This window comes from Impatiens glandulifera, chromosome 2 (assembly GCF_907164915.1).
Source record: "Impatiens glandulifera chromosome 2, dImpGla2.1, whole genome shotgun sequence".
In the NCBI taxonomy this organism is placed as follows: domain Eukaryota; kingdom Viridiplantae; phylum Streptophyta; class Magnoliopsida; order Ericales; family Balsaminaceae; genus Impatiens; species Impatiens glandulifera.
The window spans coordinates 8,943,363-9,006,832 of record NC_061863.1 but is presented as its reverse complement, the minus strand read 5'-3'; the positions used below and the strand labels follow the sequence as shown (position 1 = coordinate 9,006,832).

Below are 63,470 nucleotides of genomic sequence, written 5' to 3'. Positions count from 1 at the left end.
TAGATCTATAAATGAATTTGGTACTAAATATCCAAATTCAATACCATGTCTTATCATAACAGCTAGATGCATTTCCAATTACACCCCTTGAAGCGTGAATTTGGAAAAGTAAGAAAGAAAAAAAAAATTCAAACTTAAAATGATACTGAACATTCTTTGAAGTGTGAAAAAATAGCTTACATCAATTGGCTAATGGGTTGTTGAATTATATTAGTTATTTTTCTTCGCCTTACATTCTCAAGGTGTGTCAGTTGCACATTAACACCTCGCAAGGCCTTCTTAACCTGGAAATAAACATCAAGTTAGATCATCAAATGTAAGTTTCGGTTCAGGTTAGTTTGACACCTAATCATACATTTCTTATCAAATGTAGAAGAAAGTTGTAAATTACCTTGATGCGGTCTTGGTCAGATAAAGGCCTAAGTAGATCTCTAATATGGAAATTTTTTTAAATAAAATCTATCATTGGAATGGGATCAAAAAATGCTCTTAAAGACATATCTACAAAATCAAAATTATATGTTGAATTAACTTAGAATTGCTCCACAGCTTATAGATGTAGAAAGAATTGAAGACATGTAGATAGACTACAAACCGATATTAAGCGATAGCTCCATCTAAGTAGGACGAAGGCTTTGGTAGAACCCTAGCTAATATTCTAGACCATCTTGGAGTGTCCCCTGGGGACCAAGGCTGGGGGAAAAGAAAGACGTTCCAACGACCATATAACTGCAACAAAAATGGTAAAATAATAAAAACACAAATTTCATATACACAAATAGATGACCGACGAAGAAGCCACATCGATGAGACGTTCCTTTCCCTTTCATCGATGACCGATGATGAAGAGTCGCAATCGTCAGGTAAAACAGGCGGTGTTCGGGGATATCATTTAACAATCGATCAGATCGAAAGGAAAATCAGTGACCGACGAAGAAGCAGAACTCACCTAGTTGTAATAGAACAGAGATTATTTCATTGCATGATGAAGAGTCGCAATCGTCAAGTAAAACAGGCGGTGTTCGGGGATATTGTTTAACAATCGATCAGATCGAAAGGAAAATCAGTGACCGACGAAGAAGCAGAACTCACCTCATTGTAATAGAACATAGATTACTTCATTGCATGATGAAGAGTCGCAATCATCAGGTAAAACAGGCGGTGTTCGGGGATATCGTTTAACAATCGATCCGATCGAAAGGAAAATCAGTGACCGACGAAGAAGCAGAACTCACCTGGTTGTAATAGAACAGAGATTACTTCATTGCGAGCATCTGCCATGGTCGAGCTTGCTCGATCTCTTTTTGTAAACTGAAAGGTCGCGGAGAGAGAATATGTTAATGGCTAGGTTAAAAGGTGGGAGCAAGATCCTATATTTCTACCCGTTTCTTTCTCTTACAGCCCGAAATCTTATATTTCTACCCATTCATTTAGGTGAACGCGTGAAGTTCACCCTGAAACAAAATAATTAAGCATCATTATATATATAAGGAAAATCAGTGACCGACGAAGAAGCATAACTCACCTGGTTGTAATAGAACAGAGATTACTTCATTGCATGATGAAGAGTCGCAATCGTCAAGTAAAACAGGCGGTGTTCGGGGATATCATTTAACAATCGATCAGATCGAAAGGAAAATCAGTGACCGACGAAGAAGCAGAACTCACCTCATTGTAATAGAACAGAGATTACTTCATTGCATGATGAAGAGTCGCAATCGTCAGGTAAAACAGGCGGTGTTCGGGGATATCGTTTAACAATCGATCCGATCGAAAGGAAAATCAGTGACCGACGAAGAAGCAGAACTCACCTGGTTGTAATAGAACAGAGATTACTTCATTGCGAGCATCTGCCATGGTCGAGCTTGCTCGATCTCTTTTTGTAAACTGAAAGGTCGCGGAGAGAGAATATGTTAATGGCTAGGTTAAAAGGTGGGAGCAAGATCCTATATTTCTACCCGTTTCTTTCTTTTAGAGCCCGAAATCTTATATTTCTACCCATTCATTTAGGTGAGCGCGTGATGTTCACCGTGAAACAAAATAATTAAGCATCATTATATATATAAGGAAATTAGTGACCAACGAAGAAGCAAAACTCACATGGTTGTAATAGAACAAAGATTACTTCATTGCATGATGAAGAGTCGCAATCGTCAGGTAAAACAAGCGGTGTTCGGGGATATCGTTTAACAATCGATCAGATCGAAAGGAAATCAGTGACCGACGAAGAAGCAGAACTCACCTGGTTGTAATAGAATAGAGATTACTTCATTGCATGATGAAGAGTCGCAATCGTCAGGTAAAACAGGCGGTGTTCGGGGATATCGTTTAAAAATCGATCCGATCGAAAGGAAAATCAGTGACCAACAAAGAAGCAGAACTCACCTGGTTGTAATAGAACAGAGATTACTTCATTGCGAGCATCTGCCATGGCCGAGTTTGCTCGATCTCTTTTTGTAAACTGAAAGGTCGCGGAGAGAGAATATATTAATGAATAGGTTAAAAGTTGGGAGCAAGATCCTATATTTCTAACCGATTCTTTCTTTTAGAACCCGAAATCTTATATTTCTACCCATTCATTTAGGTGACGCGTGATGTTCACCCTGAAACAAAAATAATTAAGCATCATTATATATATAAGGAAAATCAGTGACCGACGAAGAAGCGGAACTCAACTGGTTGTAATAGAACAGAGATTACTTCATTATCAGTGACCGACGAAGAACCAGAACTCACTTGGTTGTAATAGAACATAGATTACTTCATTGCGAGCATCTGCCATGGCCGAGCTTGCTCGATCTCTTTTTGTAAACTGAAAGGTCGCGGAGAGAGAATATGTTAATGGCTAGGTTAAAAGGTGGGAGCAAGATCCTATATTTCTACCCGTTTCTTTCTCTAAGAGCCCGAAATCTTATATTTCTACTCATTCATATAGGTGAGCGCGTGATGTTCACTGTGAAACAAAATAATTAAGCATCATTATATATATAAGGAAAATCAGTAACCGACAAAGAATCAGAACTCACCTGGTTGTTATAGAACAGAGATTACTTCATTGTATGATGAAGAGTCACATTCGTCAAGTAAAACAGACGGTGTTCGGAGATATCGTTTAACAATCGATCAGATCGAAAGGAAATTCAGTGACCGACGAAGAAGCAGAACTCACCTGGTTGTAATAGAACAGAGATTACTTCATTGCATGATGAAGAGTCGCAATCGTCAGGTAAAACAGGCGGTGTTCGGGGATATCGTTTAACAATCGATCCGATCGAAAGGAAAATTAGTGACCGACGAAGAAGCAGAACTCACCTGGTTGTAATAGAACAGAGATTACTTCATTGCGAGCATCTGCCATGGCCGAGTTTGCTCGATCTCTTTTTGTAAACTAAAAGGTCGCGGAGAGAGAATATGATAATGGCTAAGTTAAAAGTTGGGAGCAAGATCCTATATTTCTACCCGTTTCTTTCTCTTAGAGCCCAAAATCTTATATTTCTACCCATTCATTTAGGTGAGCGCGTGATGTTCACCCTAAAACAAAATAATTAAGCATCATTATATATATAAGGAAAATCAGTGACCGACGAAGAAGCAGAACTCAACTGGTTGTAATAGAACAGAGATTACTTCATTATCAGTGACCGACGAAGAAACAGAACTCACCTGGTTGTAATAGAACAAAGATTACTTCATTGCGAGCATCTGCCATGGCCGAGTTTTCTCGATCTCTTTTTGTAAACTGAAAGGTCCTAGAGAGAATATGTTAATGGCTAGGTTAAAAGTTGGGAGCAAGATCCTATATTACTACCCGTTTCTTTCTCTTAGAGCCCGAAATCTTATATTTCCAACCATTCATTTAGGTGAGCGCGTGATGTTCACCCTGAAACAAAATAATTAAGCATCATTATATATATAAGGAAAATCAGTGACCGACGAAAAAGCAGAACTCACCTGGTTGTAATAGAACAGAGATTACTTCATTGCATGATGAAGAGTCGCAATCGTCAGGTAAAACAGGCGGTGTTCGGGGATATCGTTTAACAATCGATCCGATCGAAAGAAAAATCAGTGACCGACGAAGAAGCAGAACTCACCAGGTTGTAATAGAACAGAGATTACTTCATTGCGAGCATCTGCCATGGCCGAGTTTGCTCGATCTCTTTTTGTAAACTGAAAGGTCGCGGAGAGAGAATATGTTAATGGCTAGGTTAAAAGTTGGGAGCAAGATCCGATATTTCTACCCGTTTCTTTCTCTTAGAGCCCGAAATCTTATATTTCTACCCATTCATTTAGGTGAGCGCGTGATGTTCACCCTGAAACAAAATAATTAAGCATCATTATATATATAAGGAAAATCAGTGACCGACGAAGAAGCAGAACTCAACTGGTTGTAATAGAACAGAGATTACTTCATTATCAGTGACCGACGAAGAAGTAGAACTCACCTGGTTGTAATAGAACAGAGATTACTTCATTGCGAGCATCTGCCATGGCCGAGCTTGCTCGATCTCTTTTTGTAAACTGAAAGGTCGCGGAGAGAGAATATGTTAATGGCTAGGTTAAAAGGTGGGAGCAAGATCCTATATTTCTACCCGTTTCTTTCTCTTAGAGCCCAAAATCTTATATTTCTACCCATTCATTTAGGTGAGCGCGTGAAGTTCACCGTGAAACAAAATAATTAAGCATCATTATATATATAAGGAAAATCAGTGACCGACGAAGAAGCAGAACTCACCTGGTTGTAATAGAACATATATTACTTCATTACATGATGAAGAGTCGCAATCGTCAGGTAAAACAGGCGGTGTTCGGGGATATCGTTTAACAATCGATCCGATCGAAAGGAAAATCAGTGACCGACGAAGAAGCAGAACTCACCTGGTTGTAATAGAACATAGATTACTTCTTTGCGAGCATCTGCCATGGCCGAGTTTGCTCGATCTTTTTTTGTAAACTGAAAGGTCGCGGAGAGAGAATATGTTAATGTCTAGGTTAAAAGTTGGGAGCAAGATCCTATATTTCTACCCGTTTCTTTCTCTTAGAGCCCGAAATCTTATATTTCTACCCATTCATATAGGTGAGCGCGTGATGTTCACCCTGAAACAAAATAATTAAGCATCATTATATATATAAGGAAAATCAGTGACCGACGAAGAAGCAGAACTCAACTGGTTTTAATAGAACAGAGATTACTTCATTATCAGTGACCGACGAAGAAGCAGAACTCACCTGGTTGTAATAGAATAGAGATTACTTCATTGCGAGCATCTGCCATGGCCGAGCTTGCTCGATCTCATTTTGTAAACTGAAAGGTCGCGGAGAGAGAATATGTTAATGGCTAGGTTAAAAGGTGGGAGGAAGATCCTATATTTCTACCCGTTTCTTTCTCTTAGAGCCCGAAATCTTATATTTCTACCCATTCATTTAGGTGAGCGCGTGATGTTCACCCTGAAACAAAATAATTAAGCATCATTATATATATAAGGAAAATAAGTGACCGACGAAGAAGCAGAACTCACTTGGTTGTAATAGAACAGAGATTACTTCATTGCATGATGTAGAGTCGCAATCGTCAGTTAAAACAGGCGGTGTTCGGGGATATCGTTTAACAATCGATCCGATCGAAAGGAAAATCAGTAACCGACGAAGAAGCAGAACTCACCAGGTTGTAATAGAACAGAGATTACTTCATTGCGAGCATCTGCCATGGCCGAGTTTGCTCGATCTCTTTTTGTAAACTGAAAGGTCGCGGAGAGAAAATATGTTAATGGCTAGGTTAAAAGTTGGGAGCAAGATCCTATATTTCTACCCGTTTCTTTCTCTTAGAGCCCGAAATCTTATATTTCTACCCATTCATTTAGGTGAGCGCGTGATGTTCACCCTGAAACAAAATAATTAAGCATCATTATATATATAAGGAAAATCAGTGACCGACGAAGAAGCAGAACTCAACTGGTTGTAATAGAACAGAGATTACTTCATTATCAGTGACCGACGAAGAAGCAGAACTCACCTGGTTGTAATAGAATAGAGATTACTTCATTGCGAGCATCTGCCATGGCCGAGCTTGCTCGATCTCTTTTTGTAAACTGAAAGGTCGCGGAGAGAGAATATGTTAATGGCTAGGTTAAAAGGTGGGAGCAAGATCCTATATTTTACCCGTTTATTTCTCTAAGTGCCCGAAATCTTATATTTCTATTCATTCATTTAGGTGAGCGCGTGATGTTCACCGTGAAACAAAATAATTAAGCATCATTATATATATAAGGAAAATCAGTGACCGACGAAGAATCAGAACTCACCTGGTTGTAATAGAACAAAGATTACTTCATTGTATGATGAAGAGTCGCAATCGTCAGGTAAAACAGGCGGTGTTCGGGGATATCGTTTAATAATCGATCAGATCTAAAGGAAAATCAGTGACCGACGAAGAAGCAAAACTCACCTGGTTGTAATAGAACAGAGATTACTTATTGCATGATGAATAGTCGCAATCGTCGGGTAAAACAAGCGGTGTTCGTGGATATCGTTTAACAATCGATCCGATCGAAAGGAAAATCAGTGACCGACGAAGAAACAGAACTCACCTGGTTGTAATAGAACATAGATTACTTCTTTGCGAGCATCTGCCATGGCCGAGTTTGCTCGATCTCTTTTTGTAAACTGAAAGGTCCTAGAGAGAATATGTTAATGGCTAGGTTAAAAGTTGGGAGCAAGATCCTATATTACTACCCGTTTCTTTCTCTTAGAGCCCGAAATCTTATATTTCTACCCATTCATTTAGGTGAGCGCGTGATGTTCACCCTGAAACAAAATAATTAAGCATCATTATATATATAAGGAAAATCAGTGACCGACGAAAAAGCAGAACTCACCTGGTTGTAATAGAACAGAGATTACTTCATTGCATGATGAAGAGTCGCAATCGTCAGGTAAAACAGGCGGTGTTCGGGGATATCGTTTAACAATCGATCCGATCGAAAGGAAAATCAGTGACCGACGAAGAAGCAGAACTCACCAGGTTGTAATAGAACAGAGATTACTTCATTGCGAGCATCTGCCATGGCCGAGTTTGCTCGATCTCTTTTTGTAAACTGAAAGGTCGCGGAGAGAGAATATGTTAATGGCTAGGTTAAAAGTTGGGAGCAAGATCCGATATTTCTACCCGTTTCTTTCTCTTAGAGCCTGAAATCTTATATTTCTACCCATTCATTTAGGTGAGCGCGTGATGTTCACCCTGAAACAAAATAATTAAGCATCATTATATATATAAGGAAAATCAGTGACCGACGAAGAAGCAGAACTCAACTGGTTGTAATAGAACAGAGATTACTTCATTATCAGTGACCGACGAAGAAGCAGAACTCACCTGGTTGTAATAGAACAGAGATTACTTCATTGCGAGCATCTGCCATGGCCGAGCTTGCTCGATCTCTTTTTGTAAACTGAAAGGTCGCGGAGAGAGAATATGTTAATGGCTAGGTTAAAAGGTGGGAGCAAGATCCTATATTTTACCCGTTTCTTTCTCTAAGTGCCCGAAATCTTAAATTTCTATTCATTCATTTAGGTGAGCGCGTGATGTTCACCGTGAAACAAAATAATTAAGCATCATTATATATATAAGGAAAATCAGTGACCGACGAAGAATCAGAACTCACCTGGTTGTAATAGAACAGAGCTTACTTCATTGTATGATGAAGAGTCGCAATCGTCAGGTAAAACAGGCGGTGTTTGGGGATATCGTTTAATAATTGATCAGATCGAAAGAAAAATCAGTGACCGACGAAGAAGCAAAACTCACCTGGTGTAATAGAACAGAGATTACTTATTGCATGATGAAGAGTCGCAATCGTCGAGTAAAACAGGCGGTGTTCGGGGATATCGTTTAACAATCGATCCGATCGAAAGAAAAATCAGTGACCGACGAAGAAACAGAACTCACCTGGTTGTAATAGAACAGAGATTACTTCTTTGCGAGCATCTGCCATGGCCGAGTTTGCTCGATCTCTTTTTGTAAACTGAAAGGTCCTAGAGAGAATATGTTAATGGCTAGATTAAAAGTTGGGAGCAAGATCCTATATTACTACCCGTTTCTTTCTCTTTGAGCCCGAAATCTTATATTTCTACCCATTCATTTAGGTGAGCGCGTGATGTTCACCCTGAAACAAAATAATTAAGCATCATTATATATATAAGAAAAATCAGTGACCGACGAAGAAGCAGAACTCAACTGGTTGTAATAGAACAGAGATTATTTCATTATCAGTGACCGACGAAGAAGCAGAACTCACCTGGTTGTAATAGAACAAAGATTACTTCATTGTGAGCATCTGCCATGGCCGAGCTTGCTCGATCTCTTTTTGTAAACTGAAAGGTCGTGGAGAGAGAATATGTTAATGGCTAGGTTAAAAGGTGGGAGGAAGATCCTATATTTCTACCCATTTCTTTCTCTTAGAGCCCGAAATCTTATATTTCTACCCATTCATTTAGGTGAGCGCGTGAAGTTCACCCTGAAACAAAATAATTAAGCATCATTATATATATAAGGAAAATCAGTGACCGACGAAGAAGCAGAACTCACCTGGTTGTAATAGAACATATATTACTTCATTGCATGATGAAGAGTCGCAATCGTCAGGTAAAACAGGCGGTGTTCGGGGATATCGTTTAACAATCGATCCGATCGAAAGGAAAATCAGTGACCGACGAAGAAGCAGAACTCACCTGGTTGTAATAGAACAGAGATTACTTCTTTGCGAGCATCTGCCATGGTCGAGTTTGCTCGATCTTTTTTTGTAAACTGAAAGGTCGCGGAGAGAGAATATGTTAATGGCTAGGTTAAAAGTTGGGAGCAAGATCCTATATTTCTACCCGTTTCTTTCTCTTAGAGCCCGAAATCTTATATTTCTACCCATTCATTTAGGTGAGCGCGTGATGTTCACCCTGAAACAAAATAATTAAGCATCATTATATATATAAGAAAAATCAGTGACCGACGAAGAAGCAGAACTCAACTGGTTGTAATAGAACATAGATTACTTCATTATCAGTGACCGACGAAGAAGCAGAACTCACCTGGTTGTAATAGAATAGAGATTACTTCATTGCGAGCATCTGTCATGGCCGAGCTTGCTCGATCTCATTTTGTAAACTGAAAGGTCGCGGAGAGAGAATATGTTAATGGCTAGGTTAAAAGGTGGGAGGAAGATCCTATATTTCTACCCGTTTCTTTCTCTTAGAGCCCGAAATCTTATATTTCTACCCATTCATTTAGGTGAGCGCGTGATGTTCACCCTGAAACAAAATAATTAAGCATCATTATATATATAAGGAAAATCAGTGACCGACGAAGAAGCAGAACTCACTTGGTTGTAATAGAACAGAGATTACTTCATTGCATGATGTAGAGTCGCAATCGTCAGTTAAAACAGGCGGTGTTCGGGGATATCGTTTAACAATCGATCCGATCGAAAGGAAAATCAGTAACTGACGAAGAAGCAGAAATCACCAGGTTGTAATAGAACAGAGATTACTTCATTGCGAGCATCTGCCATGGCCGAGTGTGCTCGATCTCTTTTTGTAAACTGAAAGGTCGCGGAGAGAAAATATGTTAATGGCTAGGTTAAAAGTTGGGAGCAAGATCCTATATTTCTACCCGTTTCTTTCTCTTAGAGCCCGAAATCTTATATTTCTACCCATTCATTTAGGTGAGCGCGTGATGTTCACCCTGAAACAAAATAATTAAGCATCATTATATATATAAGGAAAATCAGTGACCGACGAAGAAGCAGAACTCAACTGGTTGTAATAGAACAGAGATTACTTCATTATCAGTGACCGACGAAGAAGCAGAACTCACCTGGTTGTAATAGAATAGAGATTACTTCATTGCGAGCATCTGCCATGGCCGAGCTTGCTCGATCTCTTTTTGTAAACTGAAAGGTCGCGGAGAGAGAATATGTTAATGGCTAGGTTAAAAGGTGGGAGCAAGATCCTATATTTTACCCGTTTATTTCTCTAAGTGCCCGAAATCTTATATTTCTATTCATTCATTTAGGTGAGCGCGTGATGTTCACCGTGAAACAAAATAATTAAGCATCATTATATATATAAGGAAAATCAGTGACCGACGAAGAATCAGAACTCACCTGGTTGTAATAGAACAAAGATTACTTCATTGTATGATGAAGAGTCGCAATCGTCAGGTAAAAGAGGCGGTGTTCGGGGATATCGTTTAATAATCGATCATATCTAAAGGAAAATCAGTGACCGACGAAGAAGCAAAACTCACCTGGTTGTAATAGAACAGAGATTACTTATTGCATGATGAATAGTCGCAATCGTCGGGTAAAACAAGCGGTGTTCGTGGATATCGTTTAACAATCGATCCGATCGAAAGGAAAATCAGTGACCGACGAAGAAACATAACTCACTTGGTTGTAATAGAACAGAGATTACTTCATTGCGAGCATCTGCCATGGCCGAGTTTGCTCGATCTCTTTTTGTAAACTGAAAGGTCGCGGAGAGAGAATATGTTAATGGCTAGGTTAAAAGTTGGGAGCAAGATCCGATATTTCTACCCGTTTCTTTCTCTTAGAGCCCGAAATCTTATATTTCTACCCATTCATTTAGGTGAGCGCGTGATGTTCACCCTGAAACAAAATAATTAAGCATCATTATATATAAGGAAAATCAGTGACCGACGAAGAAGCAGAACTCAACTGGTTGTAATAGAACAGAGATTACTTCATTATCAGTGACCGACGAAGAAGCAGAACTCACCTGGTTGTAATAGAACAGAGATTACTTCATTGCGAGCATCTGCCATGGCCGAGTTTGCTCGATCTCTTTTTGTAAACTGAAAGGTCCTAGAGAGAATATGTTAATGGCTAGGTTAAAAGTTGGGAGCAAGATCCTATATTACTACCCGTTTCTTTCTCTTAGAGCCCCAAATCTTATATTTCTACCCATTCATTTAGGTGAGCGCGTGATGTTCACCCTGAAACAAAATAATTAAGCATCATTATATATATATAAGGAAAATCAGTGACCGACGAAAAAGCAGAACTCACCTATTTGTAATAGAACAGAGATTACTTCATTGCATGATGAAGAGTCGCAATCGTCAAGTAAAACTGGCGGTGTTCGGGGATATCCTTTAACAATCGATACGATCGAAAAGAAAATTAGTGACCGACGAAGAAGCAGAACTCACATGGTTGTAATAGAATAGAGATTACTTCATTGCGAGAATCTGCCATGACGAGCTTGCTCGATCTCTTTTTGTAAACTGAAAGGTCGCGGAGAGAATATGTTAATGGCTAAGTTAAAAGGTGGGAGCAAGATCCTATATTTCTACCCGTTTCTTTCTCTTAGAGCCCAAAATCTTATATTTCTACCCATTCATTTAGGTGAGCGCGTGATGTTCACCCTAAAACAAAATAATTAAGCATCATTAGAGCAAATGCATTAGTTACTCTAAACACAACCATCTATGCTATATTAGATTTTTTAACAATTTTTTTTTCAAAAAAGACCATACATCAGTTAATTTAAACATTAATTCTAAAATAGAAAATTCTAAAATTTTGACTCTCCTAGTTTAAATTTAGCATACTAGATACAAATTCTATAATTTTTTAATAATTCTTTCTCTCTCCTCTCTCTTCTATAATTTTTTAATAATTCTTTCTCTTTCCTCTCTCTTCTCTACCATTCTTTATCTCTCATCTTTTTCTCTTATTATAATTTGGAGGGAATGAATATTTTATAATTTTGTATGATAGAATTGTAAAATTTAAAGTAACTGATATATTGACCAGTTAAAATTTGAGATGTTAAAGTAGGTTTATGTTGTTTTAATGTATTTTAGATACTCAAATTTAGAGTAGTTGATGATGCGCAGTTACTCTTATATATATATAGATATGTATATAAAGGTTGGGATTGTTTAATTTTGTAATATTTTATTCCTATTTATGATCTAAATTTTAATTTAGTTATTTTAATTTTGTAAACTTTATATTACAAATTAATTATTATTAAAAAATATGGAATTGTTTTCTTCCAACTTACCGCAAAAGACTTTGATTGAGCCAAATGTTTTTTTTTCTTTATCAAGACTACTAAAATATCAAGTTAACTCTTAAAATCTTACGATTTAATATGGTCAACGAGTCTAATTTTAAGTAAACTCTTATGATTTAAAATTTACGATTTTATAAGTTTATAAATAATTTCGATTTTACGATCTTATACGATTTGACGTTTAAAAAATAAATTTATCTTTAAAAATAAGAAAATAATGTTATTATTTATTTAAATAAATTAATATAATTAATTTTGTTAGTAGTATAATTTTTATAGTGTTATTTATTTATTATTATTTTTTAATTGATTTTATATTTAAATATATAAATTTTTTAAATTGGTCAAGTATAAAATATTTAATTATATATATAAATAATAATAATATATAACTATTAATTTTTTAAATTAAACTCTTATGATCTCAACTAAACTCTAGATTTTACGTATTTACAATTAGTCGACAATTTTACGTAAACTCTCAATTTTGACCGATGAACTTTTTAACATTGTAAGACTATATATATCAATTTAGAAATTATTTACTACTTCTGTCAACTCTCAAATAAAAAATAAAAAATATAATTAATTTGATATTTAGTGAATTGTAATACAACCGTACGTGCGTCATCTATCCAAGTTATTCCTCACAAATTTAAAAAATAATTTCAGCCAATATTGGTAACATTTTTACAATACAAAAATAAAAATTTGAGAATGAACAATTATTGTGAAAGCAATTACCATAATCTCCTTTAAAAATAATTTCATTATTAATGTTTTAGATAGGTATAAGACCAAGACATTGTTTGAGACATCCCAATGTAAGACCCACGCAAAAGAGCAAATTGTTTATAAATTGGTAAGTTACATACTCATTAATGGATCGAGTCGGTTAATTAAGGACGACATAACTTGTCATTGTTATTGATTTCCCTATATAAAGATGATGATAGTGTGATTAACAAAAACATACAAAGTTATTGATATTTAAGACATTAGCGAATACTCTCGAGAATAATCAAATCAAAACATGATAGGAGACGTGAAATCTTCATGGCGCGTGAATTGCTAGTTATATTTTCAAACACCTTCCTCAACTTGAGCTTGTAGAATTTTTGAAACACATTAGTTTTGAGGTAAAATCTATCTTAAAGAATGTTCTTAGGACACCCACGTAAACTTTGAGGATTAAGTTATCCTAACACGTGCCTTTTTTAAAATAAAATACAAAATTCTCATATGATTTATATGACACACTCAAGTCTAACTAACTTAACCTTATAATACAAGTTACTTATGAATATTTCCCAAAGGAATGTTTAGCTACAAAATTATTTTAAGACATTTGAAAAACTTGTTTTAGAATGTTTTAATCAATTTGAAGATTATATGGCCTAATCAATTATTACATAACTTCCGTATAACTTCCATGAAACATGTTAATAGTTAACATGTTAATAGTTTCTATGTTTTCAATTTACATTTTTGTTAGTGTAGACAAATCAAAATAAATTCGTTAAGCAACTTAAATAGAAAATAAATCTTGATATGTTTGGTAATAGTATTCGAATTATAATTGAATATAATTAAGGAGTTTAATTTTAATTTTTAAATTTGTTACCTCATTTTAAATTATAATTTTAAGTTCAATTAAATTCAAATTAATGTAATTTTCAATTACATCATAACTAAGTTGGAATTGCAATTTAAATTTTTATTCTTTTTTTTTAAATATCTAATTAATTTTTTATTTACAATACTGTTAACCAATATATATATATATAATTTATTTTAATTTATAATGTTCATGTGTATAATCAAATTCTAAAAAAAAAAACTCTATTAAAAATTGAACTTAAAATTTAAATAATTAAATAATTTCTTATCATATAAAATTGTAATTAAAAAGGAACAAAAATAAAACCTTTAAAATCAGTAATGATTGAAAGAAAAAAAATGTCAAGAAAGGATGTCTATTTTTGTGTAATAGTTTATATTTTGTTTTTCTTATTAAAATATTTGTTTAATAATTGAACTGTACTACCTCGTACTTTTTTAAAATTTTAATTCGTACTACACTTCTCAAAATAATTCCACAATCATGTACGACTTATTTCACTCTTCCTTCATAAATAAAATAATAAATAGAAACAACTAATTTAACAAATATATATATATATATATATATATATATATATATATATATATATATATATAATTTAAATAAATTGAATAAATTACTGTCAATAAAAAAAATATAAATATCTAATTTTTTTAAATTTTGTAAGTGAAAATTTCTCTATTAAAATGTTTTTTTTTTCTAGTTAGACTAAGTTTAATTTTGTGATTCAATTTATACTGTTTATTTACCAATTAAAGAAGGTAAAAAAAATTATGTTTAAAAGCAAAATAGATTTAATTATTATAATCTTTTGAGTTAACTTATAATATAAAATTACTATATATATTATTACATATTATGTAATTTTTTTTTATTTTTTTTTGACAAGTAATGATATAAAAATTAAGAAAAAAAATACGGTCATATTTTTAATTTACTCTCATATATATCTAAATTAATCACAGCTTTCGATCAAATAATCTAAATACTTAAAAAAATGAAGGATCATTCTATATATATATTAATTAGTTACTTATAGATATAACATATTAAGTGTTGAATTTAAAATATAAAATTTTATTAGTTTAATTGATTATCATTCTATATATATATTAATTAGTTACTTATAGATATAACATATTAAGTGTTGAATTTAAAATATAAAATTTTATTAGTTTAATTGATTAAAGAGTTATATTTGTTTTTGTTATGTTGCAAGTTCGAAATATACTTATAATATTTTTAATTTTATTTTTAACTGTTTTAAATTTATGGACGGATCAACACACAATTCGATTTAAATATCCATTTACTCTTACATATTTATCCAAATTAACAACGGGTCTCGACTCGGACACTATTTTAAAAATTAAGTATTATATAAGAGATATTATGCAAACAAACGTTAAACATATCCATAAAGGCCGAATCAAGTAAAATATAATTTAAAACAAAAAGACAATTAAAATAAAATAAATCCTATATAAACATATTTTAACATTTAACATTTCATATTTTATTTACAGTATATTAATAATAATACAAGTTTTACATTTTAAAACAGCTACTAACGGAGGCGTCGGCATCTTTAAGTGAAGAGCGGTGGACATAACCGACGGCCTCCCATCTCCGGCGAGTAAACGGCCTAGGGAGATTTTCCGGTACTATAATCTCAAGTGAATTACTCTTCCATGAAGGACACATCCTTTTTTCGCTCCATCTCCTACCAATCGCCGGCGCCGGCGCCGTCGTTTCCGTCTCTTCCTTAGCCATTGCTACGGCTGTAATTCTAGATCCATCTTCAACATTACCCATTATTTCAAGACTTATTATTACGGATGCAACTCCGATCGCCCATCGTTTGCTCCAATCTTTGTTTGGCCTGAAGGAAAGATGAGATTTTTTTATTTTTTTTTTCAAAATTAAGATGATCATCGGAGAAAGATGGGAATGATTACCATGAAACTTGGGTTATAATAATCTTGTTTGAAAGTGGTTTAGTTGGGGGCGTGAGATTCAGGTAGCAACTTGTAGTCATGGCGCCCATTCTCTCTCTGTTTCTTTCTTTTCTATATCAACGGCGGATGGATGAACAGAGGATTGGAAATTTGGAAGAGATAGAGAGAGAATAGAGAACTGTAGCTTCAGCAAATCCACATTTATAAAAAATAAATATAAAAAGGAAGATTAAATTACTAATAGGGGCTTGTTTGAGGATTTTTTTTTTTATTTATTATTATTTGGGTTTTAAAAAAAAAAAAAAACTCATTTGATGAAAAAAAAATAGTTTTTAAATTATTATAAACAAAAATACCTCATCTTTTATTAATTTAAATAATATATATTTAAGTAGATGTTAATTTTGTCTCCTACTCTTTTAAAGTTTATTAATTCTTACTATAAAAAAAGCACCTAACCAATTTAATTAAATTTGTCCCTCAACAAAACCTAAGTGATATATTTTCAAAAGTCTAGAAGTGGGGATTGTTTGATCCAAATAAATGACAGAGCTGGTTATTTTTATTTTAATTTTTATAATATATTTTCTTAACAAAAATTAGAATCTATTTCATGAATAAAAAAAAAAAAAAAATAGTATTTTAGAGATAATATGCTAAAAACATAAACAGGTTATTTATTTTAATAACTCAAACAAAATTAAACTTTATTTCACTTTTTTCTCGTCTATTACCTTACTTAATTTATTAATTAATATATTAAAATATTCTTTATTTTAAATTATTATTTTTTATTTACATATATTAATACCCTTTAAGTCTTTTTTTCTTTTTCTTTTTTTTTTTTATAAAAAATGATCTAACACCTTTTCAAAATTATGGACCATCATTTTTTTTATCCTTCTAAGTTTTTCAATTAACCTCAATCCTAACAAGCTATATATAATATTTTTTTTCACTTTATTTAATTTTAGTATTTTAATAAATAAAAAGAGTGATTATATAAATGAGGTGATTGTTACAGGTTTAGAATTGTTTTAATAAAAAAACTTATAACAAATTCTAAGTTTGGCTTTTTTGGGTTTATATAAATTAAGACAATTTAAATATTAATGAATGGTATTAATTTTAAAAAATATATATATTTTTTTTAATATTTATTTGATGAATTTAGTGTGATTTAATCCATCGTATATTTGAATAATTTGAATGTAATAACGTTTGATTGTTGTTAAATTTAAAAAACTATAATATCAAATTTAATTATTACTTCCTTTTTATCATAATATATTTAAATAAATAAATAAACTATTAAAATATTTTTATTTATTTTTCTTAAAAAATTATAAATCGAGAATTTATAATTTATTCTTTTAAAGAAAACCATATCAAAGGAGCTCTAGATATTGTTTATTTGTATATTATCGTTTAAAATTAATTAACAAAAGCTAAAAATCAAATAATTAATAGTATTATTTGTTTATTAAATTTTTTTAAGTCGAATTGGGTGGTTTTTATAATTTTTGAGAACACAAATTAAAATTAATTTGTTTAGGGATTATTCAAATTTAAAAATAATATAGGACTTGTTGATATATTTTTTTTTCTATAATTTTCTATATTAAATAATAGTATTAATTTTTATTTTAAAAAAATAAAAAATAGAAGAATTTGATTAGTTAATGACAAGGAAGGGAGACAAATTACTTTCAATAGTTAGCTTGCCGTAGACGCGTGTACTTGTCAAAAAATAGACTTAATATTTGAATTTAATATCTTGCTAAAATATTTAATTATATCATAACATTTTAAAATATATAACTATTGAGCCCCTGTTGCTACTTTTGATAATTATTTTATAACATAACAACACTATAACATAAAATAATAAAAAATAAAAATCTTAATTATCAAAATAATTAATCTAATTAATTTTTTAATTCAATTTTTAGTTAATTATTTTGATTTTATTTATTAAATAAATCAAAATAATTATTTAATTTTATAAATTAGGTATATAGATTTTTAGTGCTTACAATCACACCGTTAATAAAATATGACAACGCATAATACAAAATTTTATAACACAAAATAAATATGAATTAAATTAAAATTCTGAATATAAAACATTAACTAATATACAACGTGACAACATATAATTAATATAAGTTAAGTTAAAATATAGAATATAAAGAATAATAATGCAGCTAATATACAACATTACAAAGCAGCTTATTTTTTAAAAATTAAAAAAATAACTATCATGACACCTTATAGTCATTGTCCCGTAACCTTTTGATCTCTTAAGTCGACTCTTACCATTAGAGTAACTTGGTAGGGTTATGACAACGCAGTTTATAAAATATGACAACACAGCCTACAAAACTTTATAATACATAATGAACATAAGTTAAAATAAAAAATAAAAATACAATTTATATTCAAATGAAAATGCAGTTTATATACTTATATACAAATAAAAATTCAATAAATACAAATGAAAATGCAATTTATATATACAAACGAAAATATATTAAATACAAATAAAATACAGTTTATATACAAATGAAAATGTAGTTTAGGTATAAAAATGAAAATACAGTTTACAATGCTGCAGAATGACATACATTTTAATATATTCTTTGGAACATTTCGAGACCACTACTTTTAAATGTAGAAAACTTGTCGAAGGTTAAAGGAAAAATCTTTCTTTGATTCAACATTTTTTTAGTTTCAGCCCCTATTGCTACTTGATGGGTCGAGATCGTTCTCCTTTTGATATTATTCATCCCTTCTCCTTTTTCGATTTAGCATTTTCCTAATTTTTACAAGATTTAGAGATCATCTTTTGTTTGTCTTCTTTGAAGATCGTCTTCAAACGCGCAATTTTGATAGAGAGAAGCAATTATTCTATTTTTTTAATTCCATCGTAGCATGCCATTTAGGAAGATGTATCGATCGCTCCCTCTATCATTTCTCTATTGTTAAATAGTCTTAAAAAAAGTTGTTAAGAATTCATTGCTGTTTTTTTAAGTATGTATGGCTAATTAAATGGATGAGTATTAGAACTTGTTTGATGTGAATAGGTATTTTTTTTATAAATTTTTTAAAAATTTCCTTCTCTTCTCTGTGACTTCGTTACTATTATTATTCTAACTTTCAAATCAATTATTTTATTAACTAAAATACTAAATCAAATTTTAATTTTATTAAAATAAAAAAATAATAAATAAACCAATAAAAATCACAAATGTCAATTTTTTTTTATAAACGAATTTTTTTATTAATAAAACAAGCTCATAGATGTATGTGAAGGTTGTACAAAAAATAAAAAATTATAATTAACTCTTTAATGTTTTAAGAACTCATTGATTTGTTTGTATTTGGGTTTATTTGAAAATATTTTATTTTCTGCTTTTTTATTATTAATGTAAGGAACTATCATGACGTAACCAACATGAACTTCATTTTAATTTAAATTATTTTAAAAGAGAATTGAAATTCTGAATTTTAATCTCTTAATCAAAATTGGATATCTTGTAATAATATGAAATATAATTACAAGCGGGAATATTAATTACATGTGATTTTAAATTTGTAGTAATAAAAATCAAAGGTCAATATTACTAATAGTGAGCAAATTTGCTAATTGTTTGGAAACTTGCACGTTTCAATTTAGGGTAATGAGACAATTTTGAATTGGTCCATTGATTGAGACAACCTATCAAATTGTCAAACTCATTCATTTCTTTTTAAATATTGTCAACTTTTCATTATAAAGAAATCATTTTATTTTTATTTTCAAAACTTTCTTTCAAATAATCTCTGATTTATTAAAATACGTTGAGTTTAACATTTAAATCGATTTGAACCAGCCAACTATTATATTAATTCAATCCAAAATTTAAAAATATATAATTTGTAAGATATAAGATTTTGAAATAAAAAACTTATATTATGGTTAAATATAAGTTTTGTACAAATTTTTTTTTATATAAATTCCGACTTGATTTTTAATGTATTTTTTTATCATTAATTGTTTCAAAAGTAGTTTATAAACATATTAAGAGACTAAAAAGACACGAGTTCAATTCCTGAATAAATAAAATAAATAATTTACAAAAACATGTTGAAAATATTCAAAATATTATCAAAAACTCAATAACTTTTCAAGATTAAGAAATTAATATTTACTAAATTAGTTAAAATGGAGAGTAATTATTAAATAATTAAAATATTATTATTAAAAGGAGTTAAAAATTACATGGATTTTACTATTTGAAAGAAATACAAAGAATTAACATCATAATAATCATAATTTAAATAAGAACACAACTAATAAAGTTTATAACAAGATCATACAACAAGATCCATACACATCAATCTTATTATTGATCTAATAGTCAATGATTAATATATTTATTCTCTTCCTCAAATCAACACTAAGAAAGTTGCTCCCAAGACTTAACTAAAGTATCATCTCTTTTGAAAGTTAAACGCTTGGATTGAGTACGCAAATATCACAGCAAACAACACGACAAACCCAGCAATAATCATAGCAACATAACCGATAAACTCGTGTTCGTAATCGAAGTAACCCCTTATAAACTGTTTCACCGATTGACCTGTAACTAGCTCATCTTTAACATCTCCATATTGTGAACCCAATAATCCATACAATGTCCAAGAGACAGGATTAATGTAAACATACCATTTCCACCACACTGGGATCCTCTGCATGAAGTAAAAACGGTTATGGTTAGCCAATTTCGTAATGTAATTGAAAGACAATGGGACTTACGGTTTTTGGTACGACAAATCCAGAGAAAAGATTCCATAGGAGGAAAAACGCTGATGCGATTATGTTGGCGATGGTTTGGTTTGGGGTGACTGCAACTGCCATCATTCCGAAGAATGTGTAGTATAGTAAGGTGAAGTACATGAAGAACATGTACCAAAAGAACTTTGCAGCTGTCCACTCAAATCCTATCATGGAGTATACAATAACAGAATATAGGGTTGATTGAAGTAGAACATGTGGAATCTCAATTAGGACCTGCAAAAGCAGAAAGACTAAAAAATTATAACTTGAAAGATGACAATACCCGATCCAATGCGATATGAATGTGGAGTCTCATACTAGATACTTGAAAGTTGATTGAGAGAATGTAGTGCACAATTAATGTGGAATATGCTTGAAATATGATGTTTTTTTGTTCAATTAAGATTAGTTATGCATGATCCAAAAGTTTAGGTTTGTTATGTTGGTTAAAAATCACAATTATCTAGAAACTAACATGGGTCATGATTAGGAAGAAAAAAAGTTATCAAGTGAAACAAAAATCACACTATAATCTAGATGAAGATCCAGAAAATGATCGTTATGCTAAATGAACCAAACAATCACTCTATAATCTGGATTATGATCCATTGTCTTTTAGTACCAAGCTAAAAAAACACTTTTGTGATTCAGATTGTGACAAAAGTATTTTAAAATTTTGTTTCAGTGTCTATTTGGATAATCTTACAGGAATGACAGAAAAATCAAGTTCAATCACCAAATATTCCAAAGAATCAACAATTATCATCCTCCAGATAATAGGGATCGTATAGATTATTCGTTTCAATTCTTTGCTATTTATTCCAGAAACTGTAATCACAAATCACTCTCAATACAATTGATATTACACACCAAATTATTTTCTTCCTATGACCTAATTAGGATTATTCGCTACAATTACACTCTATTTGATAAGATGTTATATTCATACTTGGAAGTTATCTTTTAAGTTGTTCATGTTTTTCTCTTTTACTTTATTTTGTTGTTTGAATGATAGAAAGCTGTTTTTATGACATGTCAAATACAGCAATAACTTCAGTAAAACACATGGAATTACTATGATGTTGTTACCTGCGCAAAGGCGTATGGCAATGCAGAATACATTCCAGCTGATTTTTCCCTATAAAATACAGCCCTCTCTATGTAGACAATAGGTAGAACTCCATAAGAATTTGTTACACCAATAAATATAACCGCGCAATACATGGAACCCATCGCATTGAGTATACCCTGTTCTGTATCCCTGCATGTCAGTACCAATTAACACTAAGAGATTGTAACTTAAACCAACTTTTTAGAAGAAATGAAGAAACTTTGAAATCACAAACCTTTTTGATCCCATATCCCAAAAGATAGTGCCAAACAAAAGAGCTATGATGGTTGTGAACATTATTCTCACCGCAGTGTAAAGAGGATTTCGCCAGTAGGATAAGTTTTGTTTCCATAAGCAAGCAATGGATTGCGTGATGAAAGATTGCGAGTATTTTGTCGGAAAGTGCAGATCTTTCGATCCCAGTTTTGTCGTGCTGATTTCCTTGATGGTTACTTTGTTATTCCTAATTTATGAGAAGAAAAAATATATGATTATGCCATACAATAAAATCCAAAAGATAGATTCTTATTATTCAGATTCTAAGTGTTTTTCTTTTTCCTTGAATTAATAATGAAAAGATTTACAGAATTTTTAACAAGAAGTTGGAACATGCTCAACTCTCATTTCAATTTCAATTTCAAAAGAAAAAGTATACTTCATAAATTTCATGAGTTATCATGATTGTTTACCTGTATAGATCTGATTGTTTATAGATATCAACAAAGTTCACGCCAAGAGACGTTTCTTGTACAGTCGAAGTCACCTCCAACATCCATGTCGCTGGATTGTAACCGTCTTTAATTTTGTTTACTCCACTTATTGCCTAGTTTGACATTAATTTTGTTAGTTTTAAGATGAAAATAAGATTATTCTATTATTTCAATTGATTATCTACAATACATACCTCAAAGTACTCTATAAGATTGACGGCATGACGACCAAGTGGACCGAAATAGATTTCTTGACCTCCTCGTTTCATAAGTAGCAACTACAATTGAGAGTTGAGAGACGACAAACTTCTTGTTAAGAAATTTTATTTCATTTTTTGAAAACCAGGATTTATTCCACCCCACTTCCAAGAAAGCATTCTTAGTGGAAAGTATACAAGTGTAATTAGCTCAAATAAAGGTTTATCAATACAATTATAAACCTCGTCAAAAGCATCAAATATGTCAATGCTAGGTTGATGGATAGTGCATACAACTGTCCGTCCTGTGTCTACAGTGTTCCTCACGGCTCTCATCACGATTGCAGCAGCTCTCGCGTCAAGGCCTGACGTCGGTTCGTCCATGAATATTATGGATGGATTAGCCACAAGCTCAACCGCAATTGTTAGTCTCTTCCGTTGCTCGGTTGAAAGTCCATTCACGCCTGGCAAACCGACGAGAGCTTCCTTTATTGGTGTTAGCTCTACGAGCTCCATAACCTCTTCGACAAACATCTGCAGTTATGATTTACATTAACTATAAATTATAGTGGCTAAGATAGTAAAAATTGGGTTACCTTTTATTTTCTTCTCTTTTTTTGGGAAAACAAGATTGTGCCATTTTATTAAAACAAAGTGGGGTTACCTCCGAGGAAAAAAAAGGTTACCTTTCTAGTCACGGTGTTCACGTCTCGAGGAAGACGAAGCCAGGCCGAGTATTGTAAGGATTCGTGGATGGTAACATGAGGGGAGTGAATGTCGGTTTGCTCACAATAACCGGAAATGCGAGCAAATGTTTCTTGCTTCTTCGGATAACCAGATATCGTAATCCTCCCATCTATGTATCCACCCGTTTTTCGTCCAGCCAATACATCCATCAAAGTTGTCTTTCCGGCACCACTTACTCCCATAAGTGCAGTTAATACTCCAGGCCTAAAAGATCCACTTACACCTTTCAATAGCTCGAGCCGATCTTCATTAACGCCTTCATCCTTCATCTCCTGCACAAAGAAATGGATTAAAGTGGTTTCGTTTCTTTTGAGACACTATTTGTAGTAAGACTCGAAAGCATATCAAGTAAGTACGCGTGGCATGTCAACTGCATATCTGATATCATCAAATGCGATCGAAAGAGGTTCAAAAGGTAGAACCATTCCTCGTTTCTTGTTACTAGACGATATTTCACTTCCGCTTGCATTCCTATCCGATAAGGTTTCTTCAGATAGAATTGCTTGTGGCTTGTCAATTGCTGAAAGAATTCCAATCCTCATTAGTCAACATGGAAATACTTGTAAAGTTTGAAAGGAGATTTTGTTGCTTACGGTTGAGGTAAGAAAGAGCCCATGTGAAGAGAAAGTTAAATAGAAACACATATCCTATTGACGCCCCTACACCAATCCAATACCAACTTGCTAATGGAAAAAACCCGCGAGACTTCAATACCAACACACCTAACGTTTCTGTATAATTTGGAGGAATCTGCCAGAAAATCAAAGTCATTTACCTTGTTATGAATACCCTAACTACCGAAAGAAGAAATGATGATAACTAACATGTTGCCAACTCTTCCCAAGAAATTCATTCACAGCAATGGCGTTCTGGCCATACATCATAGGAGAAATCCAGTATCCCCATATCCACCATTTCTTTATGCTATCTGATCATATGAATAAAGAGTAATATCAGATTTCAACTAAACAAACATTCTCAATAGAATATTTAGCTTATTTTCGAATTAGCATACCTCTTGACATAACAAATCCGCCCAATACCATAACAAGAAGCAATGCAAATGTGCCAAATGTGTTTGCAACGATGATAGTCCTTCCAAGAGACCCAATGAAGCGAAAAAGTCCAGAAGCCATTTGGTTAACACAAATAAGTAAAAGATATTGTTTAAAGAGCCTGCAATTTGTAGTCATGGTTCATTTAGATGCTAAATCAATATGCTTACATAAAAAGAGGTTTAGTAGCTATTTAGCTATTTTTTTTATTTTTTATTTTTACCTTCTAACATCAGAATCAAATCCTACGCCATAGTAAATCATGAAAACCCAAATACCAACTTCGACGAATGAAATCGGGATCTTAAGGATCCAAGTGGGTAAAGAATATGCCCAAGCTGGGAAGAACAAGAAATCTCTTTGCTTATAAAAGACTGGAAGTTTCAAAATACTCAAGGCCAGCTATGCGTATCCATTGAACACAGTAACGATCATTGTGAAGAATGTAACACCCATGTAAATGCGGCCATCATCTACCGTTCTCTTGGCCATCTTTGTTCTTAGGAAAACCGTCATTGTGATAATTGTCATCACGGTAAGCTAGAAAAGCATCATTCATTAGCTTGAATTCAATTTTGGAGAATTAATTTAGGATTCTTGTTATTACTACTCACTTGAAACATCTTGAAAAGGTAGACGAATGAGTTCCTCTTCATGAGTAAGTACTCTCTGGACATGCAAGCTTTCAGGATTTCCATCTTTGGAGCACCATATTTTGTAGTCGTCAAAGCAGCAGGATGAGAAGTTGCTTTGTCAAAAGGGATCGCCAGTTGGTCACCTAATCTTTGGCCGATCTCAAATGTCTGAAACGCCTCCACGAACTCTTCAGCGGTAACGAATCTGTAGGGTTCTTCTTTGTTTTTCCAATATTGCTCTTGATCCTTCCTTGATGTCACCTACACGATTTTCCCGCCGAAAAACAATTTTGAATGTGGAATTTGATTTTAGATCTTAATCAATTTGAATTAGACCTAATTCTTACTTCTTGAAGGAAATCGGCAACTGCTTTCCTTTCGGGGCACTTGAAGCCCTTGTACTCGAAGAACTCCAAGACGTTCTCCCGTGGGCCCTGATAGACGATTTGACCGTCTGCCAGGAGAATAATGTCGATTTACGATCTGAAATGTCGTAGAACTGTCCAAGCCAGTCGATATTTCGTCCATGAACAGCGCTCGAGAAGGTCCAACCAGCATCTCTCCTGAATCATTGTATAATCAGATTATGATTCTGTTTCTGGTAGTCATTCGACAGCTCAATAGAGAAAAATCATCATTATGTACATGAAAATAAGCTTACCGGTTGTGACGCGTCTCTTTTGGCCATCAGAAATGCCGCGAATCATTTCATCTCCGACCAATATGTCTGCACAGACTTCCAGTCCTAAGATCTGTTCAGAATGATAAACGTGAGATTCAAAGGAGGTCCATCTCTACTGTTTAAGCTTCTCAGATGATCCATCATATGATACCTTGAGAGTATAGTCTGTTACAACAGCTTTCTGTCCTTCTAGTGAAGCAGCCTGCAGTAAGAGATATATTCAAGTTCAGAAGAAGAATCAGAGAAAACAATGTAAATAACTGATGTTGGTTGGTTACCTTCATGTAGATATCAATATCTGGATCAGGTTTAATGCCAGCTTCCTTTTCTCTCCTAGACAATTCTTCTAACATTTCTGGATATAGTTGTTTTTACACATTCATGACATTTTTAATCAGGATATCCACATGATGTCGCAAATAAGACATTCTCGAAAGAAGTCACATTCATGACAGTTAATCCATTTAACTTACCATATTGATAACCAATTCCTTGACATCTAGCTGAGAAAGCCAGTGTTTCTCTAACTGTCAACTCTCCAATATGAAGGTCATTTTGACCAATGTAAGCTGATGTTCTTTGTGGAACAAACTCCTCCATTCCATGGCCATTGTATGACATTCTCCCTGAAACCTGGAGTATATTCAAATATTCATTAATAACTCAACTGAAGGAGAACAAATTATGGAAATGGAAATCTGGATTCATTGTTCTTGCTTGCCTTGAGGTCCAAATTGAGTTTTCCAGCCAAAGCAAGAAGTAATGTGGTTTTTCCGGAGCTTGGTGGACCTAGTAACAATGTCATTCTGTGAAGAGAAGAAGAAGAAGATAATTAGTTCTAACTAGGAAAGAAAAATATACAAGGAAAAGAATATAACAAAATAGCCCAATGATGAATATGTTAACCTAAAACACATGTATCAAGCCTATTTGAAAACTTTATTTTGTCACAATCTCTTGCATGATCACGATCCTATTGAAAAATCATAAGTTCAAACTAAAAGTGTTTTTCTTTCCATTTAGTATAAGATTGTTTTCTATGTCATCATCCACTATTTTTTTTAATCATGATTCAGATTATAGTATACATTTGGTAAAAAGATATATCTTTTGGACCATGATTCGACGCTGGACTGGATTAGTGGAGTGTCGTCCTCTTAGTTCCCTTCTCCTTCTGTTTGTTTGAAGTCTAGACTAATTTCCCTGTTCTGATTCTGGTTAGTGAAGGCTCGCCACTCCCTACCCCTCCAATGGCGTCTGTAAGATCGGTGAGGTTAGCAGGAGTCAATGTTGCTTCCTTTTCCGCAATTCAGGTCTCCTGCCTCGATTTTTCGACTTTCTTCTTCTCGACGGCGTGACGCACACTTTGCCGGTGCGAGCTTCATCATCGAGGTCCTTCATGGAGGCTTCCATCTCGCCTTCTTCCATGGGCATCATCTTCCCTCTCGAAATCGTAAAGAATTGTGCATAAACCCTAATTTTTCTTACAAACTACCGTTTGTGTTCTAGAATGATTTGGGTTTTTGGCTAATGTATCAATTATTTGAAAATTTTATTTTCAAATAACTCATAATTTAATTGATAATTTATCCAACAATTAGATAATACTATACTATATTTAAATAAGATCTAAGGTTTTTTTTAACTAATTTATGTATAAATGTATAATATACTAATTAGTAATTATAATGTTTATTTTTTTAAAATACTAATGTGAAGAAAAATTATTTGATTATTCAAATAACACTAAATTAATAATGCTTATTATATTTATTTTCTTTAACAGTTTTGTTTTTCTCAATATAAATTGATAAAATCAAATTAAATAAAGAAAAAAATAATTTTATTAAATAATTCAAGTATAAAGAGTCTTGTAATAAAATATTTGACTAAAAAAAAAAAAGTCCAAAAATGTTAATATATATATATATATATATATATATATATATATATATATTTGTTTTTACCTTTTTCTAATAGAATAAATGCTTGCATTTTAAACCACAACTTTAATTAAATGACATTGATCACTTTATTACTCATATTAGAGGAATTTTATAAAGTTGAATTTTGCATAATTTTTTACTTTTTGCTAAAAAAAAAAAAAAAAAAAAGTTAAATTTTGCATTTGCTTTTTCTCACCTTCCAGGTTTGATTATTCCACTGATATTATTGAGGATTGTAAATGGCTTCTTTCTACTTGGAAGAACATGAAAGAAATTCATGAATCCCTTTAAAAAAAAAATATATAGATTTCATTAGTTAATATGTGAATAAATGAATTAATCATGAATATTCATAATAAATATAGTAACCCAAATAAATAGAACTACCTCTATCATATTGAAGGAGAAGTTAAGGATGGTTGGTAGAGCCCGACTTCCAACATGAGCTTCTGTATTAACTTTTAAATGTTCGAACCAAATTTCGATTATTGGAAGTTTAACTCCGACTCTTCGTTTCAAGTTAATTAATTGTCAAAAATATTTAAAATTATATTACAATAATATTAACGTTTTTTTTTTTAATTTCATACCTGTCTATACGTTGTTTGAGTTTAATGAGAAACTTTTCATTGTCTTCCTCAACTATGTCCACCAACCTTTCTAGAATCTTCTTCTTCTCTAATTCTCCGAGATTCATTATTTCAATTTCCATTGTATTGTTGTCATCTCCTTTTAGTATGTCTCTCCTTATTCTTCGATAAGTTGGAAGTTTTTCAATAGTGGCCCATTTCAACGATTCTTCATCTTCTTCGTTGCGTGGTGATCTCGAGAAGACTTCTCTATTATTACTCAATCCTTCCATCCATATGTTGGAACTGCTAACTCTTAACCCTTCATCCAAAGCTTTCATGTCCAATTTCTTCTATTTGGTAACAACTCTCTTAATAAAACTCAAGAATAATCTTGTTAGTGGTATCTTTTTTATAAAGTTTAAGGGAAGAGATAAATTGATAAAATCAAATTAAATAAAGAAAAAAAACAATTTTATTAAATAATTTAAGTATAAAGAGTCTTGTAATAAATATTTGACTAAAAAAAAAGTCCAAAAATATTAATATATATATATATATATATATATATATATATATATTTGTTTTTACCTTTTTCTAATAGAATAAATGCTTGTGAGCCACAACTTTAATTAAATGACATTGATCACTTTATTACTCACATTAGAGGAATTTTATAAAGTTGAATTTTGCATAATTTTTTCTTTTTGCTAAAAAAAAAAAATGTTGAATTTTGCATTTGCTTTTTCTCACCTTCCAGGTTTGATTATTCCACCGATATCATTGAGGATTGAGGATCGTAAATGACTTCTTTCTACTTGAAAGAACATGAAGGAAATTCATGAATCCCTTTAAGAAAAATATATAGATTTTATTAGTTAATATGTGAATAAATGAATTAATCATGAATATTCATAATAAATATTGGGCAATGAGTTAGCTAAATACGAACCGACACGATTTAATACGATATTTGTACGGAACGATACGATATTATCTCACTTGGGTCTTGACTTGACACGATATAAGCACGAGACGACACGATCACGAAACGATTATGAGTTTATACGATCGAAACACGGTTACGAGTCGACATGGACACGACACGAGTATAGACACGACACAAGTATAGACACGACACGAGCACGAATATACACACGAAACTGACTTAAACACAATTAGTCAAATGACCTAAGCTACCCACGTTAATATTCTATAAACCTATTACATTTTAATTCAATTAATAAATTATTTAATTTCATAAATGTAATATTTATAATTAAAATTAAACACATTAAAATAAAATATTAATTTAAATGATATAAATTAAAATAAAATATAAATAAAAAATAAATTATATAAATAAAAATGTGAGTCTATTAATAATTCTCTTTGATATTATTTTATTAATTACTTATTAATTTTTTAATTGTTTATAATTTCAATTATTATTAATACATTAAATAATAAATATATAATAATAATTTTAATTTTAATTTTAATAATATAATAATATATATTTATAAATTTTACCCACATTTCCCACTTTCTCTCCTATTTTCTTTCTCAAACTACCCACTTTTACATTAACATTATAAAATGACCACGTCTCTCTAAATATATTTACATTTTCATTAAATTTATAAATTATTTAATTTTATAAATGTAATATATATAATTAAAATTAAATATACTAAAATATTAAAATAAAATATAAATATTAAATAAATTATATGAATAGAAATTTCAATCTCATAATAATTATATCACATATTACTTTTATTAATTTATATATTATTTTTAAAATTTTAAATTATTTTAAAATTTTAATTATTATTAAAACATTCAAACAAAATATATAATAATTTAACTTTAATAATATAATAATATTTTATAAGTTTTACTAACAATATAATTTAATATATATAAATAAATAATTAACATGAGTGTCAAGACACACGATTGTGTTGACACGATAACAAAGTCGGAATAACACGAAACACGAATTTAAACACGAGTTAGTACGACACGAATAAACTCGTGGACACGATTAACACGACACGAAAGAGTCCGTGAATCATAATATTTTGAGTGGGTCAAGACACGATACGACACACATAAAATTTAGACACGACACAACACGACACGATTGAGAGTCTAACACGACTTGCCCGAGTCGAATACGAACGTTTATGTATGATGCCCAGCTCTAATTAGAACTACCTCTATCATATTGAAGGAGAAATTAAGGATGGTTGGTAGAGCCCGACTTCCAACATGAGCTTCTGTATTAACTTTTAAATATTCGAACCGAACTTCGATTGTTGGAAGTTTAACTCCGACTCTGTTTTCCAAGTTAATAAATTGTCAAAAACATTTAAAATTATATTACAATAATATTTTTTTATTTCGTACCTGTCTATACGTTGTTTGAGTTTAATGAGAAACTTTTCATTGTCTTCCTCAATTATATTCACCAACCTTTTTAGAATCTTCTTCTTCTCTAATTCTCCGAGATTCATTATTTCAATTTCCATTATATTGTTGTCATCTCCTTTTAGTATGCCTCTCCTTATCCTTCCGTAAGTTGGAAGTTTTTCAATTGCGGCCCATTTCAACGATTCTTCATCTTCTCCGTTGCGTGGTGATCTCTAGAAGACTTCTCTATTGTTACTCAATCCTTCCATCCATATGTTGGAACTGCTAACTCTTAACCCTTCATCCAAAGCTTCCATGTCCAATTTCTTCTATTTGGTAACAACTCTCTTAATGAAACTCAAGAATAATCTTGTTAGTGGTATCTTTTTATAAGAGATAAAGTGAGAATAATAATAACAAGTTGCGTATAATATTATAATATATTTAAACATATATAGTTATCTACTAGAATTGGGCAATGAGTTGGATAAATACGAACCGAAACGATCTAACACGAGATTTGTACGAAACGACACGATACGATATTATCTCACTCGGGTCTTGGTTGACACGATACAAGAACGAGACGATACGGTCACGATACGATTATGAGTTTAAACGATCGAAACACGGTTACGAGTCGACACGGACACAACACGAGTATATACACGACACAAGTATAGACACGACACGAGCACGAGTATACACACGAAACGACATAAACACGATTAGTCAAATGATCTAAGCTACTCACATTAACCTTCTCTAAACCTATTACATTTTTAATTAATAATTTTTTGAACAATTAGATAATACTATACTATATTTAAATAACATAATAAATTATTTAAATAAGATCTAATGTTTTTTTTAACTAATTTATGTATAAATGTATAATATACTAATTAGTAATTATAATGTTTTTTTAAATACTAATGTGAAGAAAAATTATTTGATTATTCAAATAGCACTAAATCAATAATGCTTATTATATTTATTTTCTTTAACAGTTTTGTTTTTCTCAAGATAAATTGATAAAATCAAATTAAATAAAGAAAAAAAACAATTTTATTAAATAATTCAAGTATAAAGAGTCTTGTAATAAAATATTTGACTAAAAAAAAAGTAAAAAAATATTAATATATTTGTTTTTACCTTTTTCTAATAGAATAAATGCTTGCATTTTATGAGCCACAACTTTAATTAAATGACATTGATCACTTTATTACTCATGTTAGAGGAATTTTATAAAGTTGAATTTTGCATAATTTTTTTCTTTTTGCTAAAAAAAAAAGAGTTGAATTTTGCATTTGCTTTTTCTCACCTTCCAGGTTTGATTATTCCACTGATATCATTGAGGATTGTAAATGGCTTCTTTCTACTTGGAAGGACATGAAGGAAATTCATGAATCCCTTTAAGAAAAATATATAGATTTTATTAGTTAATATGTGAATAAATGAATTAATCATGAATATTCATAATAAATATTGTAATCCAAATAATTAGAACTACCTCTATCATATTCTCTATCATATTGAAGAAGAAATTAAGGATGGTTGGTTGGTACAGCCCGACTTCCAACATGAGCCTGTATTAACTTTTAAACGTTCACACCGAACTTCAATTGTTGGAAGTTTAACTCCAACTCTATGTTATAAATTAATTAATTATCAAAAACATTTAAAATTATATTACAATAATATTAACGTTTTTTTAAATTTCATACATGTCTAGAGCTGGGCAATGAGTTAGCTAAATACAAACCGACACGATCCAACACGATAATTGTACGGAACGACACGATACTATATTATCTCACTCGGGTCTTGGGTTGACACGATACAAGCACGAGACGACACGGTCACGACACGATTATGAGTTTATACGATCGAAACACGGTTACGAGTCGACACGGACACAACACGAGTATAGACACGACATAAGTATAGACACGAGCACGAGTATACACACGAAACGACATAAACTAAATTAGTCAAATGACCTAAGCTACCCATATTAACATTCTCTAAACCTATTACATTTTTATTCAATTAATAAATTATTTAATTTCATAAATGTAATATTTATAATTAAAATTAAACACACTAAAATATAATATTAAAATAAAATATTAATTAAATAATATAAATTAAAATAAAAAAAAATAAAAAATAAATAAAAAATAAATTATATCAATAAAAATGTGAGTCTATAAATAATTCTCTTCGATATTATTTTATTAATTAATTATTAATTTTTTAATTATTTATAATTTCAATTATTATTAATACATTAAATATAAATATATGATAATAATTTTAATTTTAATTTTAATAATATAATAATATATATTTATAAACTTTATCCACCTTTCCCACTTTCTCTCTCATTTTCTTTTCTAAACTACCCACTTTTACATTAATATTATCAAATAGTAACGTCTCTCTAAATATATTTACATTTTTATTAAATTTATAAATTATTTAATTTTATTAATATAGTATATATAATTAAAATTAATATATTAAAATAAAATATAAATATTAAATAAATTATATGAATAGAGATTTGAGTCTCATAATAATTATCTCACATATTAATTTTATTATTATTAGTTTACATATTATTTTTAAAATTTTAAATTATTTTAATTATTATTAAAATATTCAAATAAAATATATGATAATAATTTAACTTTAATATAATAATATTTTATAAGTTTTACTAACAATATAATTTAATATATATAAATAAATAAATAATTAACATTAGTGTCAAGACTCGATTGTGTTGACAAGATAACAAAATCTAGTCGGAATAACACGAAACACGAATTTAAATACGAGTTAGTACGACACGAATAAACTCGTGGACACGAATAACACGACACGAAATAGTCTGTGAATCATAATGTTTTGAGTGGGTCAAAACACGATACGACACGCATAAAATTTAGACACAACACGACACGATTGAGAGTCTAACATGACTTGCCTGAGTTGAATACGAACGTTTATGTACGATGCCCATCTCTATACCTATCTATACGTTGATTGAGTTTAATGAGAAACTTTTCATTGTCTTCCTCAGCTATGTTCACCAACCTTTCTAGAATCTTCTTCTTCTCTAATTCTCCGAGATTCATTATTTCAATTTCCATTGTATTGTTGTCATCTCCTTTTAGTATGCCTATCCTTATCCTTCGATAAGTTGGAAGTTTTTCAATAGCGGTCCATTTCAACGATTCTTCATCTTCTTCGTTGCGTGGTGATCTCGAGAAGACTTCTCTATTGTTACTCAATCCTTCCATCCATATGTTGGAACTGCTAACTCTTAACCCTTCATCCAAAGCTTCCATGTCCAATCTCTTCTATTTGGTAACAACTCTCTTAATGAAACTCAAGAATAATCTTGTTAGTGGTATCTTTTTATAGAGTTTAAGGGAAGAGATAAGGGAAGAGATAAAGTGAGAATAATAATAACAAGTTGCATATAATATTATAATATATTTAAACATATATAGTTATGTACTACTAATACAGTAGTTGGGCAATGGGTTAGCTAAATACGAATCGACACGATCCAACACGATATTTGTACGGAACGACACGATACGATATTATCTCACTCGGGTCTTGGGTTGACACGATACAAGCACAAGACGACACGGTCACAACACGATTATGAGTTTATACGATCGAAATACGGTTACGAGTCGACACGAACACGACACGAGTATAAACACGACACAAGTATATACACGAGCACGAGTATACACACGAAACGACATAAACATAATTAGTCAAATGACCTAAGCTACCCACATTAACATTCTCTAAACCTATTACATTTTTATTCAATTGATAAATTATTTAATTTCATAAATGTAATATTTATAATTAAAATTAAACACACTAAAATATAATATTAAAATAAAATATTAACTTAAATAATATAAATTAAAATAAAATATAAATAAAAAATAAATTATATGAATAAAAATGTGAGTCTATTAATAATTTTCTTAGATATTATTTTTATTAATTACTTATTAATTTTTTAATTATTTATAATTTCAATTATTATTAATACATTAAATAATAAATATATGATAATAATTTTAATTTTAATTTTAATAATATATATTTTTAAATTTTACACACCTTTCCCACTTTCTCTCCCATTTTCTTTCTCAAACTACCAACTTTTACATTAACATTATCAAATGGCCACGTAGTTTCTCTAAATATATTTACATTTTCATTAAATTTATAAATTATTTAATTTTATAAATGTAATATATATAATTAAAATTAAATATACTAAAATATTAAAATAAAATATAAATATAAAATAAATTATATGAATAAAAATTTGAATTTCATAATAATTATCTCACATATTACTTTTATTAGTTTACATATTATTTTTAAAATTTTAAATTATTTTAAAATTTAATTATTATTATAACATTCAAAAAAAATATATGATAATAATTTAACTTTAATAATATAATAATTTAACTTTAATAATATAATAATATTTTAAATTTTACTAACAATATAATTTAATATATATAAATAAATAAATAATTAATTAACATGAGTGTCAAGACTCTATTGTGTTGACACGATAACAAAATCTAGTCGGAATAACATGAAACACGAATTTAAACACGAGTTAGTACGACACGAATAAACTCGTGGACACGAATAACACGACACAAAAGAGTTCGTGAATCATAATGTTTTGAGTGGGTCAAGACACGATACGATACGCATAAGATTTAGACACGACACAACACGACACGATTGAGAGTCTAACATGAATGGCCCGAGTCGAATACGAACGTTTATGTACGATGCCCAACTCTATATTTCAAAGTCTTCTAAATATAAAAAAATGTATATATAAAGAAAAAAAAGTAAATGGTGTATTTATTAGTTATTAAAGTAAATGGTAATTTTATATTAATAAACGATTAAAAGATAGTGCAATTGAAAAGTAAAAAGGGAAATTATATGAAGAAAAAAAAATATTAATAACATTATTAATTAAATATACAAGTAAAAAATTATAGTAATTCAAAAGATAATTTTACTTTTGAACACTAAAAAAATTTAATTTTAACTTTGATTATGAATTCATAAATAAAATATGATAAAATAAAAGGAAAAATATCATATTTATAACACTAAACAACATAATTCAATTTTAATTTTGATAATCATTTTTTAAATATAATAAAATAATATAAATTAATATTATATTGCTTATCAAGTTTGTTAAAAATGTCAAAATTTATTTATTATTAAAAAAAACATTTTAATTATTAACAAAATATATTTATCCACCTAACAAAAATAAATTAATATATGTGTTAATTTTTATCATCTTGTTTGATTTGTTTTTGTTTAAGAATTTTTTTAGTTTTTTAAAAAAGATTATGTTTAATAAAAATGAGTTATTTAATATTTGTTTAAGATAAATTATTAAAATATTCTTTTATATTTAACATTAAAATTTAATAAAAGTAAAATAAGAATATTTTTATAATTTTATTAATAAATTAAGTATAATAATTTGACTAGAAAGATAAATTAGATAAAAAAAAAGAACATCAAAATCTTATAAATAACCCATGATTAAAAAGCTATATGACTTTGACTAATGTCACATATCCTCTGATTCTCATTTAAAAAAAAAAGTTTATTCTTATCTTAAAAATATCCATAAGTTTAAGTTTGTTTGATAAGATTTTATAAAAAATAAATTGTTTAATAAAAAATAAGTTATTTAAGTTTTGAATTAGTTAAATTATGTTTTTTATTAAAAATTTATATAAATAAACTAAAATTATTTTACTTTTTTATTAATAAATTAAATGATGTAATGATAAAAAAAAAATATAATGATATACTTAAATTTTTAGAAAAAAAAAATATATTGAAATACACGTGTTGAAAACTTTGCATGTCATGTAAACATTTATTAATTTCATTTATGAATTCCAAAATTTACAAGGCACTAAAAATTTGGAACTCAGCCCTTATGAGAGTCAAACCATGCATTGAATATCTTAAGCTTTTATTAAATACTTACTTTTTTATAATATATATTTTTATAATTTAACAAGAAAAAGGTATTTTTTTACATATTTGATTATAATAATTTTGAATAAAATATTTTAAAATAATACTTTTATAAAAACTTTAATATATATAATTCTATTTGAATATGTTATCTCTCTTCCTCATTACAAATAATATAGGTCTATCTTACCAGGATTTACTAGTGTTTAGAATCTGTCCAAGATTATAAATACCTTATCATATCTAGTTAATTAGAAATTTGGAATGTAGGGTAAAAAAATATAATTTGTTATGCATTTTCTTAGTTTAGTCTTTTAAACTACTCTCAACTTATTCTTCAATTTTAGGGAATTCAAATAATTAAAAAATATTAAACATGATTTCACTCTAATCTTATCTATCAAACCAATCAATTTATTAATTAAAATACTAAAATATTATTTATTTTAAATTAGTATTATTTATTTTATTTATTTATATCAATACGCTTTAAGTCATTTTATCAAATAAATATTATTATTCCTCAAAATATCACTAATCATTTTTTTCTCTATTTTAAATAACCTATACCGAACAAGACAAGTAGTTAATAATAAGAGGCAATTATAACGAAAAATTACTACAAATATTTAGAATTTGTTCGAATTATTGAAATTGACACTGAAATTTTAATTTTATAATATTTGATATTGAATTATAATTTAATTCTTATATTTAAAAAAATGATAAAATTGTAATTCAATTTAAATTTATAGATTTGAAAAATATATATAATAAAAAATATTTGAATATATTATCTATATTATTATAATATTGGGTTGACACAACCTTTTATAATAGTTTATGTGTCAAAAGTTTTTGTCTAAAAGTCGATTCTCATTAATAAAAAATAAATATCGGTTCGATAGGTTAATTTACTATATTTAAAAAAAATATCAGTTAGACATTTTAACTTACTAAATAAAAAAAATGATTTGACATGTTAACTTTCTAGATCACTTCCTAAATTTAAGAAAAATAGTTTCGTCTATCACTTCCTAAATTTAAGAAATGGGCTCAATAGGTTAACTTTGTTGTAAATAATAAAATATTTTTATCTAGAAAATATATAAAAAATAATATTTAGAATTATAAAATTAATAATTTGAATTCAACTGAAATTATAATTCTTAATCCTAAATTATCTATTAAACTTAATAATTGAAATTATACTCTCTAATTCAAATTTTATAATTACTAAACAGACCTTTAAATAATATATATATATTTTTTAATAATTAATTATATATTCTGAAACAAAATAAAATTTGTAATTAACACTCACAAGTAATTTAATAATTAAAGTCTTCATATTTATAAAGATAATTAATTTTATAATTCTAATTTATGTAAATTTTAGAGATTTAAATGGTGGAGTACTGATAGTATGATATGTTAGGTACAAATTTTTATAGGAATTATAATTATTTAAATGTGAGTGTTGTTTTGATAATTTTATATGTATGTAATATTAGTTAATGCAATGTATATTTGAGAGAAGACTCAAATATTTGATGATTAATTTTATATTTTTTATATAAAATATAATTATTTTATTAGTTGAGTTATATTATATTATGAATATTTCATGTGAAATTAAGAGGTTGAATATCTATATTTTCTCCTTTTTATTATTATTAAAATGCTTAATTAGTTTGATATGTTTTTTTATTTTAGTTTGTTTGATTTTTAAGTTCATTTAAGTCATAATTTATTTGATATTAATATGAGAAAATTTGAAATATATTATATATCTATAGAACATGTTAAATAATAATAATATATAATAGTGATTTAGAGTTTATACATACATGCAATTCTCTTGATTATAAATAATTGTTATTTCATTTATACATTATATTCCTGTAATATAATTAACATTATTTAAATACAAAATTTAATATAAATACAAAGTTCACCTCAAATCACATGTTTCATAGAATATTTACCAAACAATCCCGATGTATGATATAAAATGAAATTATTAATAAGGAATGTTGGTTTAGAAAAAAATAATAATATTTAGGAGGAAAAAAAATTGAAAAGTGGAAGAGAAAGTATAAAATAATTCTTACAAAAAGAGAGAATTGAGATTACTTTTTTAAGACTTTTTTAAATTTCTATAACCACTCTATCTAATGACTTGTTTGATATAATTTATTTAAATTTAATTTCAAAAAATCACTGGATCGAATGTCAAACATATATTTTACCGATGCATTTTTAGAAATTGAAATAGAAGTAAACTCTATTCGCCAACATTTAATACCACACTAAGTGTCATCCTAGAAACTAATCGAATGTTCATCGTCCACAATAAAAATCGAATGTTCCCGATAAATCTTTCACATGAAATAAATACCACCCCAAATGTTACATTCCGTGAGTTTATATTTCATTAGTCATTATTTATTTATTTATAAGTATTATGTATATTTTTTAATTTATAAATATTTTCATTTTTGGTATATACCGATATACCTAAATTTTGAAAATATCAATATTGATACCGTTACTGATCATTTTGGTATCGATATTATACATTATCGATTTTCCGTTATACTAAAAAAGTTAATATTTGATACTGTATTTTTGATATACTGAAAATATCGATAATTTTCCGACTCTTAAATATTACGGGGCATTGATTACTTCAAATCCATTTTAGAAATAAATAAATAAAACTTTTAATTCAATATTTCCTTATTTTCTTTATTTCTCACTAAACTATTACTATTACTCTACTAATTGTCATCTTAATGCGTATATTTTTTTTTAGATAGAGCGGCTGATGAGCTCATTTGAATTTTTTATTATCTTTTTCATCTATATTTTGTAAGCATCTTTTATGATGGTTGAATATTGCATGCTTCAAAATGTTTTTTTTTGTGTTATATCACAAATTTAGGGTTCTCAAAAGCTATAGGTAAATTTCTTACTTCTATTTTTACCATGGTTAAAAGAAATCCCCTGTGGTAACCATTACAGATTTAAAAACGATAAAAGTACCGTGGTTAAAGACTAAGATCGACTTGAGATCAAGGTACTGGCAGGTTAGGGCAGGTTAGGGTGACGACCGAAGATGTGGCCAAGACTACGTGTAACCATGGTACATCAAACTGTGTTTATTTGCTTTTAAAGGAGTTATAACGACGGAAATATCACTGTTGTTAAAGCTAACTTGAAGAACAAAAAGTTGGGTTTTGTATTTTTGTTTGTATAAATGATTAATGATATCTTGTATCCAATTTTGTTTTTTAAAGCGATAAATAATTATATTTAAACAAGGTTAAAATGATTTAAATTAAGAGTATATTAAATCTAAACTTGTCGTCATAAATATAAAAAATACTGGAAATAATACTAGATTTATCTCTGAATTTAGGACCATTTTTTTTAATTTATCCTCATGCTGTGTGTATCCACAATATTGTAAAATTAGGTCATATTTATATAAACAGACAAAATATAACGGTATTAATTTTTTTTTTCATATAAGTTGTACACATGGGCATTTTGATTATACTAATAACCATTTAAAATACAATCTTTCCAAACTAGTTATATTTATCGTATTTTAAATTTGTATTATTTTGATAAATCGTTTTGGATTTTATTTATTTATTTACATTTTTTTTAATGACATATTGCTTATTACCTCACAAGCTTATGAAGATGATGAGTCCAATCCAACCTACTATTTTTGTTTTTCTATTTTTGAGATATACACTTATTTATTATCATTAGAAATTTATGTAACTTTTTGTTGGTTAATTAGATGTTCGCAGCGGAATAATTTATAGATCTAATCTAAACATCTAATCATATGATCATGCATAATTGATAGAATCATGATATATAGTTTATAAAAATATATCTTTGATGCGTGAACCGGATCAGATCTGGTAGTAATGAATAATTGAGAGTCCCACGTGTTGCTCCTCTACTTGGTCCACACGAGCCCGACTAGATCTCTTTACTTTCGACTGCTAGGACGAAAAAGACAAGGGGGAAGCAATCCAATTGCTAGATTAAAAGATGATTTCTTCCTCTTGGAGTTCTTACTGTAATATAGCAAAAGCCGTTTTAAAATAGGAACAATTCTCTCTCTATTCACTTCCGTTTTCTTGCAAATAAGTGAATCCTTTTGTATTAAATAAAATTCCATAATTAACCATTAATTATATATTATTTTATTTCACAAATAAATAATATTTTTTATTATTAATAATATCTAATATGTATTAATTATATATTATTTTATTTCACAATCTTAACTCCATAATTAACCATTAATTATATATTATTTTATTTCACAATCTTAACTCCATAATTAACTATTAATTATATATTATTTTATTTCACAAATAAATAATATTTCTTATTATTAATAATATCTAATATGTATTAATTATATATTATTTTATTTCACAAATAAATAATATTTCTTATTATTAATAATATCTAATATGTATTAATAATTAACTATCTTTCTCGTTTATCTAGTCGGTCAACTCTAAGTGTGTGACCTCATAGGACCCGATTATAATAGTTATAGGTTTAAGCCCATTAATCGTAGTTGGCTTCTAGCAAAATACTACGACTCCTAAAATAATCGGATTAAATTATATCTGTTAATTTGTCCTATCCAAGTTTAGTCATTGCACATTAAATTAAAGGACACAATTTTTTCAATCTCCCACTTGTCCTTAAACAAGTGTGCAATATAAGATACCTTTGTCTCTTAATGTCTTATTTGATGATATGGTAACATTCATACCTTTCTATCAAATATGTTTCTTGAACTCTGAGTTTGAACTGTCAATTAAACGGATGATTCATATTAATCCATCCGAGCATGGCCATGCATTTTCAGTTCTCGCTCTTCAAGTGGCCGAGACACCATTCTTGTTCAATGTATCACAGTATACATGAAGTAGGAGGACTTCTCCATTCTTGTACGACTATGGCTCCCATTCAATTTTAACAATCCCAACTATTGCCTTTATAACTTCCTTTTACGGAAAGCATTTAACAGTGTCAAAGAAATACCAATCATCAAGTGAGGCCACAACATACTCATGTCTGAGGAATCTACTAAACATGGTTTAACTTAAAACTTTACAATCTCTTTTGGAGAGTCTTAAGGTGGGTCAGTCTTACATGTATCATCCATACACATATATGTAATTGACTAGACATCTCAATGTCCTTATAGCCCATGAAACCTGACGCTATCAGCCAACTTACAATATAATAACTTATAAAATCATCTATGTCCATTTGATGATTTCAAACTATAGACTTTTAATAATTCAAAACTTCATTTCACTTAATGGGGTTTCATTCACCAGAACACTTAAGGTGATCCCATTTGTTAATAATGAATTATTTGAACATATTATTCAATATCGTTAAAAACAATAAATAAGGATGAAATATCATATATCATAAAATTATCAAGTCAAACATAAAACTGGTGTCTAACACTCATAAATACATAATGTAATACAAAAGCAAACTCAAAGCCATTCTCTAATGTGCTTGAGACCCTTAGCCCTAGTGTGACTCTCATGCTTGGGCCTAGGCATAGGTTTGGTTAATGGATCTGCAATGTTGTCATCAGTATGCACCTTACACATCCTAATATCACCCATAGTGATGATGTGTCGAATAAGGTGATACTTTCTCATAACGTGCCTGGATTTGGAGCTCGAACTCGGTTCCTTTGCTTGAGCTATGGCACCATTATTGTCACAATAGATGTCGATAGGCATTGAAATGCTAGGAACAACACTGAGTTCATCTAGGAACTTCCTCATCCAAACGGCCTCCTTTGCTGCTTCACTAGCAGCAATGTACTCAGCCTCTGTTGTAGAATCTGCTATAGTACCTTGCTTGAAGCTCTTCCAGCTCACAGCTCCTCCGTTAAGGATAAAGACATAACCCGATTGAGACTCAAAGCCACCTCGGTCAGTCTGAAAGCTTACATCAGTATAGCCTTGTACGATCAATTTTTCATCTCCCCCATATACTAAGAAATCATCCTTTGTTCTTCTTAAGTACTTCAGGATATTCTTAGCTACACTCCAGTGTGCTTCTCCAGGACTTGATTGGTATCTTCTACACATGCTCAAAGCATATGCAATATCTGGACGTGTACATACCATGGCATACATGATAGATCCTATAGCAGAAGCATATGGGATCTTGTTCATCTTCTCAAGCTCAGCAGGTGTTTTAGGACACTGCGTCTTGTTGAGATATACACTTTGTTGAATGGGTAAAAATCCCTTCTTGGAATCTTGCATCTTGAATCTATTAAGAATCTTATCAATATAAGTTCCTTGACTTAATTCAAGAAGCCTCTTAGATCTATCTCTATAGATCTTAATTCCAAGTATGTACTCGGCCTTTCCTAAGTCTTTCATTGAGAAACATTTCTTCAGCCATTCTTTTACAGACTCTAGCATCGGAATGTCATTCCCAATAAGTAGTATGTCATTCACATACAAGACTAAGAAGGCTGCCTTACTCCCACTAAACTTCTTGTAAACACAAGGATCCTCTTCGCATCTAATGAATTCAAACTCTTTGATATTTTCATCAAATCAAAAGTTCCAACTCCTAGATGCTTGTTTAAGTCCATAAATGGACTTCTTAAGCTTGCATACCTTCCCAACATGATTTAGATCTTCAAAACCTTCAGGTTGTGTCATGTACACATCCTCTTCCAAAAAACCATTTAGAAAAGCGGTTTTGACATCCATTTGCCATATCTCATAGTCATAATATGCAGCAATAGCTAGGATTATCCTAATGGATCTAATCATGATAACTGGTGAAAATGTCTCGTCATAGTCTATACCATGAATTTGTCTAAAACCTTTGGCAACTAGTCTTGCCTTGTAAACAGATGCATTTCCATCCTTGTCATTTTTTAGTTTGAAAATTCATTTGCTTCCTATGGGTTTTACCCCATCTAGCAAATCTATCAAGTCCCATACTTGATTTTCAAACATCGAATCCATTTCAGACCTCATGGAGTCAAGCCATTTATTGGAGTCTGGACCCGTCACTGCTTGCTTATAGGTCGAAGGCTCACTATGTTCTAGCATAAGAACATCAAGGCTTACATTTAAGATGACATCATCATAACGTCTTAGTTGTATCTTTGGCCTTTCCGATCTACGAGTGGGTTCAACTTGTTCAACAACTAAATCCGGAACATGATCTACAACTGTTTGTAGATCCTCTTGTTCTGGTTCTTGGATGTTCTGAGGCCCTAAGCCTTCAAAAGTAATCATCTCTGCATCGACATCATCCATGTCATTTTGTTGTTGAGTTTGTTGCTCTTCATCATCTTGAACTGTTTCAAGATGAATATTTCTCCCACTTGACTTGTTGGAAAGGAATTCTCTTTCCAAAAAGACACTATCCCTTGCAACAAACACCTTTTGCTGAGTTGGATTGTAGAAGTAATATCCAAAACTTCCTTTTGGATACCCTATAAAAAACATTTATCTGATTTTGGGGCAAGCTTCTCTATTTGTAAACGCTTTACATAAGCTTCACATCCCCATATTATCAGAAAAGACAACTTTGGAACCTTTCCAGTCCATATCTCATATGGAGTTTTGTTTACAGTTCTTGACGGAGTCCTATTTAGTGTAAGTACAACGGTAGTGAGGGCATATCCCCAGAAGGATACCGGAAGATTAACAAAACTCATCATTGATCGGACCATGTCTAACAAAGTCCTGTTTCTCCTTTCAGACACACCATTTAGCTGAGGTGTTCCTGGGGTAGACAACTGTGTGACTATCTCACAGTTTTTCAAATGATGATCAAATTCGTGGCTCAAGTACTCACCACCACGATCAGATCAAAGTGCTTTTATTTTTTTGCCACTTTGAGTCTCTACTTCGTTTTGAAACTCCTTGAACTTTTCAAAGGACTTTGATTTATGTGACATAAGGTAAATATACCCATATCTACTCATGTCATCAGTAAATGTGATGAAGTATCTATAGCCACCTCTAGTTTCAGTGCTCATTGGACCACATACATCAGTATGTATTACGCCAGTAGTTCAGTAACCCTTTCAAACGTTCCTTTGAAAGGTGACCTTGTCATCTTGCCTATCAGACATGATTTACATGTATCAATGGATTCAAAATCCATGTCTTTTAGAAGCCCATCTTTGTGGATCTTCTTCATGCGATTCGCACTAATGTGACCCAATCGACAATGCCATAGGTAGGCCTCACTCAAACTATTTAATTTTTGTCTTTTGTTATTTATGTTATACAATTCTGATTTGAGATCCAATACAAAGAGTCCATTACTCATTGGAGCAGTCGCATAGAAAATATCATTCTTAAAAACAGAAATATTTCCATTTTTAATGCTAAATTCAAAACCTTCAGAATGTAATACAGCAACCGAAACAAGGTTCTTAGTAATGCAAGGAACATAATAACAATTATTCAGTTCTAATATTAAACCAGAAGGTAAAGATAGACTTAAATCTCCTACGGTAAGTGCAGCAACACTTGCTCCATTTTCAACGCGCATGTCTATCTCTCCTTTCTTCACTTGTCTTTTATTTCTAAGTCCCTACACATATGAAATAATGTGAGCACCACATGCAGTATCTAATACCCAAGTAGGACCATTATTTAATGTGAGAACATCGGTTGTCATAATCTCATACAGACAATCCCCAACGTACTTTTGCACTGCCTTAGGTCTTGTGTGTTCAAGGTAAGTAACAATTACTGATTATAACTTCTTATAATTCTTGGTTGATGATCCACATCCAATGTAGGATTCATCCCCATGCCTCAAGATCCAAAAATTTGCCTTTTGGTCTCTTGTTGAGTACAACCGTATCAAGGTTTATGAATCCCCGTATAGATTCATCCTCAAGAGCCTAAGGTTAAGGAGAGACACCCTCGCTTTTGCGAAACCTATCCAACCAAAACCATAAACTTCATGGGTCATGACATGGAAAGGCATTGCCCCAATTTTCTTTAGGAACTTAAGTTTTGATTGTCTTTTATTTATTAGTGAAAATTATTATAAATAAAAACAATGCAATGAAAATTGTGATCCTAGTATGGCCCCTAAGATGCAAAAAATATATAAAGAACTAAACTTCTTTGGTCTCCATGCTTGCACCCTTCATGAATCTCCATCCTTGAACTTCATGGTTCTTATTTGTATTACATAATTATTTATAATAATCTAATAATCAAAATAAATTACAAAATACATAACGATACATAGATCGTGTTATAAGAAAACATAACGATGCTCAGATCGTATTTCTGGGCCATACTAGAAAAATATTAATCTTTAATAAGTGGGATTTCCTAACTTTTAGAAAACAAATATATCATATTTATTTGATCCAAATATTTATACAATCCAATTAAAATAAATATTTCTTTTATTTTCTTAAAGATAGTTTTACATCTTAATTTATGTAAAATTATATCATCGATATAGATCCGCATCAAAATTAACAGTTAATTTATTGATCCTTTCAATATATGCAACCTTGTGCTCTGATACCACTGTTGGTTAATTAGATGTTCGCAGCGGAATAATTTATAAATCTAATCTAAACATCTAATCATATGATCATGCATAATTGATAGAATCATGATATATAGTTTATAGAAATATACCTTTGATGCGTGAACCAGATCAGATCTGGTAGTAATGAATAATCGAGAGCCCCATGTGTTGCTCCTCTACTTGGTCCACACGAGCCCGACTAGATCTCTTTACTTTCGACTGCTAGAACGAAAAAGACAAAGGGGAAGCAATCCAATTGCTAGATTAAAAGATGATTTCTTCCTCTTGGAGTTCTCACCGTAATATAGCAAAAACCGTTTTAAAAGAAGAACAATTCTCTCTCTATTCACTTCTGTTTTCTTGCAAATAAATAAATCATTTTGTATTAAATAAAATTCCATAATTAACCATTAATTATATATTATTTTATTTCACAAATAAATAATATTTCTTATTATTAATAATATCTAATATTTATTAATTATATATTATTTTATTCACAATCTTAACTCCATAATTAACCATTAATTATATATTATTTTATTTCACAATCTTAACTCCATAATTAACCATTAATTATATATTATTTTATTTCACAAATAAATAATATTTCTTATTATTAATAATATCTAATATGTATTAATTATATATTATTTTATTTCACAAATAAATAATATTTCTTATTATTAATAATATCTAATATGTATTAATAATTAACCATCTTTCTCGTTTATCTAGTCGGTCTACTCTAAATGTGTGACCTCAAAGGACCCGATTATAATAGTTATAGGTTTAATCCCATTAATCGTAGTTGGCTTCTAGCAAAGCACTACAACTCCTAAAATAATCGGATTAAATTATATCTATTAATTTGTCTTATCCAAGTTTAGTCATTGCACATTAAATTAAAGGACACAATTCTTCACTTTCATGTATAATTATATTGTTATTTGCACCAATAATTCATTCATATTTTAGGTTTTTCAATTATATAAACTTGTCTTGTTTTCCCAACATGGTAATTAAAGTCATTGATGGGCTGTTTCCATTTTTTCTCAGAGTGCCTGCAAATGTCTATTTGTGCCTGCAAATGTCTATTTATTATTAGGTATTTTAGGTGTGTAGAATTTCCTTATAAATTATTTATGGTGATGTGAAGGGTTTACATATGAGACCTTTAGTTCAGTTATAGACTCAATTATTTTGATAATAAAAGCATGTGCCAGATGTAGTAGCAAAAATGGACTTGAGTAGTTTTACCATTTATTGTCTTGAGAAGTCTCGTAAAAATTTGCACAATTGTGTCACTACATTAAGTTGAATATACACTCTTTTATCTTATTTTCTATCTAACAACAATCATGGTTGAGCTAGAGTTGGTGTTCACAGGAGAAATCACAACCAAATTGTTATTTTTAAATAACCTTGTTTTATATATATTATTGAAAAACAGGTTTAAGAAAAAGGAGACGTCTCTAACTTTGTCTAAAAGACCTGTTTAAAAGAGTGAAATTAAAATTAGAATTGATACTACTATAATTAATATTGAATTACAATTCAGTTAGTATGTTTTGAAAAACTATAAAATTTATATATATAATGATGCTTAATTTTTAAAGTGCCCGGATTGTCGGGTCTAGAGCTGTGGTTAATTTGGATACTTGGGTCGGATTGTGGGTTGACCCGTTTTTAAATTTAAAACGGTTAAAAATAAAATTAAAAATGCTAGAGGTATGTTTCGAACTTGCAACCTAACAAAACAAGTACAACTCTTTAACCAACTAGGCTACAAAGACTTTATATTTTAAATTCAACACCAAATTTGATAAACGCGGGATGTTTTAATATTAATATAAGTTCGACATTTTAACTAACTAATATATAATGATGTTGAGTAAATGGATACTTGGGTCGGATTATGGGTTGACCCACCCATAAACTTAAAACGGTTAAAAATAAAATTAAAAATGTTATCCATAATTTTTTTCACAATTTTTTATATTATTACTCATGCAAATGCACGGGCTAAATGCTAGTAATAACTACTTCTCTTACCTAATTAATATTCTTCTTATAGTATTACAGGTTTATTCATTAATGAAGACAAAAGTAAGACTTTTTATGGAAGAGGAGTGAATGAGGACTTGAAATAGAATATATTTAATAACATGGGGATAAAAGAAGGAACGCTTCCAGTCAAATATCTTGGAGCCCCCTTATCTGTAAATCAACTTCAAAGCTCACATTTTTGCCCACTTATTGAAAATATCATAAATTCTATCTTGGGTTGGGCTACAAAAAACCAATCATATGTAGGAAGAATAAAGCTTGTGAAAAGAGTTACTAAGAGAATTATTTGCTACTGAACACAACAAATAGTCATTCTCAAAAAAGTTATGGATGATCTAGATAAGCTGATGAGAGACTTCATCTAGGGTACTCAAGGTAGATGAGGTAAAAAGGTCAAATGGGAAACTGCATGTACCCCAAAGGCTTGGCATTAAGAATTGTGTCATATGGAATCGAGCGCTCACAATCAAACATGTATGGGCCTTGTCATGAAACCATATTCATTATGAGTCAAATGGGTTCATACGAGATTCATGAAAGGAGAAGCCATCATATGGACATGCCAAATTAAAAATGAAATGGCACGGTCCTTGAAGAAAATCCTAAGAATTAGAGGAGATGCATATCAGATGATGAAGTTCAGAATCAGTAATGGAAGGAGAATATTATTTTGGCACAATTCATGGCTAGAGAATAATCTCATAATTTTTTGGAAGGAATTCAAATCTATCAGATTTAGAATCAGAATCAGAAGAAATTGTCTCTTTTACTCAGTTAAAGATATTTAAGAAGGAAAATGTAGCTCTATTCTGAGGAGTAATCCAAAATGAGTCAGAAAATTCTATATCTGATTAATAATATGCAATTCAATAGAAACACTAATATAAAGAGTTAGGATACTATTATGAATGAAAAGTTCGTGGTAGGAAAAGCATGGGAGATCATTAGAACAAAGGAGGTGGTGATCGATTGACATAAAGTAGTATGGTCTTCAAAAGTTATACCTTGACACCAATTCATCATTTGGCTAATATTCAAGAAAAAATTGGAGACAAGAGACAAAATTAAGAAATATATGAATATTTCAGACGTCAATTGCCCAATCTGCGTAGTAAAAATGGAAAGCCTTAATCACCTATTTGGGGAGTGCGCGTTTGTATCCAAGCTGTGGATCAATTTTGCTCAAAACATGAATATCACTAACTTTCCAAGTAAATGGAACGAAATCATAGAGCTTGTAAAGAAAAAGGTTAAGGGCGATAGTTTCTACGCGAATATTTTCAAATGTTTCTTTGGAGCCCTATTCTACAATACCTAGAGAAAAAGAAATACAATAATTTATAGCATGAATAAGAGAATATCATGAAAAACTTTGGGAACGGTTAAAATAAAATTAAAAATGTTATCCATAATTTATTTCACGGTTTTTTATATTATTACTCGTGCAAATGCACAGGCTAAATGTTAGTTATAATAAAAACAATACAATTGATCTATCGAACCTAAGAATTAAAATTATACCTTTAATTCTAATTCCAATTTACTATTTTTAAAATTAATATCCAGGCCAAAATCCTTTTAGCATCTCATTCTTTTTTAACTCAAATAAAAATGTCATTTAAAAGATTAAGTATCAAGAGCCTTATTTAACAAATCAAATATTCAAGTTAGATTTCCACTTAAAAAATACTATATACTAGAATAAACCCAAACCCATATAAACAATATAGAAGAAGTTTTCCAAAATTACTTTAAAGAGGTGGGCCTTATTAGAGCATGAAAATGGTAATGAATTCATAATCAACAATAACAAGCCCTATTTGAATTAGTTCATATTTTATGAAGAACTTACCCTACCCCTATTCCCCCCACCCCACCCCCACCCCCACCCCCACCTGAATTTATATATTATGACATTGGATCAAAATAACAATTTGGGACTCTTATTGGGATCAACCGCAATTTGAGGTCTATTCTTTCGAACTTAAGAACTTTACAATTTGGGGTTTCACATTATCAAGTTTATAAAAAACGGGGTATTTCTCCAACGAACATGGATGTCCTTCAAAAAAAAAATATATGTAACCTTTATAATAAAAAATTAATTGTGACACATAATTTTAAAATCCTAAGCCCGACTCAACATCATTTCATCGTGAGGTGAAGAGGAGGGCAGTCATGTTAGGGAAAGGGTAATCAAGCGTCGCGAGGTGAAGAGTGGGGAAGTCAAACTAGTGTGAAAGGGATGTAGTCGGGGATGAAGTTTAATTTGAGTTGGGATGAATGTAGGGTTTTCTTTTTCATTTTTTGTTTTTAATGAATTGAATTTATTAAAAAAAATAAATAGGTGACATTTAAAAGTACGTGTCACATGTTTGTTAGGAAAAACCCATTTTTTTATAATCTGACAATACAAAGCTCTAAATTGTGAGATTCGAAAGAAGAGATCCTAAATTACAATTGATCCTTAATAAGGAGCCCAAAATTACGAAGTTCGGAAGAAGATGTCTTAAATTACAATTGCCCCATAAGTTGCTCCATAAGGAGCCCCAAATTGTAAAATTCAAAAGAAAATGTCTCAAATTTCAATTGGCCCAATTTATTATTTGGTCCATTGATATTTAAGATTAGTTACTATATCTAGAAAGAATTATATATATGTTTCTTCCAAACCCCGAAGAAACTACACCAGAATATTAATAATAAAAAATAAAATCCAAAAATATTCATCAAAACAATGTGGATTTGAATTACGGTAAATATAATTAGTTTGAAATATTATATTTTAAATAGTAATAATTTAATTAGAATAATTTGCTGTCCAATGGGTTAAGAGTTTGATGTTATTTTAAGTTGAGACTAAGATTTTGAGTTCAAACTTTAACATATTTTTAGAATTAGAAGAGGAGGACGATATGGCGAAAAATATACACAATAACTCTTTTTTTTTTCCTTCTTCTTTTCGTTTAGATAAATATGACAACATTTTACAAGATCATAGACACACGACATATTTTTATATAGACACAACATAAATTTAACAAATGACCCCAACTTGAGAAATACATCTAGAATTATTTTCCTACTTGTCTTAATATGATATTGTAAACACTCATTTTCTACTCTGATTTTATAATTTTAAAAATAATCTTGAGTCAATGAAATTATTTTAAAAAATTCTTATACAAGTTCATTACTCGAGATTAAAATAAATAAATAATTTGAGAACGATTTCGTATTGATCGGATTCCAAAATAATTAAAATCCTGTGTATTTTCAAATAAAACACAAAATGTACAAATAAATCAATAAATACATAAATAGGTTAAATGAAATACATGTATACCAATTAATTTAATTTATGTAAGTTTTTCATGTTGAAAGAAAGTTAAAAAATAAATGTTGTTAGAAGGTGATTGGCGATTGTCGTTTGCGACCACACCGGATCACCGCAATCGGTTGCCGACGAACGACTGCGACCCAACCCAAGTAGAGACCTGACTAGAGACCTACCCCACACGGAAGGCCAAGTCAATGAGTCCTGCAACCGTTGAGGCACTTATTTGCACACAAGATTGGTTGTGCTTAAAACCTCCTCAACATGTGATCGAAGATATATTAAATGATGTTCATATTCTTGAAGTTATTGAAGTAGGTACGAGTTAATTGATACATATTTTAATTAAATAATTATTTATAATCTAATATTTTGTTATTTGATATATGAAGAAGTGTCTATCAATGTGATTGTGAACGAGGAATCGTAAAAATGTATCGGAGATGACATGGAGTAAGTATGCTGAAAATAGAAAATAGTAGTTGATGCGTTAAATTATGTCTAATATTTAGCAGTTTTTGGATATTATAATTGAAAAAGCTTTTGAGTTGTTTTGTGTTGCTTAAATTATGTTCTTATATAATTTATAGTTTAAACACTGGGTTGTTTTTTAAACATTTTGTGTTTTTATCTTACACTTTTATGTTTAATGAGGTTCAGATTTGAGTAATTTCTTTATTGTAATTTATTTTTATTTTTTTTAAATATCTAAAATTTAAAACGATTTTAATGTCAAGTTTGATTTTTTTTCTGTAATTTTTCAAAGATAAAACCAATTAACCGATCGAAACCGACCGAACCGATGTTATAACTGATCAAATTGAACTACCGTTCAACACAACCGACAAGTAAAGATTTTGAAAAACCAATACGAATGGATGGGATGAATATTTTGATAAAAAAATCGACCGAACCGATCCACTTACACCCATACCCATAAGGCTACTTGGCTTGTAACCCGGGTTTCCCAAAATATTTTGTATATATATATATATATATGACAATAACGACGGGAAATGCAATTGTTATTGATTACTTTACCGTCGTTAAAGAGATATAGTCCACAGTAAACTATGTAAATTTTGTTTGTTTACTTAATATTATTATCATTGTATCCCGGATAGATTTTGTGAAATTTTTTTAACTTGGATAAATTTCTAATCATAGCTCCGCCCTTGTTAAAGGCGAGACGACCACGAGATGCATCGTTTTTACAAAATTTGAGATGTAAATTACGAGATTTTTAACAAACATTGACTTTTTTCTTTTAACAAAAAAAACATTTTTCTCTAGTAAAGTCTACTGGGTTCCTCATCTCATTTCACTATATTCGAGAATAGAGTAGGTTATAAGACCTCGAGCATTCGAATTTACTAAAAAGATTTTTAAAAAAAATTTGTGGGACAAGTTTGAAGCGTCGTTTTTACAAAATTTGAGAAGAGGTAAGTTACGAGATTTTTATCGAACATTGACTTTTTTCTTTTAACAAAAAAAACATTTTTCTCAAGTCCACTGGTTCCTCATCTCATTTCACGATATTCGAGAATAGAGTAGGTTATAAGACCTCGATCATTTGAATTTATTAAAAAGATTTTTAAAAAAATTTGGGGGACAAGTTTGAAACCTTAGAGATACTACATCTAAACTTGTCATGATGCTTATACTATCCTAAATTTTAAAGTATCACAATTATAAAATCTTCACACATTGAGAAGTCAACTTAAAAACCATGGCAACATTGGGCATTCTAAATTCAATTAAATTAATGTTATTCATATCAAGAATTTGGATTTGTGAATCAAATGATCATCAACATTTTTATATCTTTGTTCATTATATTTTAGAATATCTTAAGCCTATTGCAACAATTAAATACAACTTAGAATTCAAATTGTCCAAAACGATAAGTTGATAACAAAATATCAGATGAAATAACTTGATTTAATATCCAATTTTGATATAAATGAGAAAAGTTAAAACATAAAAGTTATTCCCAATAGATTCATCTATATGAACTCTAGGTTTCACTATTCATCTTAATTCGGAACTCATTAAACTAGACAAATTTTATAAATTAAATTCTAATTTCTATAACTTAAAATTTTTGGTTTTGTCAATTTTGAATCCAAATCACTTAGATATTCACAAATTGATTTCATTCGATCCATATCGCTAGACCTCAACCGTTGGCTTCACAATGAAATTAGTGGAAGTGTCTATAAGGAGAAATCTCTAGACCCTAACCGTGGCCTCAACACTAGTCGTATATAGGCGTCAATGCAAATATAAAATATAGTAACCTAATATATATAACATTATAAAATAAAATAAAAATACATTATCATTTAATGAGAATTTACATTTAATAAATTACATATAACATCCACATATAGGAAACTAACATTCAACATTATTGGTGTTTTTATCCTTCGAAAGGGACTAACACAACAATACACGACATAACAGTTAAATTTCATGATTTCAAAAAGAATCAAACTTATACTTGCCACGACTCTTGACCCTAAGATATCGTGACGAGTGGTCTAAAAGTTTTTATCTCTTTTGAAAATTAAATGTTTTGATTGAGTAGGCAAATATTACTCCAAATAAAAGAACCCATCCAACGATGATCATAGCAACATAACCGACTAACTCGTGTTTGTAATCGAAGTAATCCCTCACAAATTGTTTCACAGTTTGACCTGTAACTAGCTTTTCTTGGACATCTCCATATTGTGAACCTAATAAGCCATATAGTGTCCAAGAGACAGGCGAAACATAGTAGTACCACTTCCACCACGCTGGGATCCTCTACATATATTTTATGAAGTAAAAACGGTTAACCAAATTGTAATGTGCACGAAAGATCTTACCGTTAACATATATGGGAGTGGGACTTACTGTTTTTGGTACTATAAGTCCGGAGAAAAGGTTCCATATGTGGATAAATGATGAAGAGATTATGTTGGCGATGGTTTGGTTTGGGGTAAGAGCAACCACCATCATCCCATAATACGTTAAGTATAGTAAAGAGAAGTACATGAAGAACATGTACCAAAAGAACTTTGCAACCGTCCATTCGAATCCTATCATGGCATATACAATAACGGAATATAGTGTTGATTGAAGTAGAACATGTGGAATTTCAATTAGAGCCTACAAAAGAGACAGAGAAAAGAATTCAAGATTTAATGCGATGAGTTGAATGTGGAGACTAAATTCGATAGGAAAAGAAGCCAAAAGTAGAAACATGAAAGGATGTTTAAAGTTGATTGAGAGAAACTAGTGACCAATTTTGTGGAATAAGCTTGAAAGTGATGGTTTTTGCACATTAAGATTTAGTTTGGCATTGTGCTTATGAGTATGCATGTTTTAATATGAATTATAGTACAAAAAATATATATAGTTGTTATATTGTCCAAAATTATAATATTTTAAAATGATTATTTATATTAAATGAAGTAAAACAAAAATATCACCTCATCTAATCATAATCCAAACAATAATGTTAAATAATATTCTAACCAATAAGATTTATACACGATTTTTTTTTACCATCTTTCCCGTACCGTTTGATTTTAAAGAATTCCCGCGGCACACCGTTATACCATATTTAAAAAAAAATGTATTTGATAATGTAGAATTGAGCCTAAAGTTTTGAGGCTCAATTTGGTGTTCCTCAATATTAGGTAAAAAAGGGGAAGGATTATATATGTGCGATTATTTGTTGGATTCGAAAAGGCATGAAATCACATAATTGTGAAGTTGTTAATCAAATCGTATTATTATAAAAATGTCAACTAAATCGTCATGAAATCATATAGTGGTAGAGATGTCAAAGATATCACATTATCTTTAACCTAATTATGAATTCTAAAAGTATATATATATATATATATATATATATATATATTGTGTGAGAATAGAACCTATAACAAACATAGAGAGTTAGAGTTTGTACTCACTATTATAGTTTATTGAATCAATTCTCTGAAAACAGGACGTATGACATTGTTGGTCCGAACTTAGGTAAGACTCTTGTGTCGTTATTTCGTTTTTTCTTACTTTTACGCTATTGTTTTACATTCCACTACGGTTGCTATTATTCCTCTTTCATTCTTAGGGTGATAGTTTTCACCACAAACTGGTATCAGAGCCAAGTTGGGCCAAGGCGGTCGTGGTTCAATTTTTTTGTGAGTTTTTTTCTTGATTAAGTTTAATGGGACGAAGGACTTTGGGTTATAGAAGATGAAGATGATGGCACACTTAAACAACATAGCAGTTGTTAAAGCACTCAAAGGGGAATCACAATTACTGACCTCGATGGACGCAGAGAAAAAGATGGAGGTGTTGGAAAGGGCCTATAACACATTGATTCTTAGTCTTAGTGATAAGGTGCTGCGAGAGGTATCTAGTGTCACGATGACAATAGAGGTGTGTGTGGCTTTAGTTGGAATCTTTGTATATGACTAAGACATTATCGTCTCGGATCTACATCAAATAGAGATTCTTCAAATTTAGAATGGTTGAGGGGAATGACTTGTAGACGCATCTCGACGATTATGTCAAGATTCTCCTTAATTTGGAAAACATCGGAAAAAATACAAGGATGATGATAAGACGTTGATACTTTTGAATTCTTTACTGAAGTTGTATGAGACGTTTGTAGACATACTCGAGCATGTGAGGGAGGAGCTTACCCTTGAAATTGTATGAGACGTTTGTAGACATACTCGAGTATGTGAGGGAGGAGCTTACCCTCGATGATGTGATGAGTGCGTTGAGATCGAAGAACCAAAAGAAGAAGAATGAAGAAAACAATGTAAGTGGAGATGGACTCTTGGCTCAAGGGAGGACCGAGAGGAGAAACAATAAAAGAAAAAGAGGGTCTTAACGGAGGAATTTAATCTCTCTCGTATATGAAAATTTATATTATTATAAAAAAAAAATTAAAACTATTCTAAAATATGAAAAATAAATAAAAATATTAGTAATTATATATTTAATTGTGTTTATAAGTGTTCGGGGCAGGATCAATGTGAGATTGGATCAGGAAACACAAATATCATCTCCGACCCATCACTGGTCAAATACCGGCAAAATAAAAAAAAATCGCCACTAACAAAATAATTTGGATCAGAAATCGTCAATGTTATATTTTATTTTTAATAAAAAATAAAGTTACCTAATTTTGAATTTTCAATAAAAAAAGAAGAAGTTAAAAACATGATAGCAACAACTATCTAAATTTTTTTGTCTCACTAATTTCCTAACATTCCCTCACCTAATCATAAATTAGTTCTAATATCAAATGAATTAAAATATTTCTATAATAAATCATTTAAATGATTACAAATAAATTATATTATTATTTTTAATATAGGGAGCTAAAACTATAGTCACGAATTCCACAACATTTAAGATGTTAAATTGATCGAACCGTGATCTTTGTATCTTTAGAAATCACTCATAATACTTAGCTTCAGTTATTGGGTTATTCTAATTTTAACCTTTATTAAGTTAAAGTTGACTAAAAATAACAAAAACAAAGAAGTTGTTACCTGTGCAAAAGCATATGGCAATGCAGAGTACATTCCAGCTGCTTTTTCCCTATAAAATACAGTCCTCTCTATGAAGACAATAGGTAACACTCCAAAAGCATTTGATGCACCAATAAAGAGAACAGCACAATACATAGAACCCATTGCATTGAATATATCCTGTTCTCTATTCCTACATATCAGATTGTCAGTTCCACCCATTAAACCAACTTTTTATAAGAAACTAAGAAATCGCAAACCTTTTCGATCCCATGTCCCAAAAGATGGCCCCAAGCACAAGAGCTATCATGGTTGTGAATATTATTCTGGCAGCGGTATAAGGAGGATTTCGCCAATAGGATATGTTTTGTTTCCATAAGCAAGCAATGGTTTGTGTGATGAAAGATTGCGAGTATTTTGTCGGAAAGTGTAGATCTTTTGATCCTGGCGTGGCTTTACTGATTTCTTTTATCGTTACTTTGTTATTCCTAAATATGAGAAAGTATATTATATGATTATTCCATTATAACCATTTGATAGATTTTTCTTATTTAATTACCTGTATAGATTTGATTGTTTGTAGATATCAACAAAGTTCACACCAAGAGATGATTCAATTGACAATGAAGTCACTTCCAACATCCATGTAGCTGGATTGTAACCGTCTTTAATTTTGTTTACTCCGCTTATTCCCTAATTTGACATTAATTTTTTCAGTCACACTTAAGATGATGAAAACATAATCATTCTTGATATCTACAATACCTCAAAGTAATTGATAAGATTGACTGAGTGACGACCGATTGGGCCGAAATAGATTTCTTCACCTCCTCGTTTCATAAGTAGCAACTACAATTGAGAATTTACACAACAAAATTCTTGTTAAGGAAATACAAGTAAGAAGAGTAAAAGGTTGATAATTTGAGAATTGAGATTGATCACCTCATCGAAAGCATCAAATATGTCGATGCTAGGTTGATGAATCGTGCATACAACTGTCCGTCCTGTGTCCACAGTGTTCCTCACGGTTCTCATCACAATTGCAGCAGCTCTCGCGTCAAGTCCTGATGTCGGTTCGTCCATGAATATTATGGACGGATTAGCTACAAGCTCAACCGCAATAGTTAGCCTCTTACGTTGCTCAGTTGAAAGCCCATTCACGCCTGGCAAACCGACTAGAGCTTCCTTTATTGGTGTTAGCTCTACTAGCTCCATAACCTCTTCAACAAACATCTGCAGTCATGAACTTATGGTTTACGTTAACAGATCATATTTTTATTTTCAGGGTATGACATAAATTTGTGTTCAGATTGTGCCATTTATGTTACCTTTCTAGTTACATAGTTCACATCTCGAGGAAGACGAAGCCAGGCAGAGTATTGTAAGGATTCGTGGACTGTAACATTAGGAGAATGAATGTCATTTTGTTCACAATAGCCAGAAATGCGAGCAAAAGTTTCTTGCTTCTTAGGATAACCAGATATGGTGATCACTCCATCTATATAACCACCCGTTTTTCTTCCAGCCAATACGTCCATCAAAGTTGTCTTTCCTGCACCACTTACACCCATAAGTGCGGTTAATACTCCTGGTCTAAAAGATCCACTCACGCCTTTCAATAGCTCGAGACGATCTTCATTAACTCCTTGAACCTTCATCTCCTACAAAAAGAAATGGATCAAAGTGCATGGTTTCGTTTCTATATAAGTTAAAGACTCAAGTAAGTACCTGGGGCATGTCAACTGCATATGTGATATCATCAAATGTGATCGAAAGGGGTTCGAAAGGTAGAACCATTCCTCGTTTCTTGTTACTTTCATCTTTGATTATGATGCTGCCAGACGGAATTACACTTCTTCTCACGCCTTTCTTGCTAGCATTTCTCTCCAATAAGGATTCTTCAGATATAATTGCTTGTGCCTTGTCAAATGCTGAAAGAATTCCAATCATCAACAGGATTCAGGAAACATTGGAAATTATACAAGAATTCAAAAAGGATTGTGTTGCTTACGTTTAAGGTAAGCCAGAGACAATGTGAAGAGAAAGTTAAACAAAAACACATATCCTATTAACGCCCCTATTCCAATCCAATACCAACTTGCATTTGTGAAAAAACCTCGAGACTTCAATACCAACACGCCTAACGTTTCTGTAGAATTCTGAGGAATCTGTAAACAAATACATTGTTTACATTATTAGTTTGTGATTGAAAAAAGAAGAAACTATGATAACAAACTAACATGTCGCCAACTCTTCCCAAGAAATTCATTCACAGCAATGGCGGTCTGGCCATACATCATAGGCGAAATCCAGTATCCCCATATCCACCATTTCTTTATGTTATCTGATAATGAACAAGAGTAATAGCAGATTTCAGTTAAAACATCCTCAATTGAACCATATTTACTACATTCTATTCGAATTATCTCACCTCTTGATATAACATATCCGCTCAATACTGTAATAACAAGCAATACAAATATGCCAAACGTGTTTGCAATGATGATGCTCCTTCCAACAGACCCAATTAATCGAAATAATCCAGAAGACATTTGGTTAAAGCAAATAAGTAAAAGATATTGTTTAAAGAGCCTGCAGTTTATAGTCATGATTCATTTAGATGCTAAACCAATATATATGAAAAAGAAAGCTAGTTTTAGATTAGTTTTACCTTCCAGCGTCAGAATCAAATCCCATGACATAGTAAGTCATGAAAACCCATATACCAACTTCGACGAATGAAATTGGGATCTTAAGAATCCAAGTGGGTAAAGAATATGCCCAGGTTGGGAAGAAGAAGAGATCTCTTTGCTTGTAAAATACTGGAAGTTTCAGAATACTCAATGATAGCTCTGCGTATCCATTGAACATCATGATCATTATTACGAAGAATGTATCTCCCATGTAAATGCCTCCATCTGCTATCGTTTTCTTGGGCATCTCTGTTCTTAGGAAAATCGTCATTGTGATTACTGCTATAAAAGTAAGCTAAGAACAAAACATCGTCTATTAGCATTAATTCAATTTTTGGGATGAGTTTAGGGCTTAAATTTAGGATTTTTCTTATTACTACTCACTTGAAACATCTTGAACATGTAGAGGAATGAGTTTCTTTTCATGAGTAAGTATTCTCTAGACATGCAAGCTTTTAGGATCTCCATCAATGGAGCACCATATTTTGTAGTCGTTAAAGCAGCAGGATGAGAACTTGCTTTGTCAAAAGGGATCGCCAATTGATCACCTAATCTTTGGCCAATCTCGAACGTCTGAAACGCATCCACGAATTCTTCAGCGCTAACGAATCTGTATGGTTCTTCTTTGTTTTGCCAATATTGCTCTTGGTCCTTCTTTGATGTAACCTACACAATTTCCCCGCCGAAAGAACAATTTTGAGTCAATTTGAAACCTAATCAATTTGATTTAAACCTATTTCTTACTTCTTGCAGGAAATCAGCGACTGCTTTCCTTTTGGGGCATTTGAAACCCTTGTATTCGAAGAACTCCAATACATTCTCACGAGGACCTTGATAAACGATTTGACCGTCTGTAAGGAGAATAATATCGTCGAAGAGATCGTAAACTTCCGGCGATGGTTGAAGGAGAGAGATGAGAGCAGTTCCATGTAAGATATGAATAAATTGTCTGATGGAATTTACGATCTGAAACGTCGTCGAACTGTCTAAACCAGTCGATATTTCGTCCATGAACAGAGCTCGTGCAGGTCCAACCAGCATCTCTCCTGAATCGTTGAGCAATCAGATAAATGGACTCCATATTTTCGAAAGCTCAATAGTGAAAATGATTTTACCGGTTGTGACTCGTCTCTTTTGGCCACCGGAAATACCGCGTACCATTTCATCTCCGACTAATATATCCGCACAGACTTCCAGTCCTAAGATCTGTTCATAATGATAATCGTCAGATTCAAACTTCTAAGATAATCAATGATCAATGATACGATACCTTGAGAGTGTAATCCGTTACGACAGCTTTCTTCCCCTCTAATGAAGCAGCCTTCATGCACAGAATCAGAATCAGAATCAGAATCAAGTGAATAAATGCAGTAAGTAAGTAAGTAAGTAAGTCAGTCAGTTTACCTTCATGTAGATATCAATATCTGGATCAGGTTTAATTCCTGCTTGTTTCTCCCTCCTTGACAATTCCACTAACATGTCTGCATATTCATCACAGTTATTCAATCTACAGTAATGATCAAATAGATGAACTATAACATTCAACTTACCGTATTGACGTCCGATTCCTTGACATCTAGCTGAGAAAGCTAGGGTTTCTCTAACTGTTAATTCTCCAATATGAAGATCATTTTGACTAATGTAAGCAGATGTTCTTTCTGGAACAAATTCCTCCATTCCATGGCCATTGTATGTTACTCTTCCTGAAACCTGGAGGATATTCAAATATTCTTAACTGAAGAAAAGGAGAGATGAAGAACAAATTATGGAAATGGAAAGACGGATTCATTGTTCTTGTTTGCCTTGAGATCCAAATTGAGTTTTCCAGCCAAAGCGAGAAGTAATGTGGTTTTTCCAGAGCTTGGTGGACCTAGTAACAATGTCATTCTGTGAAGAAGATGAAGATAGTTATACTTAGTTAGTATCTTAGCCAAATCAAATAAATAAAAAAGATAATAATTTTTTTTTAAATATATATATATATTTATGCTTAATTTTCAAAATGTCATATATATATATATATATATATATATATATATATATATATATATATATATATATATATATATATATATATATATATATATATATTCCTAATTTTAGTTATAATTATTAATTTTAAACGGTCTACTAAACAAACAAACAGTGTTTATCAAATTTTGTGTTAAATTTAAAATATAAAGTATCAAGTTTAGTGTTGACTTTAAAATATAAAGTTTTATTAGTCTAGTTAGTTAAATGGTTGTATTGATTTTTTTATTAGGTTATAAGTTCAAAACATACCTATAACATTTTTAATTTTAACCGTTTAAAATTTATTGGATGGGTCAACCCACGATTCGACAATTCGGACACTTTGAAAATTAAGCAGCATTTATATATATATATATATATATATATATATATATATATATATATATTATAGTTATTTAAAAAATTGAACTTATATTGTTAAAACGTGTTGCGTTTATCAAATTTGGTGTTGAATTTAAAATATAAAGTCTTAACCTAGTTGGTTAAAAGAGTTACATGTTTGGATGTTTGGATAACTAAGTATCCATACACTCGTATATATTAGAAAATTTCTACGAGGAGTCATAGGGGAAGAAATTTGGGAGACGAAATGGAGGAAGAAATGATGTCTCACCAACATGGAAAAATAATAAAGGTGAAGAAAAAGAAGAGACAACAAAAATTATTATTTTTTCAGCGAGCCCACCTCATTTCCTCTCTCAAATTCACCATTTCAATCATTTCACATTTTCAGTTAATTTAAACTAATGTCTTTCTAAATAAAATTATTTTATTATTTTAACATTTACGACCCAATTAAAGTGTTGCTCGTGATGATTTTTTAGTTAAAACTTAAATAGATATTTTTAAAAATTTAATAAGTTAACATTTTCAAGTTGTTTTTTTTATTAAGTTAGAAAGTTATCGTATGAAACTAATATTTTGTTTTTATAAATAATAAGTTGTGTTAAATTAATATTTTAATAATATAAATAATATATTCAAAATATGTTTATTATATTTTTTTCAAACATATTATTTAAAAGGTCTAACCTATAAATTTTTTCAAACATAATAATTAAATTGTAATTTAATGTCAATTAAAGTGGAATTGAAATTAAAATTTCAATGTCAATTTTCCAAACAACACCTGAGATATTTTTATTAGAACTAAATTGGGTGACATTTATTTATTTTTTTAATTAGTAATCTGGTTATTTGAGTTATACTAATAAATAATCATTTAAAAAAAATTATTTAAAGGAATGTTTGAACCAAAAAAAGGATAAAATATAATATAAATAAATATATATTCAAGAAGTGTTATTGCTTAATATAACTAATTTTCAATTAAAAATCCATCCAAATGAAATTAGAATGGAATATATTTAGATTCAAATGATTTTTTTATTATGGTTTAAGTAGTGTGAATTTTCTATTAATTTGATAAAAAAAAAATAATTAGAATCAGAGGGAATATTATAGTGTATTTTTTTTATTTGATATGAATTACAAATTTACTGTTTTTTTTTTTTTTTT

At 30.4% G+C, this 63,470-nt stretch overlaps 2 protein-coding genes and 1 pseudogene across 2 annotated transcripts; all 3 read right to left on the bottom strand.

Annotated features, from left to right (window-relative positions):
- Nucleotides 1–15,216: 15,216 nt before the first annotated feature.
- LOC124927922 lies at nucleotides 15,217–15,857 on the bottom strand. Its single transcript, XM_047468430.1, has 2 exons — nucleotides 15,670–15,857; nucleotides 15,217–15,593 (listed from the first exon to the last, which is right to left on the bottom strand). Exons 1-2 carry the CDS (start codon nucleotides 15,756–15,758, stop codon nucleotides 15,260–15,262), a joined length of 423 nt encoding a protein of 140 aa, XP_047324386.1. The 5' UTR covers nucleotides 15,759–15,857; the 3' UTR covers nucleotides 15,217–15,259.
- A 4,127-nt stretch (nucleotides 15,858–19,984) lies between these two features.
- Nucleotides 19,985–33,887, bottom strand: LOC124924131 (annotated as a pseudogene).
- A 20,351-nt stretch (nucleotides 33,888–54,238) lies between these two features.
- Nucleotides 54,239–61,805, bottom strand: LOC124927479 (pleiotropic drug resistance protein 1-like). The gene is made up of 20 exons (XM_047467897.1): nucleotides 61,721–61,805; nucleotides 61,469–61,628; nucleotides 61,323–61,399; nucleotides 61,189–61,239; nucleotides 61,034–61,124; nucleotides 60,663–60,964; nucleotides 60,303–60,584; nucleotides 59,897–60,213; nucleotides 59,657–59,817; nucleotides 59,466–59,569; nucleotides 59,237–59,393; nucleotides 58,954–59,156; nucleotides 58,554–58,886; nucleotides 58,168–58,458; nucleotides 57,991–58,074; nucleotides 57,785–57,918; nucleotides 57,486–57,713; nucleotides 57,247–57,418; nucleotides 54,587–54,841; nucleotides 54,239–54,496 (listed from the first exon to the last, which is right to left on the bottom strand). Exons 1-20 carry the CDS (start codon nucleotides 61,802–61,804, stop codon nucleotides 54,239–54,241), a joined length of 3,744 nt encoding a protein of 1,247 aa, XP_047323853.1. The 5' UTR covers nucleotide 61,805.
- Between the last annotated feature and the right edge of the window lie 1,665 nt (nucleotides 61,806–63,470).

What these genes read in the sequence shown, in the direction of transcription:
- LOC124927922 (XM_047468430.1), bottom strand. Translation starts at nt 15,758, where the DNA reads ATGGGCGCCATGACTACAAGTTGCTACCTGAATCTCACGCCCCCAACT. An exon ending in ATTATAACCCAAGTTTCATG is followed by an intron (nt 15,594 to 15,669) that starts GTAATCATTCCC and finishes TCTTTCCTTCAG; the next exon opens with GCCAAACAAAGATTGGAGCA.
- LOC124927479 (XM_047467897.1), bottom strand. Translation starts at nt 61,804, where the DNA reads ATGACATTGTTACTAGGTCCACCAAGCTCTGGAAAAACCACATTACTT. An exon ending in TCGCTGATTTCCTGCAAGAA is followed by an intron (nt 60,585 to 60,662) that starts GTAAGAAATAGG and finishes GAAATTGTGTAG; the next exon opens with GTTACATCAAAGAAGGACCA. An exon ending in TTGGGAAGAGTTGGCGACAT is followed by an intron (nt 59,394 to 59,465) that starts GTTAGTTTGTTA and finishes ATTTGTTTACAG; the next exon opens with ATTCCTCAGAATTCTACAGA.